This window comes from Cryptomeria japonica, chromosome 1, assembly GCF_030272615.1.
Source record: "Cryptomeria japonica chromosome 1, Sugi_1.0, whole genome shotgun sequence".
Lineage (NCBI taxonomy): Eukaryota > Viridiplantae > Streptophyta > Pinopsida > Cupressales > Cupressaceae > Cryptomeria > Cryptomeria japonica.
In genome coordinates this window covers 243,524,462-243,596,550 of record NC_081405.1, presented here as the reverse complement: position 1 = coordinate 243,596,550, position 72,089 = coordinate 243,524,462, and the positions used below count along the sequence as shown (strand labels likewise).

Here is a 72,089-nt window from a genome sequence, read left to right as displayed (position 1 = left end):
TCATCATCATTCCACCAATTTGGTTTAACCTTTGGGTCATATGGAGGAAAATCTAGAACAATGATTACCTTGTTTGCCACTAGCTTTTTGAAAACTAACTCAAGTGGTTCTCCCAATGGAGTGTACTTCCTTTGTGATTTAGAAGTTGTTTGAGTATTCACCTGATTTGATCTAGAAAAAACGAATTTGGGTCGCACAGTATTGGCATGAACAACACCATCATTGACTGTGTTCTTGTTTTTATTCCAAAATCTTGGCTTGTCTTTTCCTTTAAAGTCATCTTTGTTTTTCTTGAATATCTTAATGACTCCTTGTTCAATTAGGACCTTTTATATCGCTAAGCCTTTTTCAATGACATCCTTGAAGGTGGACAAACAAGCTTTCCTTAGATCATAGCCAATGTCTTTGTTAACATTTTGGGTGAACATCTCTACCATTTGTTTTTGTGGAATTTCACAAGAGCATCTGCTAGCTAGATTCCTCCATCTTTGTAAAAATGATGCAAAAGACTCTCCCTCTTTTTGCTTGGTGTTGCACAAAGTAGTGACTGATATGTTTGTCTCTATGTTGTATGAGAAATGTTGAATAAATGTCTCTGCTAAGTCACCCCATGACTTAATTCCAAGTGGAAATTGGGAGAACCATTCCATAGCTTGATCACCTAGGCTTTGTGCGAATAATCTCATCAAATATGTCTCTTCTGAAGCTACCTCCATGCAAGCTGTGAAAAACTATCTTATGTGTGCCTTAGGATCCCCTTTTCCTCTATACTTATCAAACTTAGGTGTCACAAAGTATGTAGGAAAAGGAGGCATTGGAATGGTCTTGTCAAATGGATAAGGACATATGTCTCTCATTGTGTATGTTGGCTTCGGTGTATTTATGTCCTCCATTTTCTTTTGTAAGTCCTTGATTTGTTGCTCCAAATTGTTCTTAGGTGGAGATCGACTTCTTGGACCATACCCTATGCTTGAGGCACCAATTGGAGGAGGAGCATGTTGCATATATGGATGATATTGATCATACACATGTTCATATGGAGGAGGTCTATAGTGATGTTGCATATATGGACCACTTGGTATAGATTCATGTTGAGGAATGAAATATCTATTTTGTCCATGTATACCATACTCTACAGGCATGTCATGTTCTAATGTATTGCCCCCAAATTTGACACTGGGTTTCCTTGTGTCCAAATTTTGAGCATGCCTTTGAATATCCAATTGCTTTGGTGGTTGATCCTTAGCATTGATATGTGATTGAGCATATTTCTCTACATAAGACTTCCATAATGGTCTACGAAGGTGAGTATCATATGCTTGACCATGTGTATGTGGGACCTCTAGTTTTTGAAACAAAGATGATGGTGATTTAGGCACAAGATGTGGTCTTCTATTGCCTCCACTATTAGGCCTCCTTTGATCCATGCTAGAGTGAGGTTGTTGCAAAGGTCAATTTTCCATTATTTGAGACATGTCAAAATCATGAGGTATCTTGGCTCCACATTGTGCCATCATTTTTAAGAAGTCTTATCTATCCCTCCTCATTATTTCCTCAACCAATCGATTGAAACGAGGATCCATAATGGATTCTTCCACATCTGCTGAATGTACTGAAAAGTTGTCCATATCATCATTGTGTGTATCATTGTTGTCTGTAGTGTCCATGTTCTCAACATTTGGAATGTTTCTATAGGCATCCATGTCAGGTAATGTAGTATGATCAGAATTGAAAAAGATATCATTGTCATACTCATAAGAACTCATGTTTGCAGACTCTTGAGCCTCTTTAGTTTCTCTCCTATATTTTTGAAGACGGGTTTCAACCATGATCTAGGTATTGACCGAGATTTGTGAGACTAGATGAAAATGGAAAAAGTATGGAAGACCAAGAGTTGGATGGAATGTAAATGAATCTGAGGTGTACTTGCAATGTCCAAAGTGTAAGACCAAGTATGTATGTAGTAGAGTAGGTGTGACTTCCAAAGAGAGGATAGTTTCTCTTGATGAGGTAAGTTGACCTTGACTCTAAGTAAGACCAAATGAGACCCAAAGGTGATAGACCTTGATGAGAGACCACTTGGCAAAATGTTGTTGTATGTAGTGTGCTGACAAAGTATGATGAGGACAAGCAAGTGACCTTTTGACTCAAGTTTAGACAAATGTAAATTTAATGCAAGATGTAAAGCAATGATGGAATTTGTGAGACCCAAAGACAAGTTGAATGCTAGATGAAAACCTGGAGAAACAACCTAGGAAGCTCACGAATTCCGAAACTGATTGCTCTTGTTTGCTGGACTGTAAAATTTTTCCAATTTGTGAAGTTGTTTGTTGTGACCAAATCTGAAATTTTGACTGTATTTTGTGACAAGAGGACACAATGTTGATGAAGGCTCAATGTTTGCAAGTGTCTAGACTCAAAATGACTCAAAGAAAAGTGTGTTGTTTGATGTAAAATTGTTTTGCATACACTTGAAGACACAAAAGACACAATGTTTTGTTGTTTGGTCTTGAATGTTTGATTGTTCAAAATAAGTCAAGCACAATTCTTATGGCTGGCCAAGACAATAGTTGTTGATCCCACATGGAGTTTCCCCCAAGGCTATGCTATTCAAAGCGGATACTTAGATGCTTGACCCCACTGGCTCCACCCTTAGCACTCACTTCTCGGGGCAACCAAGCATCAGTCCCCATGAAAACTCCTCGTGGCGAACTTTGTATCTCTACTAAGAACCGTATGTGTATGGGCCGCTACTAGAGGTCCGACCTCTTGCCCCAACAACTAGAAGGATTTTGGCTTCTAAAACAAAAAGGTACTAGTAAGGGCATCCGCTCTTGTGGCCATACATGCGGCACTTTCAGCTCTGTAAATACAGAAGGCTCCCAACCGGTAGGGGTTACGCCCTACAAATGATCAAATAAATTTGATCAAACAGGTTTATGGGGAGACATAGTGTCGGTATGAACTAATCAGCACACGTTATCCATAGTTTTCACCATGAATACAGTTGTTTATAGTGGTTCGAAAGAGGTGGGTTTTCCTCGCTAACATTTGGGTCATTCTCTTCTCACTAGTAGTCCTAATGACCACACAAGAAGATAGGCCCTCTAAAGATTAAACAAAAAGAGCCTATTTCTCAAGACACAAAAGACAATGATTCAATTTTAGTGCACCAATTGAAGTGTTTGCTAGTCTATGAAAACAAGGCACACAATAAAAATCCAAAAACCCTTGCCAAGGACTCGCAACAAAGATTTATTAGTAGTTTGGATTGTTTGAAATAATCACCCCTTCCTGCAAGCACACAAGTTAGGTAAATTTTAGATCCAAAAGACTTTGTGAAATAGGGGCCTTCAACAATGCATTTTGTTGACCAATTCAAATATTTGATTTATCATAAAAAAAGACCACCTATAAAATTTCATGAGATTTCCAGAAATGTAAGAAAATCCAAAAACTTTGCTAATTTGCTCCAAAAATTAATTTTTTATGAAAAATCATAAACAATTCATATAAAATGCAAAATCAATCCAAAAAATCTGAAATTTTTACTGGAAAGTCCTAATGGTCTTCCAAATCTGCATAAATTTTTTTTTGCAACAAATCCAAATAGTTTGTGAGATATTAGTAAAATAATGCAAAACCCTAATTTTCAAAGATCTGATTTTTGAGGAACGATTTTGCATCAAATTTAAAATAAAAAAGAATATATCTTGTGTATAATTCTGGGATATTTACAAAAATGTAAGAAAATCCAAAAAAATCGCTAAAATTCTCTCAAAATTAATTTTTTATGAAAAGTCATAAAAAATTCATATAAATTGAACAAGTGATCCGAAAAATCTAAATTTTTTATTGAATCCTGCCAATACTTTTCTTGACCTGCACAAAACATTTGATGCCAAAATTCGAAGCCGTTTGTGAGATTTGATCAAAATAAGGAAAAACCCTAATTTTTAAAGATCCAACTTTAAGGGAAATATTTTGCATCAAAATTAAAATCACAAGGAACAGATCCTTTGTATAATTATGAGGGATTTCCAAAAATTTAAGAAAATCCAAAAAATTCTCTCATTTTCTTTAAAAATTAATTTTCTATAAAAAATCATAAAAAATTCATAGAGAATGAAAATGTGCTCCAAAAATTTTGAATTTTGTATTGAGGGCTCCTGATACTTTCTTCAACTTGCAAAAACATTTTGGTACAAAATTTCCAAGCCGTTTGTGAGATATGATCAAATCTCTCGAAGATCTTGATTTTGTGTCCAAAACCCTAGGTGCACAAGGTTATTCTCCAAATTGTTTTACAAAACAGCAATATATGGTTAGAAAAATCTGCAAAAAAACACAGATCTAGCAAAAATCCATGTCCCATCGGGCATGCCAAAATGTTTATGGTCAAAATGGAAACAACAATATTGAAAGACTCAATAGATTCAACCACAAAACCCTAGCCTAACAACAACAAAGATCCACCATAACATATGAAGATTACCTAAGACAATGCAAATCAAATGAAATCACAAAGATTATACCATCACATGTCCAATAGGGTTTGGATCTCCATTCTTCCTATCTCCATTGATCTTGCTTGATATATTTGCTCTCAGATTTTATGTGCGCAAGAGCTCAACAAAGAATGGAATATGGTTGCAAGTAGGATCGCCTATGTTCAAAAGCGTAGTGTAGTCAAGTAGTCAATGGGGGGTTTGATAATGAAGGAAGCATCTTCTTATATAGAAGACACTATATGAAATGGAGGGATAAGATTGAGAGGTGTAAAAGGAGGTCGGCTATGATTAGAGGGTAGGTAAAAGAAATAATAAAATAATGAAAGGGGTAGGTAGTGTATGAATTAAGAGATGAATGACATGTGTCATGGGTAGAAAAGGTTAATGAATTAATTAAATAAATAAAGATTTATTTAATTAATAGAAGGAGTGAGATCAATTAAATAAATAAGATGTTTATTTATTTTAGGAAAAGGATAATTTAAATAAATAAAGGTATTTATTCAAATGGGAAATACGGTTAGAAGAGGATAAACGAATTAATTAAATAAATAAAGATTTATTTAATTAATAGAATAATTAGGCTTAGATAATTAAATAAATAAAATATTTATTTAATTAGACTGGACAATTTTAGGTGTCTACAAATAGCATACATGATATCTAATCTAGTAGCTATCAAATAAATAATGTTATTGGAAAAACCCTTTATAATTTTTCTTCTACCTTTTTTTAACAATCATCCTTAATCATTTTTATGAATGCTCAAAGATGTGTTCACGGGTTTGTAATCTTTCATCTTTAATTTATCAAATAAATCATTAACATATTTTTGTTATGAAATAGAAATATCGTAATTCCATTTCCTTTTATTCCAAGGAAATAATACATTAATACCAAATATATCATTTCAAATGTAATCTTCATGGCATGTTAAAACTCATCCAAAAACTTTTGACTATTTCCTATAAAATTCAAATTCAAATTTTCTTTAATTAACTATCTATCCTACTATATTATGGTCTATGTGCTTGTTTTAGCCTGTAAAATGGCCTTTTTAAACTATAATTTTTTTCATCTTGTCCAAAAACTTGATAACCAAGTGGTTGTTCTACATACACTTCTTCATTCAATAAACCATTTGAAATAACTAATTTAACATCAAATTGATAAATTTTCAAACTATGTTGGGATGATAATATTAAATCTCTTCTGTGATGTCAAATATAGCAAAATGATAATATGTTTCAATCTAATCAATACCTAGTTGTGAAGAGGATCCATTTGCAACTAATATTTCTCTATATCTTTAAATAGATTCGTTATCTTTATATTTAGTTTTAAAGATTGATTTCAAACTTACAACATAATTTAAGGTTTAAGATCAACTAGTTTCCACATTATATTCTTTTCAATTGAATCGATTAACTCATTCATGGCTTTAATCCACACTTCCTATTTTATTGTAGCTTCAAATTCCCATGGTTCAACTTGAATATGAGAAAATAAAGAAAATTGTGCAATTTCATCAAGAGTAGTGGTACCTTCATAAATATTATTAAACACATTATCTTTCTTGGTGGACTAGTATTCAACCTAGATGAAGAAGGTAGTGAGCTTTGTAAAGGTCATGCAATACAATTTTAGCCACTGCTTGAGCCATGAAAAGAAGATGGAAAATTTAGCTCCAAATTAATATTTGTTTTCTTTTTCTTATTCAAATTAACATTTCATTTCCAAGCTTTATTCTCAACAAATATAACATCTCTATTAATAGTTATATTTTCACTCACTAGATTACACAAATGATAATATTTTGTCTACTTACTATAGCGAATGATTTTTTTCTCTTTTATCATCAAATTTTAACCTTGCTTGTTCATCTATATGATCTTGTAAGAAATATGTACAAATATTCTAATGTGTACAATTAGAGGATTTCATCTAGACCAAGCATAATAAGATATCATGTTTTTCATAATTTTTGTTAGACATCTATTCAAAATATATATAGATGTCAAGTCAACACTAACCACTACGCGAAAGCCAGTGCTTCCCACATTGGGCTACACATGGCTAAAAGAGAGGGGTTTACTAAAGTCTGGCTGGAGTCAGATTCACTAAACACTGTCAACTGCTTGAGTGGTCGCACATATCCTAGCTGGATGATTGCCAACCTGATCAAGGACTGCCAAAATATAATTAATGAACTAACAAATTTCAAAATCATGCACATATACCGGGGAGGCAATAAGGCGGCAGATCTACTGGCCAATCTAGCAGTGGGATATGTGGCAACCAACTAGTGGAGTAGCAAGGATGCTTTCCCTGAAAATGTGTGCGATCTGGCATGGAATGATTACTGTGTCAATTAATGATCCCTCATCATGACATGACTGATTTGATAGGGAAACAAATATTTTTGGTTTTCCCTAATCAAAAATATAGAAACCTCCTTGGTGACTGGATTTCCTATCTCATTGTGTGGTTTCCCTGCTACTGTTTGGATATCCTTTGGGTGTGGCCCATTTTCTGCGATTGGTTGGCGATAGTGAGCCCTCCTCCTTTTTTTTGGTGACCAAGAGCATAATGGGAGGGGATAAGAATAGCCAAGAGCCCTCTACTTGCGAGAAATGGAAAAAGAATAAATATGTCTAGTAGGAAGTCATCGATGGTGGTCTCATCCCCTACCTAGACTGGCTTCATGGCCCCTCTCCTCTGATTACAGAGGCCTTTGTTAATTGATGGAAAAAGGGATTCTTAGGGCTTATGTTGCCGATTATCAGATTGATGAAACTTTGGTGGCGATGGTCACTGGTCTGGCTATGATTGGAAGAAGGTTCTATAGGGATAGAAAAACTGGGGAGGAGGACTTGTCGAGTTTCTTTGACAAAGGCAAGGAGTGCTCCAGAGTCACAAAGATGGCCGATGGCAGCTATAATAGAAAAGACCTCATGGCTCCTTGGGCTGACATGGCTGAGTTTATAATGAGGTATATCACCCTCAATGGCAGGTATGCAAGCATCTTCTCCTACCATTTCACTATCTTAAATCATTTTCATCATGGTAAAATTATCTATGTTCCCTACTATCTAGCCTCCTCCCTTGAGAATAGCCTAGAAAAGTACCTGGAGAACCCTAACAATCCTGTTCTCCATGAAGGACTTATTGTCCTTATCATGGAACATGCTAAATCCCTTGAAATTGTGCCCCCGCTTGCTGAGATTGGCTTGCAGATGGAGGTCCAAGATGTCTCTGACTCGAAGATGGACCTGGATGATAGTGGGGTTCCTGTTGATGATCCTGAGTACAAACCAGTGGATGAAAAGGAAATGATGGTCACTCCTGGGATGCTTGGCAACAAGAATCCCCCTAGATGGCTAGCTAGCAAATACAAAAGCAATAGCAAGTTGATCTCCAAGGATGAACCCCTCACCAAAAAGAAAAAGATGACGGATAAGGATCACAACCCGAAGATTACGGACCAAGGTATTAAACTGGACATCCCTATCAATGTCCAGAAAGAAAAATAGGGGACCATAGCCATTGAAGAGAGCTGTGGAAATTAGAAGGCTGGTAGTTTGATGAATTTGGTCATGGAAGCCACCAGAAGCCAGGAGAGCTGTTGGAGGTGGGTCAAGCGCGAAATTGACACCTTCAAAATGGGGGTTAAAGAAATAATTGACATTTTTACTGCTTCCCCTGAACCCAACAAACCAGAGAAGCTTATGATTATGACTCAAAAACTCTCCTAGAATTTTGAGGTGATGAATTGCAATCACGAACAAAGGATTGGTAAGGTGGAACAATCCATGCCTGAGATTAATAAAAATCTCAAGAACCTGGTCGACATTACTAAAGAAGCCATGAACAACAGCATTGAGGGGCTTGAAAAGATTAATGCCATGGTTGTTGATTATAGATCCTATCACAGTGATCCAATGAAAGATCTTGGAGGAGATGATATGGTTGCTAGAGATAACAAAACCACTGGACCCAGTTCTAGTACTAGGAGAAGAAGCATCAACAAGGGTACCTCCAGATTCATCATGGAGGAGCTTGAGGAAATCAACAAGATTTCCATCCAAAAGAACAAGGATCCGGTGCTCTCGGTTAACTGAGAGATTTTTCTTTTGCTTTGGCTTGTTTTTCTATGTTTCCTTTGTTTTTGTTTTTGTTTAGGGATGCTCCCCTATTTTGTTGTTGTTTCTTGCCAGTTTGGCTATTGGCCGATTGTTGTTAAACTTTAGGTTTTGGGTCCTTGTAAAATCCTTTTATCCTTATCAAAAACATTGTCCCAATTGTGATAATGAATTTACTTCGACAATTGTTCATCCTAAGAAGAAATATACAACTGACAAGTATTCACCTTCTCAGGCCAAATTGCTAGATATTCAACTCCAATGCTTTGGTTTAAAATTAGAATACATATATTAATCAGTTCCAACTCTATTATTACTTGGATAATTGCCCTATTTTGTTGTTTCTATGCCTGGTTGTATTCAAGTATTAGTTTTGATGGTGCATATTTTCAGTCTATAAGGGTTGGGGATGTTCGCCATTTATATTAATAAAAAAGAAAATATAGATGTCTCAATAATTTTATCCCAAAACATATCAGATAGACCATTATATTTATATATGCTTCAATTCATTTCTATATTGATACATCTTTTGCATATGACAACTCCATTTTTTTGAGGAGTATAACTTATTGTCAATAACTTGTGAATTCCATTATTTTTGGAAAAAATCCCAAAATTCATTAGAGTTGAATTCCCACTCTCTATTTTGTGTAGGATTTTGATATGACAAGCAATTTTTACTCCACAATATCTTCAATTACTATTTAAAAATAAATAAAATTAATTTTTCTCAGATGAAATAGACCAGCGTTCTTTTATTAAAATCACAAAAAAGAAACAGAATAAATAAATTTATATTAAGAGATAGTGTTTACATTAGACCACAAAATCAGTTTTTAGTAATTGAAGTGGTACTTATTCTCTCCACATTATTCCTATTGGGAAGGAATCACAATGTTTCTTACCAACAATGCACCCTTCACAAACTGGATGATCGTGAGAGATAAGTGGTAGTCCTCTTACCATATACTTTTCATAGAATAACTAATTTCCTCTGAAATTTAAATGCCCATATCTATTGTGCCATAACCATGACTAATCATTCTAATTTGTTCTAAGGACTTTAGTCTCACTATATGCAAGCCTTATAAGTTTATCCTAATTTGTAAAATCCTAACCTTTGTATTTATATAATTATTTATATTCTTGTCATAATTGATACATTCACTATTTTCTAATATTGTAGAGTATTACTTTCCAACAAGTATCCCTATGATGGATAAATTATAGTGGTAACCTAGAGGTATATACAAATTAATTTATTTTTATTAAAATTACACCCTTAGTTGTAACTTGAACTTCCTTATCATCACCAAGTATCGCATGTATTCTAAAAGAATCAACCATAGTTACAAAAATATTTTTATTTCCAATCATGTGGCTACTACAACCACTATCGAAAATCCATAAGCTGTCTCACTCTTCATTTGTAGAATTATAAGAAAGAAACTAGTTAGTATGTAATTCTTTTTCTTTTTCTTTAGAAAAATTTAGATATTTTCTATTCTTTTTCAAATAGTATCATTCCTAATAGCCAAACTTTCTTATAATAGTGATATTATACATTTGATTAATTATGATTTTTACTATTATTTAACCATAACTTGAATTTATTCATCCATAAAAATTTCTAATTGGTCCACTATTAGCTCCTTTATTGAAATTGATGTTTGTTCCTCTTTCTTTGAGCTTTACCATACTCCAATGAGATGTCCATACTAATTGTTTTTTCTTTTTCTTTGAGACATTTATGTTTCTCTAAAAGTGTAATTCAACTACTTTTTTACTATACCTATTCATTCTTTCTCATGGATTTGAAGAGACCCCATAAAATCAGTTACCAAAGGAAGACTTAAGTCTTTTGATTCCTCAACAACTTCTACAATAAGATCAAATCGAGAAAGGAGACACATTAGTATTTTTTTCGCACAATTTTTTTATTAGGTAGATTTCTCAATAGGACCTAATTTGTTTGACTCAAGTCAATACATACAAAAATAAATATTTTGTAAGTTTTGAGTCTTTCATGCCATGTTTTGAAATTCCCTTATGGATTATTTTGACTTTATCTATTTTATAATATACATTTTGCAACAAATCCCAAGCTTCTTTGGATTTTCCCATTGCATCTATTCTTAAAAAAATAACTCATGGATAGCTTGTTGGATGAAAAACAAGACTTTTGAGTTTTTTTATGTTTTCTTTCAACTAAAGTCTATGCACAAAATTTTCAATAGGAAGAGCTTGAACATCTAGAGGTTTCATAAAACCTTATTCTACTATGTTATGAATTGCATTTCTATACTCCAAAAATCATAATTTTCACCTTTAAATATAAATGTTTGAGATTGGATTAAATTTAATTATATTAATTTCTCAAAATGTAATTATCTCTAGTAATATTATCTTGCATACTCCACCCAAACTTTGCATTTCTCTACTGAGAATGAGCCCACTTTTTTTATGAATATGAAAATCAAATTTCATTAATTAGAAATTAGAATACTTATTCACAAAAATAAGGTGGATGGATACATGGTCACATCCCAAGAGTCAGAGGAGAAAAGCCTCGAATCAAACAACTAGTCACAGGGGAAACCCCAAAACAAAAAGAAAATAACAACGCATAAGTCACTAAGTGATGAGAGAAATTCCAATTAGTGGCGAAGGTGGATCTTAATCATTAGGTTTACCCCAAGCATCACCGGAGCGAGGAGTGACACTAGGAATAGAGTAGCCATCATCACCTTTGTCATCACTTTCTTCTAAAGGAGCCACCGAATGCTGAGGAGAAATAGTAAGGGCAAGCCAAGGGAACCCTTAGGAGGGGACGATGGGTGGCCAACCAGAACCACCTCCCTGTGAGGCTCCAACACCACTAGTAGACCAACCATCACAACCACTAGCAGTGGTTCTATCCCCTCCCCAAGGGGGCAGAGAAGCGAATGCTGATTCACAACTCTACTAGACCCACAACCAAATCATCGAGGAACCCTAGCCACAACAAAAGCTGCATTTCCCCAATGGTCAAGTAAAACCTATAGGTGAGCCACCTCGAAAAAAACTTTATTTTCTTGAACTTGAATCTAAAAAAGTACATGAGGGCATATAAGAGCTTTAGAATAAAGCAAGATGTTTGTATCCATAGAGTTGTGTGAAAAAATAACTGCATTTTAATCCTTCCAAATCATAAAAAGTATCTCCATCTTGAAAGCATGCTAAAGAGGGGTGTATTTCTTAGGAAATCGGGGAGAATCATCCAGAAGGGCCATGTGCCAGGAAAAAGGTTCAAGTCAAAAGGGTTTGGAAAATTTATGAATCTAGACTAATAAATTTTGACCCCTCTTAAAAAACCAAAAGAGGTGTTGAAAAGATTCATGATGCCCATAGAATGGACATCAAGGGCCTCGAACTACCATATGCACCAACTGGGAGACAACAAGAAAGCCTTGGAAAAGAATACACCAGGATAAGTGTGCAAGCTTAGGCTCAAGCGCAGTCAACCACACATTAAGAAATCTACACTGCCGAATAGAGATGGGTGATTGTAAATGTCACTTATAATTCAAAGCATCCACCATGGGGAGATGGGGAGAAATCCATTTGTAACCTATATGAGGTTTATAATTCTTGAAAGTAGTGTCTGGAAACCATTTCTAATTCTTACACTATAGAGTGAGGGGCTGAATGCCAATCTTGTGCATCATTTCCATAGAGAGAGCATCTCAAAGAACTAGAGAAGTCTGATGATCAGATCGAGAGAGACAAAATCTTCTTTTAAGATTCTCCCAAGAAATAAAATTCATAGTAGCTCTAGGGAAAAAGATTGAAAGGAGTACCAATTTTTTTTTGTGAAAATGCAAAGCCTTAATCCAAAGCAGCCGAGCAAGAGAGAGCCCCTATGATTGAATGAGAAGAGACCACCAAAGGTTGTGTTGGTTGAAGGATAAACCATTCTTGAAGCCAGAGCCAACTCATTGAAGCCAAGGTTTGACAACATCCCAGGCTTTCTAGATACTTTTGGCAACAAAAGTGCCTTGTTTGTGAACTAGTTCATGAATAAAGAGAAGGGTCTGAAAGCCAATCGCATTCTACGCTAGGTGATGAAGATGAAAACTTGAAGAGATACAATTCTGAAGAAGGATTTTCCAAGCCTCATTGCCAGAGATGGACAAAACAATCCATTTAACACATAAAGAAAGGCCTTGGCATTGAATAGAAATCAACCCAAGGCCACCAGAGTCACACAAGAGGCAACAATAATCCCATGCGACTTTGTGGAAGCCTCTATGTTCCTCAGAAGAGGCCCAAAGAAAATATCTGAGGAGCTTCTCTAGTTTCAAGTATGAAGCTTTAGAGGGAGCCCAACAAGAAGATTAGTAAACATGAGTAGCTATGAGGATCTTGGAACAGATCTAAAATTCCCTACTAGAGAAATGGGTTTGGTAACCCAGAAAGATATCTTCTTCTCAATTTGTTAAAGAACAATATTCCAAAGCTCAATAGGAGAAGCTTCAAAGGAAAAAGGAATGCCTAAAAAGCAAAAGACCTCACTTGGGAGAATCCACTTCTAACCATACTCCTGAAGGCAAGAAGGGGTGGGCGATGCTGATTGCCTATAACATTGAGTTTTATACCATTGAATGGCAGAACTAGAGTCAAAGAAAAAAAGTATCCAAATAGTGAAGAGCCTCCTTGATATTATTCACATCCTCAGATAGAGTACGGAAGGAATAATCTTGGAAATGAAACAAGTTGGGCAAAAGAATCCGACAGAGAAATGCCACAAACACAACCAAGAGCGATGGACTTGGCAAGAAGACAACCAAACCCCTCCACAACTAGAACATATGAAGTGGGAGAAAGAGGGCACCCCTGCTATATAAAATGAAAAAGGCCAAACATAGAGGATTTTCTACCATTAATGGTGATGCAAGAAGAAGAATCTGCAAAAAGTATTTGAACCATCTGGAGAAAATGCATCCCAAATCCCAAGGCTCTTAGCATGGCCAAGATGAATGACCATTCAATATGATCATAAGCTTTGGCAAAATCAATTTTAAGAAAAAGAGCTTTCTTCTTATATCATCACACCCACTCCATACCTTCCTAGACCATAATAATATTGTTAAGAATAAACCTGGACTTAATGAAACCAATTTGTTTAGGTCAAACAATCAAAGGAAGAAGGTGACATTCTTGCAAAGCCATGGATTTAGGAATGACTTTATAAGAAATATTAAGTAGAGTGATTGGGCACCAACTGCAAATACCTAGGGGATCCCCAAATTTAGGTATGAACTTGATATTTCCTTTATTAATAAGTTTTCCTAATGAATTAGAGTAGAAAGCTTCAAGATAAACATTATAGAGATCAAGTCCCACCCAATGCCACAGGGCTTTATAAAATACATAGGGAAAACCATCACAATCGGGTGCTTTATCATACGCCATGGAAAATTTTGCCTCTTTGAGATCAGCCAAAGAGAGAAGTTGATCACAAAAAGTGATTTGTTCTTCAAACAACCAATGTGGAGCAGAACCAAGACACTCCTGGAGAGCACAATCCCACTCAAGAGTGGGAGGGAAAGCTGCAAGAACCTACTCATAATGTGGACAAAGGTTTGTAAAATATCAAGCAGCACAGAAAGGAATTGAACCCCTTCTCTGATCATTTTAATGCCCTGAAAAAGAGTGTCTGGCATGAAGAATCAAAGAAAAATACTTTAAGGCATAGTCACCCACCTTATATCAGTGGAGCCTAGCTTTGATTTGGGCACCCTGGGCAGCATAATTGTCTACAATTTTCTCTTTCTGTCACAATTAATAAGCTTTAGATTCAAGACTACCAAAGAAAGGATTATCGACAAGAGCCTCCATGGTACGCTAGAGCTCCAAGGTAGTAGCCTTGTATGAATGTCAACAAAAAATGGAAAACTAGCGGTCATAGATGTGAAGAAAGTGAGTTGTATGTTGAAGGGCACAACACCACCACACAATCCAACTTATACATTGACCAAGACGGGCTTCCAAATTCCAAACATGCTGAATAGCCAACATTGGGTGATGAGTCATCATCGATGTATTCAAAAATAATTGAATAGATCCCTTAGAAGGCTTGGCCGGACCCACTTGCCACTCAGTGCAAAATAAGTAGGAAAATGATTGGATAGAGTAACCTCTAACAAAGCCATAATTGGCAAGGGAGATGTGGAGGCAAAATGAAAAATAAATTATGCTGAGATCATGGCACAATCAAGCCTCTTAAACACTCTTTCACAACTAGCATGAAAGTTACACCTTTTATTCCTAACCATTTGAGGTTGACGTCAAAACATAGTGGGATCAAAGAGGCCCAACTTGTTTCGCATAGAATACCACACTTCCCACTCACCAGTTATGCATGTGAAAGGAAGGACACCATCCTTATCATCTGTCATCTCCACCATATTAAATTAACCACATAAAAGCCAAGTGGTAGGTGGCATTGAATTAGCTATCCATCGCCACAAGCCAAATCTTTCTGCAGCATCATTGGAAGCATAAATGTTGATAATCCAAAAAGAATAATTACCCACATTCAAGATGAGCCAAATGGCTCATTGAGTCGAACCAGACCGATTGTCTACCAAACAAGAATGTCGGCGTAGTGTAAGAATAGTGACCTCTCTTGCATAACCCGCCTCATGATGAGATGGGTAAGGGAAGCTATTAGGCCAGATCACACGGTAGGGGACAAACAACATGAAAGAGGAAATTTTAACTTCTTGTAGACACTATACATCAAGACCAAAATATTTTTTAAGAGTATCCCTCATGGAATACTTTCTTGGGAGGTCAGTCAGACCTTTGACATTCCAAGAGAGAAAATTCATGAGAAAAGTTGCATATCTTCCTCATCTTGTTTTAAAGAGGAAAAAATATTTTGGAGAAAAGAAGCTATTGATTAAAAACTAACAACACCACACTTGCGTTCATTAGAAACTCACTCTTTCTCCTCCACATTCTTTGAAGGACTTCGAGAGAAATGCAAGGTGGATGACTATTTACTAATAACCGAATCAACCAAGGGGGTTTGCACAAAAGACTGCGATGAAGCCTTCGAAGTTGAAGCTAACGCTTCAACCTCCTTCCCCTTTAAGGAAGGGTTTAAAACTGGCAGAGGAGTTGAAGTATCCCCAGAATTGTTGGAAGAGACATTCTTCCCCTTGCGACCCACTTGGGTCCATTTTTCTTCAAAAGGGGCTACTTCAGAAGAGTGCAACAGTTCAGAACCTCATGGTAGTGAGGGTTTGGGTTTCGATGAAGCCAATAGGCAATCCTTGATCTTATGGTCTGCGGATTGACAATGGAAGCAAGTATTAGGCAAATTTAAGTAAAGCACCCTCTGGGTATTACGAACATCCCAAATTTGAATCTCAACATGCTATTTGAGATCTTGAGCAAGATCAACATTCACATAAACTCCTCATTGAGGCTGGGCTTGATAAAAATGCATAGGCTTGTGACTGACCACCTTATCAATAGCAAAAGCAATATCACCTAGGAAGTTCTAGCATGGCAAAGGTAAGCTAGGGAACTCAACCCAAATATGCACTTTATGCATTTTATCATCAGAAATAGAAAAAACATGAGACTAAGGTTGAAAAACTAACAAGGAAGACCGGACATACCAAGGACCATTCTGGAGAATGGGTTGCACATGGTTAACCTCAATAAAATATAAAGTAAAAACACCTTGGTGAGATTTTAAACACCCTCCAGTCAAATCCCATGTGAGGTCCAGGAGCGAGCAACCCAATTTGTCAAAATGCTTTAAGGGGGAACCTTCCCAACAAAATAACCTATTAAAGCATGTTTTTCAAGCTATTGACGAGCATTATCAATCTAAAGGATAGGCAAAACCACATCCATAGGGGTGTTAGAATGCATACCTCATGAAAGACTTTGGGGATGAACTTCTTGGGACACTTGTTCGGAGGAGCCATTGATAACTACCACAGACCAATTAGTACTAGTAGAAACTATTGGGCTATGTCTAGACGAAGCCATATAAAGGGCAAAAATCACAATATCATGCAATAAATATGAAATGACATAGGCAAAAACTAGAGAAAGTATGCAGACTACCCAAACCCTAGCCTTAATGAACTTTCTTTTCATTTCTATATTAAAAATAAACCCACTCCTTATTTGTTTGTTGCTCTTAAAAAAAATGTAATCTTTTTCTAACTTCTTATATGCTCTAATACCAAATGTTGGTTTCGAGGAACACACTGATTACAAAAAATTAGATTTTTAAGACAATGTCATTAATAAGAAAGTTTTGTGATATATAATTGTTAACACATCAAAGTATGGGTGAAACGATGAAGAAAATAATTGATTTATTGAAAAATATAAAACACATTTCAATGATGTTAATGCTCATAATAAGATTTTTTTCCCAAAGAGAAACATATTAGTTCAAATAACGACAAACTGAAAAACAATGCACCACAATAATAGTATAAACAATGCACCAGAACAATATTATATTGAAATATATTCCAGTTTATGCATCACATACCATGGTTTTTAGAAGGAAAAAGATGTGCTGCCAGCTTACAGACTAATATGGTAGCATACAAAGTCTGTATACAGAGCCTCTCCAAAAAAATACTTGCATCCAAATGAACCTATCACCGTATAGGAAAAAAGAGAATTTTATTCAATAGCGAATAGCTTTTTCTTACTACATAACTGCATGGAGCTTTTGAGGCTAAGAATCAAACATTTGGCATAGCACATTACAACTATCAAAAAAATTTAAGCAACGTATTTACAGTTACACCTGTAAGCAATATTAAGAAAATTAAATAAAAGATATAGAAAACACGATAACTATCAACTAGAAATGGTGCTGGAAGATGCTACGTGTCTTTAGAAACGCATTGCAATGCCATTTAAGCATAATTTTTTTCAGAAATATCAATCTAAAAAGTCTATATAAAACTTATGATAAGATACGTAGATTTGTCAACAACATTTAGATAATATATTCAAAATATTTAGACAAATGAATTAATATTAAACTAATTTTTTGTTTCAATGAAAAAGGCACAATATATAAATATTAAATGATGGTCTAGTTTTAAACCACACGTACTAATCAACATATTAAGTCTGAAAAATGTTTGTTAATTTTAAATATTTAACACTTCTAAGTCTAAAAGTCAAAACTTAATTAAGCCGATAGGCTTTTTGTATGGGGGTTTGCTTGCCGGGAAAGTGTCAGCCATCCGAGAAAAAGAATCGGAAAGAAAAGCAGTTGAAAACAAGGCAATGGCATTTATTTCACCGGGCATAAACTGGGCAATGGTATTTATTTCACTGGGCATACATTTATTACTGCCAGTTGGAAAGATTACTTCGCACTTTGCAAACTCAAAGGGTTTATTTCGTCGGGCATAAACTGGGCAATGGTATTTATTTCACCGGGCATACATTTATTACTACTAGTTGGAATATGAATTAATTAAATGAGGAGGTGCCACTATTTTTTGTTTACATCCTTGCTGTTTTTTGGAAACTAGCGTTGCATTAAATGAGGTGTTGCTTTTCTTGTTTACATCCTTGCTTGTTTTCCAGTCATTTTGGTCATTTTATGTGAAGCTTCTCCACTACTGTGTTCGTAATCTTCTATTGGATACTTCTTTGTAATTTGCAGGTGAGTGAGATGTTTTTCTTTGTGGGATCTAAGCCTGGTTTTTATTCTTGTTGTTTTCTTTAGTTTTCTCATGTAATGTTTGCTGCCTGTTTGGGTTTTTGCAGGAAGAAGGTGATTTCTTTGCCCTATTTACATTTGCTGAATCAAAGGAGAAAATGACAGAAGCTCTGAAGATTTGTTTCAAGTTTGCAGGTGAGTTCCCTAAAATGGTTAGTATTGTAGCTTATTGGCATGAATAGACTGTGAACAGGTGGTGGAGTTGCTGAGGGAATATAAGAACCTATTTCCTAAGAATTTAATACAGAAGGAGCTTACCCACTTTGTTCCTTATTTGTTTCACATCCAATAGCCTACAATAAAATACTAATTCATCAGTATAGCTGTTGAATAGGGGATTTCATATAAACATATTGCTTTTGGAGGGAAGAAAACATATCTGGTATTACAGATGATAGAACATAGTTAAATTTAGAGATATTTGTCAAACTCAAAGACATCCAAATATAATTGTTTTTTCCACACACATTTACAGGATTCACCGAATCAAAAGCACACTTAAGACAAATATGCTATACTAATATATTATAAATACATCACAAAATAACCAACAGGGATGTAGCCCAATGTTATTAACAAGTTTTAATATAGGGTCTCCATGAAAGCAACGGACTTCCATGAACTATTCTATCAGCCAAAAATTTAATATACTCTGCTGTGATAATAAAATCTGTATAGTTTTGTTTAACATCACTGTATAAGGGGCAAATTTAAAACATGCATGTTTAGTATTTTTTTGAAGTTGCATAACTTGCAGATACCTTTGTTCTTAGGGTTTTATCGATGGATAAATCCGCCAGTATTGCCCTGTGGTTTTAACTTCTATACCAATTTTCTCGTAGTTTGATTATTATTTTATTTTGTTTGACGATGGTTATCTTGATTCTTATGACTTTTAAGCTCACTAAATTTTAGAGAAACATTCAGTACCACGGAACTTAAACATGATAATGGGTCACTAAGATGGTAAGATGGCATGATATTTCAATTCTTCTGTACAAGTTTTAATACAGGGTCTCCATGAAGGCAATGGACTTCCATGAACTATTCTATCAGCCAAAAATTTAATATACTCTGCTGTGATAATAAAATTTGTATAGTTCTGTTTAACATCACTATATAAGGGGCAAATTTAAAACATGCATGTTTAGTATTTTTTTGAAGTTGCATAACTTGCAGATACCTTTGTTCTTAGGGTTTTATCGATGGATAAATCCGCCAGTATTGCCCTATGGTTTTAACTTCTATACCAATTTTCTCGTAGTTTGATTATTATTTTATTTTGTTTGACGATGTTTACCTTGATTCTTATGAATTTTAAGCTCACTAAATTTTAGAGAAACATTCAGTACCACGGAACTTAAACATGATAATGGGTCACTAAGATGGTAAGATGGCATGATATTTCAATTCTTCTGTACAAGTTTTAATACAGGGTCTCCATGAAGGCAACAGACTTCCATGAACTATTCTATCAGCCAAAAATTTAATATACTCTACTGTGATAATAAAATCTGTATAGTTCTGTTTAACATCACTGTATAAGGGGCAAATTTAAAATATGCATGTTTAGTATTTTTTTGAAGTTGCATAACTTGTAGATACCTTTGTTCTTAGGGTTTTATCGATGGATAAATCCGCCAGTATTGCCCTGTGGTTTTAACTTCTATACCAATTTTCTCGTAGTTTGATTATTATTTTATTTTGTTTGACGATGGTTATCTTGATTCTTATGACTTTTAAGCTCACTAAATTTTAGAGAAACATTCAGTACCACAGAACTTAAACATGATAATGGGTCACTAAGATGGTAAGATGGCATGATATTTCAATTCTTCTGTACAAGTTTTAATACGGGGTCTCCATGAAGGCAACGGACTTCCATGAACTATTCTATCAGCCAAAAATTTAATATACTCTACTGTGATAATAAAATCTGTATAGTTCTGTTTAACATCACTGTATAAGGGGCAAATTTAAAACATACATGTTTAGTATTTTTTTGAAGTTGCATAACTTGCAGATACCTTTGTTCTTAGGGTTTTATCGATGGATAAATCTGCCAGTATTGCCCTGTGGTTTTAACTTCTATACCAATTTTCTCGTAGTTTGATTATTATTTTATTTTGTTTGACGATGGTTATCTTGATTCTTATGACTTTTAAGCTCACTAAATTTTAGAGAAACACTCAGTACCATGGAACTTAAACATGATAATGGGTCACTAAGATGGTAAAATGACATGATATTTCAATTCTTCTGTACATTGTTTTAACATAAGCTTTTTTATGGTTATTCAAGTGGGTTACGCCCCTCTCACCTTAAAAAGTAAAGATTGCGAGAAACCAATCTGATAAAACATCCAATGGAGAATCAATTCATTGTTTGTGAAACCTAAACTCATACACAATTTTTTTCGAAGTATTTGTGTAGTTTTTTTTTGCAAATTGATAGTTTACATTGAGGTGGTGTATACATTTCTTACCTTACAGTGTAAGACCTATTAGAAAGTTCCCTTAAGAGTGATATCTCCCTTAGTGTACTGACAGAAACTCCCTCATCATTATTCTCGATCTTGAGCTTCTTAAGCGTGAAAATCTGACCTATGTTAATGTCCTTCACTTTGTATACCTTACCATAAGTTCCTTCTCCAGTCTTCTCAATATTCTCCAAGTTCTCGTAAACTTCCATTTTCTTTTGCTTCTTGGAAATGGGCATAAATTCGAAGATTGCAGGTTTTAAATTATGAAAATCTGTTTAAGCTAAAGCATGAAGGAATAATTCTATAGAAGAAGAATGGACAAGGCATTAGGAGTTTTAGGGTTTGCCACTTAGAGCTCTGTAGTGTTGAACCGTATGTCTTCCAGTGAAAAAAAAATAAAGAATATCAAAAGACGCATTTATTGACAATTTAAATTTAAATTGGGACAACATAGCATGTCTTAAGATTTGTGAATTAATTATACCAATCGATCGCTACTAAACTGACTCTTGAACTGGTGCTCTTATTTTAATTATATTGCTCAACATAATTGAGAACAAAACCAAGAACAACTTTTCTTTCATTAATTTTGTTAACATATTTTGATATTAACACTTCAATTAGTACACTTATTGTAATTATATTGCTCAACATAATTGAAAAAGAAAACCAAAACTAAAGATCAATTTTTTTTATATAAATTGCTTAATTAGTTTGTTGGTTTTAAAGTATTAGATTATTTTACAACCAAAATAACTAGTATATATTGTGAATAAAAACAATGCAGCTTTTTATTTTATTATTCTCTTTTGTCTATCAACTTTGTTGAATAGAAATAAATAAAAAAAAGACGTTCAATTTATCACAGTTATGATGTATAAACAAGGACGCAAAGTGTCAAGTTCCTGCCATTAGTATGAGTAGTTTAGAGTAAATAAAAATAGAGATAAAGATAGAGGGAGAGGAAGATGGAGAGAAATACATAGAGAGATAAAGAAAGGTAGTGCAATTAATTTAGAGTGGATAAAAATAGAGATGAAGATAGAGGGGGTGAGGAAGAGGGAGATAAATAAATAGAGATCTAGCTAAGTTTGTAATTTTTCCTTGAATTGAGTATGAATTTTTTTATTACTATTAATGTCCTAATTAGACATGTGTTGCCATTGATTGCTCATTTGGTGTTTTATGACGTGACAGATTATATGAGAGATCTTCAAACATGTAAGATGATTGCTAATGAATGCATGCAATACTACCACAAATTGAAACTTTACAAAGCATGCACTTACTTGGCTCAAGGTACAAAAACAAAATGGCAATAGTGGGCTAGAGTTTGAATTGAAGTTTTAGAAAGGCAAGGGTCAAGCCCATAGTCACATTAATATGGACCGATAAATGGTCAAATCTTGGTAGCAATAGCTATATTTTGGTAGGTGTGTGTATAAATATAATAAATATAAGGATGAACTATGTATTAGACTATTTAAAAAACAATAATAATAAATATATCCAATGTACAATGTACACCATCCACATACGTGATAATTGCTAAATTAAATAGAAGATGAAAATTGTTTACTCCCAAATTAAAGATGCAAACTAGTTACTTAGAAGGTAAAATACTTAAGTTAAATATAAGATAAAAACTAATTACTTAATAGGAAAACATAGTTAAATTAAAAAAGTAAAGATAATAATGTTAGCAATGTGGAATAGTAATTTTAATTTACTAAAGGAATTAGGGTTTGGGTAAGTAATTTTGCATATTAATATCATTGGGAAATAAGATATTCTTGATATTATTATTATTATTTGAGGGTAACAATGGTAAAATGGTAATAATGATATTAATTTAATAATATCATCAATATTAACACTTTCAAATTAAATATAATTATTGCTAATATTCATATTATATCATGTTAGCATAATTAATAATAATAATGTAATATTAAAAAATATTGCAGTAACAATATTTAAGTTTAGTAAAGTAAAATTAGTCATAATTTATCAAAACTATTTTTAACATAAATCTTAGTGATAATTTGTTAAAACTATTTTTAATAATTATACTTAAGAGTAAAAGGCAAACTGCACATGTTAAGGAAGTTACTATTCTATAATTACTAGCTTTATTATCTTTACTTTATTTTATTCAATATAGGTATTGTTTTTTCTATTAAGTAATTAATTGTTATTTTATATTTAAGATAAATATTTTACCTTCTAAGTAATTAGTTTGCATCTTTAATTGACATGGATGTTTCTCCTTGGGAGTAAATAATTTTCATCTTTTATTTAATTAATTTCTAGTTTTTTAGTTTTACTTATAACAAATGAACATCAATTTAAGATAAAGATATATTATTATTTGTATAACTATTCCTTTTAGAAAAAAAAGGTAAAAGAAGATGGGTAATTATCATGTATGGGTATATGTAAGTGGGCATGTATAAGAGTACGTAATTTGGTTAGGGGAATGAACCTAACTTCATACAAGATTGTGTCATTTGTCAATATACACATGTATGAAGACATTTCTTTAAAATAGACAAAAATTAAATAAAAATGATGTGAACATTTAAATTTTTACATTAAAATACTTGAATATATCACAATGGCATTTATATACTTTCTCATTGAAATGTATGAAAACCACTTAAATTGTTAATATATACTTAAGTTAAATAAATCATTTTTTTCCAAATTACTTATATTTAAATAGAGTTTAATTAAACAAAATTTAATACACACATCAACATTATTTTTATATTATAGATTATTATTTTTTAATAGATTATAATATAAAGAAATAACATAATTTAAAAAAAAAAAATTCATATAATGAAGTTGCAACAATTTTAAATAATAATTATACAATATATACTAAATTATAAATATCATTAAGATTAATAATTTAATAGATAATATTTTTTTCATATACAAAGAAATTATAAATATCATTAATATAATGAAATCAATAAAATTAAATATTATAATAATAAATAAGAATAAATAAATCTGAAATAATAAATAAGAATAAATAAATCTGAAAATATGATTGAGTTATTTACTTAAACTTGATTGTATATTTTTTTGATTATTTTATGACTATTTTATAATTAAAAGCTTTGATATATAGTTGCTTGTTCTGGGTGAGTAAAATATTTCTTTAAAAGTACAATACCAAAAAAATCTTCCTCTTAAATGCTTGATGGGAATAGAATAAAAAATTATAATGATTCCAGCACGCAAGAGAGTTGGGAATGTAGGTGGGTATGATATATGCATAGCTTCTGTGCAAACTAATTTGTACAGGAGAATTATGACCAAGTACTTACCTGTTGCAAAGGTTCATACGTGTAAACTGAGATTAATAATTGAAGTAAATTATTTTTTAAAATTTTTTTTGGTGTGGATGTATTAAATTTGTACAGCTTTTAATTGTAACAGTACATAAAAATTGTGTATTTTTTGTTCAAAAAATTAAATTTTATGCCTATAGAAATTCATAGTGACCAATCACAACACAAATAAATCTTTTTTTAAATAATTTTTGTTAAAAAATAAGCAAGTTAACTTTTATAAAAAGAGAAATTTATTTTGGTTTGAAAAATTCTTAAAATTGATTGGTTGAAAAGACAATGCTTAATCACTATTTAAAAACATAGTGAATGCATAAGTATTCCTGCCATGGGCAGGAACTAATAATGATAACCTACTATTCAAATGTGCCTTACAACTATTATATTCATTAATAATTATTAGGCCGATAGGCCTTCTTATTCCTAGCTTACGATGGCTGACGTTATAATTTTATTCATATATTAACTGATTTAACATTGACGTCACTTAAACATCACACAGACCTTTTAAGCCAGAATACAAATAAACATTTATTTTTAAACTGATAGGCTTTTTGTATGCGGGTTTGCTTGCCGGGAAAGTGTCAGCCATCCGGGAAAAAGAATCAGAAATAAAAGTGGTTGAAAATAGGGCAATGGCATTTATTTCACCCGGCATAAACTGGGCAATGGTATTTATTTCACTGGGCATACATTTATTACTGCCAGTTGGAAAGATTACTTTGCAAGTTGCAAACTTGAAGGGTTTATTTTGTCGGGCATAAACTGGGCAATGGTATTTATTTCACCGAAAATACATTTATTACTACCAGTTGGAATATGAATTAATTAAACGAGGAGGTGCCGCTATTTTTTGTTTACATCCTTGCTGTTTTTTGGAAACTAGCGTTGCGTTAAATGAGGTGTTGCTTTTCTTGTTTACATCCTTGTTTGTTTTCAAGTCATTTTGGTCATTTTATGTGAAGCTTCTCCACTATTGCGTTCATAATCTTCTATTGGGGACTTCTTTGCAATTTGCAGGTGAGTGAGATGTTTTTCTTTGTGGGATCTAAGCCTGGTTTTTATTCCTGTTGTTTTCTTTAGTTTTCTCATGTAATGTTTGCTGCCTGTTTGGGTTTTTGCAGGAAGAAGGTGATTTCTTTGCCCTATTTACATTCGCTAAATCAAACGAGAAAAGGACAGAAGCTTTGAAGATTTGTTTCAAGTTTGCAGGTGAGTTCCCTAAAATGGTTAGTATTGTAGCTTATTGGCATGAATAGACTGTGAACAGGTGGTGGAGTTGCTGAGGGAATATAAGAACCTATTTCCTAAGAATTTAATACAGAAGGAGCTTACCCACTTTGTTCCTTATTTGTTTCACGTCCAATAGCCTACAATAAAATACTAATTCATCAGTATAGCTGTTGAATAGGGGATTTCATATAAACATATTGCTTTTGGAGGGAAGAAAACATATCTGGTAATACAGATGATAGAACATAGTTAAATTTAGAGATATTTGTCAAACTCAAAGACATCAAAATATAATTGTTTTTTCCACACATATTTACAGGATTCACTGAATCAAAAGCACACTTAAGACAAATATACTATACTAATATATTATAAATACATCACAAAATAACCAACAGGGATGTAGCCCAATGTTATTAACAAGTTTTAATACAGGGTCTCCATGAAGGCAACAGACTTCCATGAACTATTCTATCAGCCAAAAATTTAATATACTCTGCTATGATAATAAAATCTGTATAGTCCTGTTTAACATCGCTGTATAAGGGGCAAATTTAAAACATGCATGTTTAGTATTTTTTTGAAGTTGCATAACTTGCAGATACCTTTGTTCTTAGGGTTTTATCGATCGATAAATCCGCTAGTATTTCCCTGTCGTTTTAACTTCTATACCAATTTTCTCGTAGTTTGATTATTATTTTTTTTTGTTTGACGATGGTTATCTTGATTCTTATGGCTTTTAAGCTCACTAAATTTTAGAGAAACACTCAGTACCACGAAACTTAAACATGATAATGGGTCACTAAGATGGTAAGATGCCATGATATTTCAATTCTTCTGTACATTGTTTTAACATAAGCTTTTTTATGGTTACTCAAGTGGGTTATGCCCCTCTCACCTTAAAAAGTAAAGATTGCGAGAAACCAATCTGATAAAACATCCAATGCAGAATCAATTCATTGTTCGTGAAACCCAAAACTCATACACAATTTTTTTCGAAGTATTTGTGTAGTTTTTTTTTGCAAATTGATAGTTTACATTGAGGTGGTGTATACATTTCTTACCTTACAATGTAAGACCTATTAGAAAGTGCCCTTAAGAGTGATATCTCCCTTAGTGTACTGACGGAAACTCCCTCATCATTATTCTCGATCTTGAGCTTCTTAAGCACGAAAATCTGACCTGTGTTAATGTCCTTCACTTTGTATACCTTACCATAAGTTCCTTCTCCAATCTTCTCAATCTTCTCCAAGCTCTCGTAAACTTCCATTTTCTTTTCCTTCTTGGAAATGGGCATAACTCCAAAGATTGCAAGTTTTAAATTATGGAAATCTGCTTAAGCTAAAGCATGAAGGAATAATTCTATAGAAGAAGAATGGACAAGCCATTAGGAGTTTTAGGGTTTACCACTTAGAGCTCTGTAGTGTTGAACCGTATGTCTTCCAGTGAAAAAAAAATGAAGAATATCAAAAGATGCATTTATTGACCATTTAAATTTAAATTGGGACAGCATAGCATGTCTTAAGATTTGTGAATTAATTATACCAATCGATCGCTACTAAATTGACCCTCCAACTAAATACTCTGAACATCATACATTTGGGAAGCTATGAAATAAATTTAACTTTGTTCACTTTTAATGTACAACCTTAAATGGCTGGCAAAACCAAATACAAAATTCATTCTATTTCATTAATTTCATCTAATGTAGCTTACCACGTTGGAATATAATTATTTTTTTGTCACATATTTATAGGATTCACCGAATCAAAAGCACACTTAAACAAATATGCTATACTAATGTATTATAAATACATCACAAAATAACCAACAACAGGGATGTAGCCAACTAAACCTAAATATTGAACATTTGTGCATATATAAGTAATTAGAAATTTACTGGAGTCTAAAAGGCATTTATTGTATCTATGCACCACTTGTTTTGTCGCTGATTAGAGCGTTTTCTATTTTTCCTTTCACTAAAACTCTTTGAAAGCAGATATTCCAAGTTTTCTTGATAAGTGCTTGTCTTCTAACTATACATATACATTGCTGATTGTAACTTTGAAATTTCATTGCGATCTCATTGGACTGAAGATTTTCTCTTGATCCCAAGTGCAATATGAGTTGTGCTTACCGTTGAAATATATTCACTTATTTTAATTGTTGTGACATAGACTCACTATTTCACCGTTCAAAACCCCCTTCCTCATCTCTCAAACACAGTGGCCACCATGTCATCTCCGATGGCCTCTCCTGCTGCCTCGCAACAACCTTCTACAAAAACTTCGGTGAGGTTGTTTATACATTTGTTTTCTCTTATTCATATTATTTACAAAGATTATATCTCTATTTGTTCTTTAGTTTTTCGTAGAATTCTCATCCATCGATGCAAGTGCATATACCAACATATGTCATTGCTTGAACTATTTTTTTGCATCTATTTATGTATTTATATATATAAATAAATTGAAACAGATGTTCTCTGCATTGTCCTTGTGCATTTGCATGCTTCAATACATCAATCTATAATCTGTCCATGCACACAAAAATAACACCTGTAAACAAAAACACACATAGATAGTTATACAAATTGGAAGCTCCAAAAAAAAAAGGGCTGCCATGCCTATGCCAATGAGTATGAATGTACATGACCTTGTGTATCTATTTGGTTGTCTTCTATTATCCTTGTAGGAAGTGGAACCACATCTACAATTGACCCCACATGCACTCCTCTGCATCAACGCTGGGGATGATGTCCCCTCTCCAATGCTTCAGCTTTTGTCTTTTGAAAAATTGATAGACGATGAAAATGACAATGCTCGGTATAAGGTTGTTTTGTCTGATGCCACGCACATGCAATTGGTGATCCTCCCACCTAAGTATAGTGGTTTGCTGCTTTCAGAGACATTAAAGATTGGCACTATCCTATCATTGACAGCTTATGCTTGTAGAAATGTTTGGAACTCAAGGTATGGCCCTCTATATGTTATGCTGGTTTGTTCTTGCCTTTTCAAATCTCCCTTTCCACACTATCCAGATTATTCAACCTCTTATTTTGTTCATTTTACAGGACTATAATAATATTAAGCCTTGCTGTCAAATTTACCAATTCTCCATTGCTTGGGAAACCTAGATATCTGTTTAAAGAGGAAGAACAACAAATGTTGGGTCGAGACACACCTGCCACAACTAAACGATCCCTTAAATTTGGAATTCACCTCCCACCTATGTAGCACGAATCTTCTGTTAATATAAGCCCTATTAAAGCCTTGAACCCCTTCCAAAATAAATGGACGATAAAGGGGCATGTGACAAACAAGAGGAAGATGTATCAATATAGTACACCAAAGTCCACTGGCCAAGTATTTAGCTTTGACATGATAGATGATGAAGGTACTGAAATTAGAATAACTTGCTTTGGCGATGTAGCAGAAATGCATTATCATAGGGTTGAACCAGGAACATATTATACTGTGTCAAAAGGTTGCGTTAAAGAAGCTAACACTAAATGGAATATGCTTAACAGCCATCTTGAGATAACTTTGGACAACAATTCAATATTGAAGCGTTGTGATGTTGTTGTTGAAAGTGAAGCAAATAATTCTCAATTCACACCAATCAATGAAATTACATACTGCACCAACAACACTTTAGTTGATGTTATTGGTATTGTAGTTGCTGTTGGAGAACCCTCATTAATTCGTAGGAAGGATGGAAGCGAAGTAACAAAGAGAACTGTAAAAATAAATGATGCCTCAACTTTTACTATCGATGTTAACTTATGGGGAGCAACATGGCAAGGGCTAGGTGAAGATTTGAAGAACATGCACACAACCCAAACAGCTGTTGTCCTTGTAGTTAGAAATGCTCATGTTGGTTATTTCAATGGAAAGGTGATCAACACAACCACAGCAACAACTCTAAATATAAACCCTTCTGTACCTGAAACAGAGACACTTATGTCAAGAGGAAAGATTCCAGATGCCCTTTTGCCACTATCGTGTGTTGCTGGTCAGCTTAACTCACAATACAGTAGGATGACAATCACAGCTATTTTAGAGCGTACAAGTGTTCTCTCTGAAACAGTTGAAAGTACTATTAGGGCTGTTGTGAGAATCATTAAAACTGATTCTTTTTGCTATCCAGCCTGCCCTTTGAAATTTAATGGAAAAGAATGTAAAAAGAAATGCGCCCAGCAAAGTGATAATCAATGGTTTTGTTCAAGATGTCAAACTGCTGTGCCAGAATGCAATTACAAATACTTATTGCAAATGAAGCTCCAAGATCATACAGGGGCTCTTTGGGCTACTGCCTTTGATGAGGTTGGCACAAATATACTGCAAATATCTGCCAAGGAGCTTTACATGCTGCAATACGATTTGACTACACAAAAACACCTCAGTCCATTATCAAGCATGTGCTTTTGTCTTCCTTTGTTTTCACACTCTCTATTACAACAGACATGTACAATTCAGAACCCAGGCTCAAAGCAACGATAACCAAAGTTACCAGAATTGATTACCAGGCTGAAAGTGCTCTTCTACTTGCAGAGATTGCTCGGATGACTACAACTGCATAGTTCCAAACCAATTAGGTAGTGATGCTTTCCACAGGCCTTTTGATCTTCATACAATAGATAGCTTGTTCCTAGTTTTTAGTGGTTGTCGACAAACAGAACTAAATTATCGGTCGTTGTCTATATCAACACTATCTAAAGTGTTTTTTGGGCTGCCTAAGACTTTTGGTTTTTGACATTGCTTTTGTTCTGTCATGCTTCCAATCATACAAAAAAAAATCAAATGGATTTTTTCTTCTTTCCAGCTTATTATCTTAGATCCTTTTGTGCCTTTTTATGTTATGTAATTATTGAATAGCCATGTTTTCCAAAAAAAAATATTTTTTATAACTATATTTATACTATGCTGTACAAATATGATAAGAAACAAACCATATAGATTACACATTGATGCAAATATTAAAACAAGAACCAATAGCTCCAACCTATGTTGTTTTAACACATTTCCTGATCTCAAAATCATGATTTCTATATTGTACTATTTCACCACGCTTTCCCTGCCCATTTCAAATTATAATCTGCAATGTCAATATCTTGTACAATGTTCTTTTATGTTTATTGTTATTAAATATTCAAAGCATTTTGTTGACCTATCTCTTTCTTTTATTGTAATATTTTGAATCCTTTTAGATACGTTTTGATGCTTGGTCCAGACACACTTGTGCTTCTCATTAATGTTGACCTGTAAATTGAAATGCAAGTTTTGAACATCCAACAACTTTCATATTCTTCTTTGTATTCATTCAATTTATGTAAATGTCTGTTGCCTTATATGTTCTCTCCAATATTTACCGCCATGCATAAAGATAAATATCTCCAATTATGTATCGCGATATACAAAGATACCTATAGATTTCTATGTGCATTTACATATATTTCCATACACGTACATGCATACATATGGTCCTCCATAGCTGCATACTCGCATACATACAACCATATATGCACCTCTATACATGTACATACAAAGGAAGGCATTCACAACAAATATATATACACATGAACAATCTTATATATCTTGAAAGTTATGTGCCTGCATACATAAGTAAATCCATCTGCAATATCTTTTTTATGTTCATGTATGCACCACTGCATAAATGATTGTATGTTTGTGTTTGTACTTCTGTATAGAAATACGTACACATGTATGTGTATATCATGGAAATTGGTATATACATTTATAAAGAAAAACCATACAAATACATTTTGACATAACTACAAAGTACCACACACCTATAAACATGCTCACACAAAGGAAGCCACTCACGGTGCATAGATATGAACATGCACAACATTGTGTCTCTTGAAAGTTATGTACCTACATATGTAACTAACCTTGTCTCTAGCCATATTCTTTTATGTGCATACATGTCTCAATGCATGTATAGTTATCTGTATGGTCATGTGCTTAATCTTTGTGCAAAAGTATTTAACATGTGCAATTCAAAGATTGCATCAAACAGAAGTTTCAAATGTAACTATATAGATTACAACATAGACACTATCTTTACCAGTTGTTTCTTGCACACTCAAACATCTTATATGCTCGGTTCATTTAAATTGTCTAAAATATTAATGCAGAACACACCACAAGGATGCAATCTTAGGAAAGCGAAAAAAAGAGAACAAAATTGTCGCTATTATGCACAACATAGAGAAGAAATCTCTAAAAAGCGTTGCTTGGAGTGAATGAAACACAAAATGCTCTTGCCTACACCTGCACCATGCGACACCCCATAGATGATGGATTCGGATTCGCTTATACTGAATCAAAGCCTTCCTTTCTCATCTGGCCAGGACAGTATTGTATTGCAACAAATACAACAACCTTCATTGCATAGTAGCAAACTACAACAGAATCATGTAGCACAAAACAGGCAACCTCTATACCATCAGACAATATTGCAGCCTATAACAACACAACAATGCACAACAAATTGTTTCTCTTCTGTACAGTACATTCAAACATTGCAAGCCTTCCGCCATCGCATTGATTCGCGGTCCATGCTTCAAACATGTAGTATTTGTAAGGAAAGATATATTGGAATGCTGCTACGTGGGAACCAACAACATAATATTTGTTCAAGATGCTTTTCTGAAAATGGTGTTCATCGTTTCTCCTTGGCAAATAACTTAGACCCAGGCGAGCAACCTGTTGTGTTAAAAAAACTTACCCAAGTAGAAGAGATGCTTATAGCTAGGGTTGCTCCTGTTTTGCAAGTCAGACATGGAAGAGGTGGCCAATACAAATATTCTGGTCACATAATAAGTTTTCCCTAAGATATTTTAGAAATTGCAAAGCTTTTGCCACGAAAACTAAAAGACCTTGAAGTTCTTATTGTCCACCGAAGTAATATACAAGGCACAAAATATGATTGTTATGTGAATAAATTCCATGTTATGGATGCATTGAGCTATAAAATACAACATGACCAGTACTATAATGATTTTGTCATAGACTTTGATGCTGTCAACCTGCTTCCTAATACTACAACGGATATATCAAATATGCTGCGCTCTTTAGAAGAACATACTGATATAACAAGTATTCCACCAACAGAAGACCTTTTGGACAATTGCAATGAATATGATGCAGATAGTTCATCATCTTTTATTCCAAAACTGCCTACTCCACCCCGTGAACTAGATACAGTTAAGAGAACCTTACAGTTAAATGCTAATACTGATAATAATATCCCTTGGCCTGAAATAAACTTGTCTCCGATAAATGAATATAATACAATAGGCTTGTTAAGCATGGCATTCCCAACCCTTTTGCCATCTGGAGTTGCACCTCCACTGCAGCCATGTATCAAGCATGTTCATTTACATGAATATGCTCTCCACTTACTAAGATATGCTGATCAAAGATTTGGGTAGCATGTTAGATTCTGGTATTATATTTGCAATCTAATTATGAGACATCGTTCGCAACAATCTGCAGCTATCTTCATTAGAACTAATTTGGGAGAGTCTGTCCCAACCACTATCAAAGCGCTTCATGAATGCTTGCAAAACACTCCTGATGATCAGCTGCCTAATCAATTGTTGCATTTTGGTGCAACACTTCGAGGCACCCGTGCATATTGGTGTAAATCTAGAAAAGAGCTTACTGCAATGATCTTCCAATGGGGGCCCCCAACACTGTTCTTTACGTTAAGTTCAGCTGATACCAAATGGCCTGATTTGCATAGGCTTTTCTCTGAAAATGATGGCCAAACCACACAGTTTACAAGAAAACAACTTACAGACCATGTGATCTGCAATCCACATATAACAGCATTATACCTTCACAACAGATTTACAATATTTCATGAAGAAGTTATTCAAAAGTTGTTCCAAGCAAAGGATCATTGGTATAGGTATGAATGGCAACATCGAGGCTCAAGACATATTCATGGCTTCTTATGGCTCCCTGGAGCACCAAATATGGAGACCATTAATTGGACAGATGATAATGAGGTGCAAATGGCAAAAAATTTCTTCGACCAATATGTTTCTGCTTGGAATCCTCGCATCACAGCAGACCGCATGAATGCAATGCACTACACTGCAATGGATGACCCTTGCCTAGCTGATACAAAAAAACTCTTCACCATGGACGCTGCATTGGATTATGAAGCATTGCTTAATACTTTACAGAGACACACAAAATGTACAGAACATACATGCCTCAAGAAAAAAGGTCCCACATTTGAATGTCGTTACAAAGCTCCATGGCTTCAACAAGAGATGTCTACGTTGACAGTTGACAATGACAACAACCCATGCTATAAACCTGCAAGGAATGATGATCGTTTGAATATTCATAATCCTTGGATGCTTTCACTATGGAGAGCTAATATTGATTGCCAACCAGTCACTTCAAAAAAAGCTGTCCTCCAATACATTTCAAAGTATGCTTCAAAATCAGAAAACAAATCGCAATCCTATATTGAAATGCTGAAAACAATACTAAATACAAGTATATCTGAAGATAGCATTTTATTAACATATCAGAAATTTATGATGGGCATAGTAGTAGACTGTGATATCAGTGCACAAGAAACTTGCCATATGTTACAAAAATTGCCTCTTCTAAGTTGTAGCCGACAATTTGTCTCTCTAAATGTTGGTAGAGAAATACTCCACCGTGTCATAAAATCAGATAATGGAGTTGACCTTTCCACAACTTATATACATGCTTATATGCAGCACCCTTTTGAATTAAATGCAACAAATTTGCTACAATTAGCACAAGGGTTTTCATATAATTCTCAACGCAAAAAAACAAAATGGCACATCAGGGATAAAAAAGCAATTGTGACTGTATATCCTCAGTTTACAGAGCCTCCAGATGAAGATACCAATCAGTTTGAGATTTTTTGTTTGTCTCAATTGCTGCTATACAAACCGTTCCGTGACATCCCAACTGAAATAGGAGCTTCAAAGGAACAAATTATAAAAAATTGGAAAAACTTTAAAAAGACAAATTACAGCCGTTTGGGAAATCAACAGATTATAGATGATTGCAGCCTTCCAAATGAAGATGATAGTGACAATAATGGTTCCCAACATCAAGATGATACAAATCTATATGAGTGGGAGCAACTCTCACAAATGGGAGCTACAAATAACTTTGTCCAGAATGATCTGCAAATGCTAGGCCGTCGTGATTACGATATTAGCCACTTTTGGGGAGCAACTGTTGTGGTTGATCAACTAGACTGCACTGCCCTTCAATTCATAACTACAAGCAAGCTAAAATTCCAACACACTAGCATGCAAATCTCTAGCCAAGACATAAAAAAAAACCAGCTATCGCCTCAACAAAAAGTTGCGCCCAACATTATTCTACAACATCATAATAATCAATCTGCAACAACACCTCTACGAATGATTGTTCAAGGCACTGCTGGCACTGGTAAATCATTTTTAATAGATTGTATTAGAAAAGAATTAAACATATCTCCACCTATGACGGCAAACCCATTGCTTGTTTTAGCACCAACAGGAGTTGCTGCATTTAATATACAAGCGACAACAATCCATGCAAGGTTGCGCATACCTATAAGAGAAATGCATCCTTTGACAGGGCAGTCATTAATGACATTGCAAGAGCAATTGAAACATATCAAATATATTCTGATAGACGAAATGAGCTTTTTGGGCCCAAAACTACTACTTAAGATAGATAACCATTTACGCCAAGCATTCCCTAACAATCAACATGACAACTTTGGTGGCGTGTCCATGATTCTTGTTGGTGATCTTGCTCAGCTTCCCCCTGTAATGGATAAACCTATATATGCTTCGCACTCTACAGCCCTCAGTTTATGGCATTCTTTTACTATTGTCATAACATTGGACACTATTTTCTGCCAGCAAGGTGCATCTATAAGACAACAACAATTTAGAGCACTTCTTCACAACTTAAGAAACGCTCAAGCACTCCAACATGATTTGCAGTTTCTGACATGCCAGACAAATGCAACATTAACTATTCAACAAAAGAAATATTTCAACTCTTCGATCCACCTATTTGCAACAAATGAAGCTGCACGCTTGCATAACAGGAAAATGCTCAAAGAATTAAATTTGCCTGTTGCTCTAAGTTTAGCTAAAATTGCTAAGCAAACAAATACTGAATATGACACCAATGAACAGCTACCATTGGAAGTATTACTTTCTATTGATCAACAAGTGATGTTAATAGCTAACTTGTGGATCAAAGTTGGCCTTGTCAATGGCACTATTGGTCTCATAAAACAAATTGTATATGAAAATAATAGAAAACCACCAGACTTTCCAAAATATGTGGTTGTCCAATTCAACGATTATAATGGACCTCCATGGGATATAGCACATCCAAAAGACATGCCCATTTTTCCAATAACGTGAGGCAGGCGTACACAAGTGCCTTTAACAATGTCTTGGGCCATCACTATTCACAAATCCCAAGGTCTTACATTAGACAGAGCTACCATTGACATAGGTAATACTAAAAAGCAAGGGCTCACATTCACAGCTATTTCAAGAGTGAAGACAATTGATGGAATACGGATCGAACCACCATTCTCTTTTGAAAGGTTTTCCAAACTGCAAAATAATGCTTATACAACCATTAGAAAGAAAGAAGAAACTCGTTTGCAGTTGCTCTCTGCCCAAACAGATATCTATTCACCTTAAAATCTTTTGCTCCAAAAGCATCTTTGTTACATTCCTCTACTTTCAACAAGGTAATTGCAATTTTACATTGTCATACCTCTTCACAACATGTACTTTCTTAATTGTCCCTCGTACTAACTCTTTTTCCCTCACTGTTCATTTTAGGTTGCATTCATTCTAAGACATCCTCCATGCTGCATTGAACACCACACCTGCAATGCATTGCGCATTCACATCGCTCACTACTCCAACATATACAGCTATCTCAGGTATGATATGTCACTTTTATTGCTTCAAATATACTCTGTTAACAAACTTTTATACTCCAACATTGCTTGATGTCACTTTTGTCTAACTTGCCTCTTTCTAATACAGCTACAAAACATTGTCTCTCCACTCCACTTTACCACGTCACTTCAGTTCTTTTAGCACATGAATTGTATATATGTTGAATTTAACAAACTAAACATATTTCTTCTTTTTCTTGTAGAGATACACATTAACACAGAACAACATACCCATGCTTGCACTCGTTGTAGCTGAAATCTCTTATCAATGTCAATTGTACAAAGTTATACACAATAAAAACAATGCTATGCTTAGTCTGTTCTTTATGACTGCAAAACATGTGTTCCTCACCCCATAATTAACTTTCTAAGTCTTTTAACACTAAAATGAGTATAATTCTAATCAGTTTAAAACTTTATACAACTCGAACATTTGTAACAACTTTTATGTATCTCATTGTTAGAGGAACTATGTATTATACCTCTGATAAGTTTTGTTACAAAAGTGTCTGTTGCATTCAAAAGTCACTGCTGCAACATAAACAACTCTCCCAGGTATGATATTTACGTTTTTTTTGCTTCAAGCATCCTCTATTGACCCCTTTTATTGCTCTAACATTGCCTTCTATCACTTTTAACTAACTTCCCTCTTTGTACCCCAGCTACAGTACATTGCCTCTCTAGTGTAAACCTTCTCAATCAACCATTCAGTCTAGTTTTCCTACTGCAAATTGAAGGTATGCATACCTACCCAACACATATAGTTTACATTCTCTTCTTTTTATGTGGCCATGTAATTCTTTCAAGGCATATTCTAACAAATCTTCGAATAAAATCAATTAATAAACAAACTTCTCTTTGCCACGCCACTTCAGTTGTTTTGGCACATAAATTGTATATATGCTGAATTTAAGAAACTAATTCTATTTCTTCTTTTTGTTGTAGAGATACATATTAACAAAGAACAACATACCCATGCTTGCACTCTTCTCACTTTTCAAGTTAGCACTGGTTGTAGCTAAAAAGTCTTGTCAACGTCAATTATACAAAGTTATACACAAAAAAAACAATGCCATGCTTACTCTGTTCTTTTTCTCTGCAAAACATGAACTTTCTAACTCTTTTAAAACTAAAATGAATATATTTCTAATCAGTTTTAAACTTTACACTACTCAAACATTTCTAACAGCTTTTATTAATCTCATTGTTAGAGCATCTGTGTATTATCCTCTGATAACTTTTGTTACAAAGATGTTTGTTCCATTCAAAACTGACTGCTGCAACATAAACAACTCACCCAGGTATGACATAACAATGCTATGCTTAGTCTGTTCTTTTTCTTTGTTTTTTTTATATGCATAGATAGAAAAGAGAGAAATAATAGTATCTAAGTTTCTATATATGCTATGAAAAATTTGTTTCAATGTATACCAATATTAAGCTCCATCTCACAATATCAGAAATATTTATCTGTACAATTTGACAGTTAAATAGAAGACAACATAAAACCTGTGGATGACTGCATCTTTCCCTCTCATGTGAAACTTTTGTTTTACAAATACTTTCCAGGTGTGATTTCAAAGGAAGGATGCAAAGCCTACAACACACCAGGCAACTTGAGCCAATCTCAAAGCCTCCAATTTCCATATGCCAGTTTTGAGGATTAGGGCATAGCAGGTAAGGGCTTATAATATAAAACCATAGCCCAATTTTCTGTTTGCAATGCAAATGCATTATTGTAACTTGTTAATTATTAAAACCTTCTCGTACGTTATTTCATTAGAATTTATGTTTCATAGTGTACATTGCTACTTTTTGAATGATAAAAGATTATTTTCCTGCTAATGCATATCAAGATATGAAGTTATTATTACAAGATTCTCATATGTTATTTTATTAGAAATTATGTTTCATAGTGTACATTGGTACTTTTCGAGTAATAAAAGATTCTTTCCCTGCTAGAGTATATCAAGATATGAAGGTGACTTGGTGGCAAAATGCTACTTTACAAAGCACAAGTTAGTATGGGATGCATTCCATGGGGCCTTGAAGAGAAAGATATAGATACAATTAGCTTTCTAACTCTTTTAACACTAAAATGAATATATTTCTAATCAGTTTTAAACTTTACACTACTCAAACATTTCTAACAGCTTTTATTATTCTCATTGTTACAGCACCTGTGTATTATCCTCTGGTGACTTTAATTACAAAAGTCTCTATTCCATTGAAAACTCACTGCTGCAACATAAACAACTCACCTAGGTATGACATTTAGTGTTCATTACAACCAAACATTTTCTGGTCATTTCTAAATTTATACTTTATATCTGCTTTCCAACTTTACCAAATTAATCCTTCTGACGTTGCTTTCTTCAATGCAGGCAAAACCTTTGCCCAACCACACTAAAACACCTTTCCTATTTCACCAATATCCATTAATTTTGTTCCCCATATTTCAGGTCGTATTCCTTTTGCTTTCTTAAAATAATTCACATTTGACCATTATAGCTATTGACCACTTTTCCCATTCTTTATTCTAATGTTTTATCTCCTCATTACAAACACATTTAAATATCTCAAATCTATGACTGTGTTGCCCTTGCAAAAATTGCAAACAACAAAAAAAAAAAATTAGGGTGTTTTGAAACTTCACTGCATTCCAGATTTATGACACTAATCAGGTCAGTTACAAATTTCAATCCTTCTTTTTGTTGTACATATACATATTAACAAAGAACAACATACCCATGCTTGCACACTTCTCACTTTTCAAGTTAGCACTGGTTGTAGCTAAAAAGTCTTGTCAATGTCAATTATACAAAGTTATACACACAAAAAAAAAATGCTATACTTACTCTGTACTTTTTCTTTGCAAAACATGAACTTTCTAACTCTTTTAACACTAAAATGAATATATTTCTAATTAGTTTTAAACTTTACACTACTCAAACATTTCTAACAGCTTTTATTAATCTCATTGTTAGAGCATTTGTGTATTATCCTCTGATAACTTTTGTTACAAAAGTGTTTGTTCCATTCAAAACTGACTGCTGCAACATAAACAACTCACCCAGGTATGACATAACAATGCTATGCTTAGTCTGTTCTTTTTCTTTGTTTTTTTTTATATGCATAGATAGAAAAGAGAGAAATAATAGTATCTAAGTTTCTGTATATGCTATGAAAAATTTCTTTCAATGTATACCAATATTACGCTCCATCTCACAGTATCAGAAATATTTATCTGTACAATTTGACAATTAAATAGAAGATGACATAAAACCTGTGGATGACTGCATCTTTCCCTCTCATATGAAACTTTTTTTTTACAAATACTTTCCAGGTGTGATTTCAAAGGAAGGATGCAAGGCCTGCAACACACTAGGCAACTTGAGCCAATCTCAAAGCCTCCAATTTCCATATGCCAATTTTGGGGATTGGGGCATGGCAGGTAAGGGCTTATAATATAAAACCATAGCCCAATTTTCTGTTTGCAATGCAAATGCATTATTGTAACTTGTTAATTATTAAAAGCTTCTCGTACATTATTTCGTTAGAATTTATGTTTCATACTGTACATTGCTACTTTTTGAATGATAAAAGATTCTTTTCCTGCTAATGCATATCAAGATATGAAGTAATTATTAAAAGATTCTCATATGTTATTTTATTAGAATTTATGTTTCATAGTGTACATTGCTACTTTTTGAGTAATAAAAGATTCTTTTCTTGCCCTAGCATATCAAGATATGAAGGTGACTTAATACCAAAATGCTACTTTGTGAAGCACAAGTTAGTATAGGATGCATTCGATGGCGCCCTGAAGAGAAAGATAGAGATAGAATTAACTTTCTAACTCTTTTAACACTAAAATGAATATATTTCTAATCAGTTTTAAACTTTACACTACTCAAACATTTCTAACAGCTTTTATTATTCTCATTGTTACAGCACTTGTGTATTGTCCTCTGCTGACTTTAGTTACAAAAATGTCTATTCCATTCAAAAGTCACTGCTGCAACATAAACAACTCACCCAAGTATGACAATTACTTCCCTTTGCCACGCCACTTCAGTTCTTTTAGCACATGAATTGTATATATGTTGAATTTAAGAAACTAACCATATTTCTTCTTTTTTGTTGTAGAGATACATATTAACAAACAACAACATACCCATGATTGCACTTCATGCCGATTACAAACAAACATTTTCAGGTCATTTCCCAATTTATACTTTATATCTGCTTTCCAACTTTACCAAATTAATCGTTCTGACGTCGCTTCCTTCAATGCAAGAAAAACCTTTGACCAACCAAACGAAATCAACTTTCCTATTTCACCAATATCCGTTCATTTTGTTCCCCATATTTCAGGTCATATTCCTTTTGCTTTCTTAAAATAATTTGAATTTGACCATTATAGCTATTGATCACTTTTCCCATTCTTTATTTTAATGTTTTATCTCCCCATTACAAACAGATTTAAATATCTCAAATCTATGGCTCTGTTGCCCTTGCAAAAATTGCACACAACAAAAAAAAAATTTAGGGTATTTTGAAACTTCGCTGCATTCTAGATTTATGACACTAATTAGGTTAGTTACAAATCTATGAAGGTTGATCTGCTTGATAGGCATGACCTTCCTCGCCATGATAAGCAAAATATATATTGCCAATTCCTCTTTCTTGTCAGATATTACTTGTTACTCTCATTTTCACATGCCAGATTTTTTTTGTATTTATTAAATTATTTTATAAATTGTAGCATTGTACTATTCAATAAAAGTAACACTTGAAAAATTCCCAAGTTACAAGCTTTAAAGCTCTTTCTATACTGCAATTTTAATGTATATTTATTCTACTCTACCAGGTCATTTGCTCACTCCATACTACTGAACATGATGTAAATAATATATTTAACTCTTCATTCATTGAAACACAAAATTCACTTTTAAATGTGCCTAACACTTTGATACACAACTTCAAAATTTACCGTATTCCAAAATTTGCAGGCTTAAAAACTCAGCAGGCGTTGTAATTTAAAACAAGTTGATCGCATTGGCTTAATGCTGTTGCTCATCAAGAAGTAAGTTGTTCTAATTTAGGTTTAAACCTTGCATATTTTGTTCTCTATAACACTTTCTATTGCTGACAAATGTATTTACTTGCTTTCCATGCAGTGCAGGTCAATCCATCATCAACCATTACACATCTTGCAGCTTTCAACAGCGTTCAAATTATTTGATTCTTTAAAACCTGCTATTTTACATCTCACAGCCCTATGTTCTCAAATATGAACATGTTCAAGATGGCCACGCCGTTACCGTATCATGTTTTTAAGAGTCGTTAAGATCTACACTCCCACAACGACTGCTTACACTTATTGACATTGTAACATTCACGTTTTCTTACTTGTGTTACTCTCTTCCATCATTGCTACATTTAATTCAATGTTCTCCTTTGCTGAAATCCACTATGTTTAACAACTGAATTCAATGAATGAGCATAACTTGCTGCTTTCTTGTCACTCAAATATTAATATTTTCTATACAAAGTTTTGGTTTCTGCTATGATGCAATTTTTTTTGGGTATTTTGGTAAAATAGAGGTAAAATAAATTTGGAAAATTCACGCTGTCAAATGCTTATTAAATTTTAACAACTCAATTTAATTGTCCATACTTAAAAAAATACTGCACAAATTTCTGCTTCCTTACCCAAACCAGTTCACCAAACCATTTTACCTATCGGCTTCCCGTTGTGCGCACAATAGCGTGCAACTGCTAGTATATATAATCTAAGCCCTGCATTAAATAATTGTTTACATACTTAAAAGAAACTATTCTTTCCATCTTGTAAATACCTATAGGGCTACACTTCATAGATATTAAATGGTTTTCTTAAAAACTTTGATTAAAGCAGATAAAGACGAGCATGCGAAGGCACAACGGAGTCAACCAGACAGGAATGACATTCATTATCCGGCTCATATTAAATCCTTGTTTTCGCCATAGACAGTTTAATTTGTTATTCTGAAGGTACCACGGCATAAAATTTGGATGGGTGTTTTCCATTTATTATTTAAGAAGTAGTACAACACAAGGTTAGAATGAGAAGTGCAGTTGAATGCCCCTCATAAAAAAAGGATCAGTGGAGGAGAGCCTGAGCTTGTTTTTCATACTTGAAGCCATTGGACTTTGAAGTATCTGCACTCCACACAAAGATGCCATGGAGCTTGCCGGACTTCTTGAGTGTCGTGCAGGCATTGAAGAAACCCTTGGCAGGGGACAGCCCTCCGCTGCCGTCGCTAGTAAAGCTAGGCAACACTTTTCCCACGCTGTAGCGTTTCTCCTGAGCGTTGAAATAGTTGATAAACTGCGGGACGGTGGTGCTCGAATCGTAAGCGTAGAATTGGAAATTCACGTAGTCGATCGATTTGCCGTACTTGTTCCACAGGGCACTGTAATGGGACTGCACTTTTGGATCGTCGAACGGAGCGATGGAGGCAAACGAGATAACTTTCTTCTGCTTTAGTTGAGTGATGAGCTGCCCAATACAGGAGGCAAATGTACTGGGATCTGAAACGTCGAAATGCTCATAATCGATGTCGATGCCATCAAGGTGGTATTGCTTGATAATCTTAGTGAGAGAAGAAACTGCATTCTTCACCCACGTCGACACAGAGGATGGATTGAACTGGACGTGAGTTTTACCCACGCTGTCGCCGCCTAAACTGAGAGCAACTCTGACGTTCTTATTTTTGGATTTGATTGCCTGCACAGCGCTCGGGCTCAGATTGCCGGTATCCCAGAAAATATTGAATATTCCGTTTGTGGGAGAACTTCCCGACGGGGTATAGTCGATGGCGAAGGATAGAATGAAGTCAACATGCGTGCCGGGAATGATTGGCACATCCGAGAACTTAACGCCGTTGAATTGTGCGCCTATGTATTCCCTGAATACCCCGGCACCTGCACAGCAATACAAACATTCAATCCATCAAACTTCATTCTAACTGTGCAGTAATTCGAATAATTGAACAATTGATATTTCATAGCAAAACGTTAGATTTTCTTACCCATCGATCCATTCTCTGATAACCCCACAGCCAAAAACAGCATCAGCAGCAGAACAGAGGAAATCTTCGCCATTTGAAGATTTGGATTGGATATATGGAATCAGTAAGGCCCCCTACACTTTATATACAATCTTTTTGAATTGTTTATTATTCATGCCCGAATTGACCAAATGCTTCAGATCCTTCCAATCCGGCAATGTCATGTGCATTCATAAATGATAATGTTTTTTAAATATTAAGTAGTTATTATTTACAGTCATGTCTACCTAGTTCGTGCATTCATAATAATAATAATGGTTGCGTTTGAATACCGAAACGAATAGTAGCCGTCTGAAGCACAAAATATGCCCAATTGTTGCAGAGTACATCAGATTTAAAATACAACCAATTTAATAAGGAGGTTATAAGGTCAAATCTTATCCTCTAGGATTTCATTAACGGACTATATTCACGTGGAGAAGTTTTGGAAAGCAAAACTCATTTCGAGGATTGACCAACTATTTTTAATTTTTGTGTATGGAAATTTCTTTAGTGAAGGTCATATTTGGTAATGTAATTTTACATGCATTTATTGTGAAAGCATGTGATGTAATCATATATAAATCGCCTATAATAGACAGTTTATTTATGGCCTTAATTTTTTTTTTTTTTTTTGGAAAGGTTAAATTTGAAAAAGTAGTTTTATTTAGTATATAAATGGTCTATAATAGACAATTTATTCATGCAGCATAAATTTGTAATAAAAACACGTTTATAAAATGATATAATTAATAATTTTTAAATGTAATTACATAATAAATTGTAACATAAAACTATCTATTAACAAGTATAGATCATTATCCTTTATTGTAAAGTCTTTAAAGAAAATTTACATATATTGTTTTTTGGATATAGCTATTACCTTAGAATAACAAAATATTATTGTGATAAATACAAAAGGTCATTTGGGAGTAAAGTTGTGAATGCTAATAGATTGAGTTGTATAAAACTTGAGATGTCCATAATGATTACAAAGTAAAAGAAAAAAATGATTGAGACAAGTGCTATGGTGGCATAGTGAAGGGATAATAAGAATTAAGTATACGTAGATTTAATATGTGGTGTGTAATAGAGGAGTCAATGTGACAAGATTGTTGTGGGATTTTCTCATGGTGATAGTTATGCAACTATCAAAAAGAAATTATAACCAAAACATAATAATCATGGACATAATAGTAATAAATCGTATAAAACAAACTTTGGTGCCAACCCATCCAATGTGAATTCTAAAGTTATTTTTGAACTACTAAATTAGATTTGCTTCAATAGTGTTAGCTTTCTAGAAGAGAACAAGTATGTGCAAATATAAATTCTTCATATTTTATGATGTGTGAACAGTAACCAAATACAATCATATTTTAAATGATTAGTGAAATTTAGTGTGTGTAAACAATTTTTAAATAACACAAACTACTAATATTTGTACATGCACACATGATTGGATTGCATGCACTAGAAACATATTTGAAAATTTTACATTGATTGTGAACAGAAATACAAGTGTATTACTTAGATGGTACTCTCCAATAGTAACCTTTCTTTATAATTTATTTCTAATTGTAATTCTATGCTAGTACTAGATATATATAAGAAATGAAATGAACTTTAAACTACACATACCAGTAATAAATGTTAAAACTTACACATAAAAAAAAATTTAAGTTTTTAAATCTATATTAAAATAAAAAACTAAAAAATTTATAATTTATATTCTATCTTTAAATAAATTCAAAATTAATATATATTATAATTTAAATATCATATTATGTTTTCTTATAATAAACTTTTGATTCTTTACTAATAATTAAAATTTCATAACTATGATTGTATAAAAATATAGAAAGTCAACAATGTGGTCAAATGGATTTTATAATTATAAAATATTGTGTAATATTCTATATTATTTCTTTAACCACCAAATTCTTGACCTACATGTCACAATTATACATGTTATCATATTATAAACCAATATGATAAGACTATGAAGTTCTAAGCTTTTTTATACCATCTCATCTATCCTTAATATACCCAGTACAAGGAATTTGTCATCTTATTTAGAATTGATTCTTAAAATTATTTTTAACTCATGTCTACATAAACCAACTACCATAAAAAAATGTCTTAACTTTATATCTATCCAACATGTGACTCCAAAATTTCTTAAAACTTAACAAAGAATGTGGACACAAGTGATTGAAAAATGGGAATTAATTACACTTTACAACTTTCATGTGGAAATAGGAAAAGATCTTTTTTGCCAACCTTGAGATAAATATCAACCATTTTCTAGAAAGATCTATCAATTGTGTCTTTTTAAGTTTGTTATATTTGGGTTCTGAAAGGTTAGTGTTCTCTAGTTTTAGGTGTGATAAAATTACAGTCATGGAGGCCCAACATCTATATGTCAAACCCACCTCATATGTCTCCCTAAAAAAAAATATCCAAGTGTGGGACATCTTTGATAAGGGAAGAGTAACCTTGATCTTCAAAATCACGAAAAATATTAGCAAAGACCTCTTGTCTAAGTTTATGAATAGTTGGAACAATGGGAGAGTGGTAGTGGGTGGTGTAAAAATGGACGTATCAAAAGAGATAATTTCCCAAGTAATTGGTTTTAAGTGCGATGGTAAAAAGTTCCCCTGTCTAAGTCAAAATCAAGCTATTAAGAGTATATTTCATTGTTCTTCAAGGATAGAGAGAGGTTAAAAAGACACCAAAATAGATTTAGGAGAGAAGAAGATTTTTAATTGCCATGGGAAGCCATCAGCTATCACTTGATAAATTACTTCACATTGGAGGGTCAATTTGCAACACTTCATGGGTACCATTTTCCTCTTCCCGATCACTTAAGGCATCATAAACCTATTAGTTATCCATTCTTTTCTTTTTCATCCATGGAAAAGTGTTCTTCTAAAGGGGTTTACCTATCGTTAAACTAGGGATTGATTTATGTCATTTACAGTTACAACCTTAAAAATACTCTTGTTCTCTACCCTATTTTTCCCCATGATTTATTTTGCCCCATGATTCTCCTAAGGAACATGATGAAAACCGTCCTCCTCCTAGCAAGTCTAAAAGGAAAATTCCCTATAAAGATTTCTCTACACAATGTCCTCCTCTATTCTCCTAAGAATTGAAAGGTTACCATTAGATGTGGCACAAAATACCTTCTTGTAGCCCTAGTAGTTTAGGGTCTAGGAATGTGAGTGGAAAAGGAAAAGTAGTGATTAAGTCTTTAAAAAGAGGAATGTCATTTCCCCATCTAATGATATTTCTTATAGTGAGCTAGCCAAGGGGGACAAAATGACTTCCTCACGAGAACAAACATTTAGTAGGATGCTAAACTTTTGGCAACTGCTAAGATTATCAAGGCTATAGAAAAAATCCCACCTAAAGATAAAGAAGATCATCACTCAAGAGGCTCTAAATTTTACATTGAGAAAATAGAGAGAAACAAAGAAACCCAAGATGAACTCCTTAACCTGGTTCTCAAAGATTCCATCTCTCAGTCCCCTTTGACAAAGAATAAATTTAATGAGGCACTTCAGGGCTCAATAGCTTAAAGGATCATGGGGATGATGAGATGGTGGAACAAAATGTTGGTGGTGGTACTATTGAGTCCTAGGATTGCCATGCGTTGGTTGTTAATCAGAAGACTTGAATGTTAGGGTTCATAGTTTGGAGATTTATCAAAAATTTCCCTGGATGCAATATAAATAAGAAGTGGATAAAATGTCTTAAGAGTAGAATTTAGAACCTAATTAAGCTTAATAAAAATGGATGCAGAAAATAGTTATGGATGTCCTAATAGTGAGAGAAAAAATGAGAGAAAGAGAAAGAGGAAAGCTCCAGCAAGGGCAAAGGGTGGACAAGCAATATAAAATCAGATTAATGCCTTGTCTGATTAGGAGATGGAGCTTGAGGAGATGATGTATGGGTGGGGCTATATCTCTTAATGCCTCTATGTTGTTTATTTTTTATTTTCTTGATAGTAAATGTTCCTAGGATGTTGCTCTTCACATCTTTAGTTTCAATTTTTATTTAGACAATTTATAAACTCTTCGATATTTTGGTTGATGAGCTTGACCTCTAAACCCTTGTTTTCTTTTGATCGATGGTTTTTTATTTGGATGCATAATGGATTGGGGCCCTTCCGCACTTAATCTAATAATAACATGTGCTTCCACAAATACTAATAATTTTTGTATTTCAATAATTATTATTGATAATAAAATGTGCATCCAAAATGCTAAAGTAGTATGTTCACTCATCATACCATGTTGAGATAATATAAGTGTGTTATATTTGTTATAGTCTACACCAATGTTGAACTATAACTAATTTTTTACTTGAGTATCAAGCTAATAACTTATGCTCTTAAATTTTAATAAAATTTTATTTATTCATGTCCAATAATATAAAATTAATATAATATTATAATTTCACTGATTATTATTGTAGATGATTTCTTCATAGGGTTATCAATGATTGACCTGATAATAATAATTATATTTTTTATTGATGACCACAATTATAATTAATTAGAGAAGAAAATAGATTGTCATGCATTATTGTATTGTGAACATATTGCATGCCTTTCATATTAAAATATATAATATTTTTATAATTTGAAAATATTATTTTAGGAGAGGTTGTATTTGATATTGCAAATCTATTTAATATGAGTGGAACATTGGTCGTGGGGAACTTGGGGTGGTATAGTTTAGTGAGAACGTTGCTAGTTGGGCCCATTTGTAGAATTATTGAATATTTTTGGTTGATTCAAAAATATATTAAATATTATAAATGTATTTAAAATTTGAGGTATATGTTGCATGGCAACCTAGTTTGAGAGAAAAAGGGGGTAAACAAGAAGGTGTTCTAGGCTAAATTATTTAACGAATGGTTCAACTCATTATGTTTTATATAGTGTCAAATAATGTTTACAAATGTGATGGGGAAAATCTTAGTTTCCACATGGCCAATACTATGCATATACTATTGAATAATTTTTTTTAAATGATTAGAAAATGTAGCAAAAGAATCATAGATTATACAAGAGGAATATTTTTGAAATTGAAAAATATAATAACTTTGAAAGGTTTGGGTTGTGGGTATATAGGTGGAGGCATGGGTCAAAGAATAGAAGTGGACATATTTAGACATGTAATCTACTACCACTAATATGAGTACTTTGCCACCTAACTTGGGAGGTCCATAAATGAAATCCATGAAAATGGTTTGAGAAAGTCTAAAATTGTAACAATGACATTTTCATATATCAATTTAAATAACAAACTACTTGATATCTACCTTTCGACCATGACAAAAGAAATTGTGATGTACCTACTCATGAGTTCTAGAAAACCTTGAATGAAAATCTAAGAGAGAGGCATTCACTACATGAAGAATTTGAGTATGTAATTAATAAATACGAAATTTTTATACTATAAATATTGGGCATCCCAAGAGTTGTTGGTGATGAAGGAGGGTTGACAAAGTGTTGGTTGATGAGATGATGTGTGGGCTAACACTTCAGCCACTCTTGTTAGAGAGCTTGCAACCAATTATAAAGGGACATATAAACTACACACTGGATGGCATGGTCCTCAACTTTGTGGGAGAAAGCATCTTAAGCCACATTATCCTTTCCCTTCTTATCTATGATCTCATAGTCCTATTTGATGATTATGGTGACCTATTTTTGCTTTTAATTCTTCAAGCCGTTGTCCTAAGCTCCGTTGCAAAAATTTGGGCGAGGAAAACTTCCTTACGATAAAACTATGGCGAGAAGAACCATGGACTTCTCTCCATCAGATTCTTGTCATCGCTCCTACTGGACCAATAATTGTTATTGCTGTCTTGTCGATTGCAATCACAAAGCGATTTCATATCTTCAATTGTTCAAGCCGCTATCGTCAGCTCTCATAAAAAAAAATAGGACGACGGCAACTTTGTTCCAATCAATAATGACAAGCAGAGTCGATGACTCCTCTACATCTGATTCAATCATATCTCTCGCCATCGTTTGTTCTTGAAAAAATATTATTGATGTTTTGTTGATTGCAATTACTAAGCCACTTCGGGGTGGATATACTAAACCTTTTGCTTCGTACCCACAGTTGCACTAGTTTTCGCTAGGCATGGCCTAATCTGTCTGTAATCTGGTAAGTACTTTTTACTTCAAATTTTCTTCTGAGCTCAGCTAAGCAGCATCTGCGTCTTTAGAATTCCCATCGTCCTCACATATGCTCTGATAATTAATCGTACTACAACCATTGCTCTGCTTGAACTAAAGGAGGAGGCTGCTCCAAACTTGAAAATCGTGAATGACAAATTGGAGGCAACATTAATGACTCGGATGGTGGTAACCTTTGTTAGGCTCTTCAGAATCTTCACGTCTTGGACTTCTGATTTTTTTTTAATGGTAATTATAATTCTTTTTAGGTATAAGATCTTTTGAAAAAGCTAGTATAATTTCAAATGAATAATATAAATCTGAAATTGTGGCATTTAAGACAAACCTTCAATTAGGGGTAGTTCACTGTTTGGTCATCTTCAACAATAGGCTTAAATTCATCAAGAGAAGATGTTTAAGAGTTGTATAAGGGCGGGCTATTGGAAGTCAATCTTGGTGGCATAAGAAAAGTTGGATTTAGTTTGGCTCTCCTCCATATTTCATCATGAAAGGATTTTTAGGAGTTGTACAAGGGCGGACAGGCTCTTGGAAGTCAATCTTGGTGCCTTAATAAAAGTGGGATTTCCTTTGGCTCTCTTTCACGTGTCCATTGTTATAGTGCATCACGGAATTTTGTAAAGTTCTAGTTGAGTGCAGAATTGACTGAAAGAAAAATTGACTTATTTTTATTTAGCATATATTTTTTTTAAAATATTAATTTATAACCAGTGTTTAGAAAAATTTATGTAAAAAATATTTATAGATATTATTATTAAGGTAATTAGAAACAAATAAAATCTATTTTTTGCTTTTTATACACAAATTAAATCCAAACCAAATCCAATTTCTGCTTTATATGATGGGTGAACCTTTAATGTTTCCTACAAGAATTGTGCTAATCTCATATACCCTATTGCCATTGTATAGCATCTATGATGTAATAGATCTATAACATTGATTTTCAAAATGTAATAAATAAAATAAATTATAAATTTAAAAAAATAAATGATAATCTTTTCTATCTCCATCATCCATTCTCCACTCCCAACTTTTATTTTCTAAATCTAATCACATTTATAATTAATTTACAATAAAAGCCTCAAAAGAATAAAATATATGCAAAAAGTAAAATTCCAAAAGCAAAGAATACCCTTTAAACTTTTATTTATTTCAAAAGGACGCACCAGACAAGTATTAAAAGATAATTGACAATACGGAGATACTATTCTCCCTTTATGCAGATTAAGAAATTACCCTTGCTTTAAGGGCGCACTACAAATATACATATCAAATCCCTGTTCACACTATGTCTAGATGCCATTATCCCATTCGTTATTACAAAAGTATTACAACAAATAATTACGATTAGAAATGCATTGGGAAGCGATGACCAAATCAGGATCCCTGAAGAAGAGCCTGAGCTTGCGTTTCGTACTGGAAGCTGCCATTGGCCTTGGAATTGTCTGCACACCACACAGAAATGCCTTGGAGCTTGCCAGAGTCCTTCAGTGTTTGGCACGCATCAAAGAAACCATTGGCAGGCGAAAGCCCTCCACTGCCCCCGGTAGTGAAACTAGTCAACACTTTCCCACCACTGTAACGGGATTCCTAAGCGTTGAAATGGTCGATAAACTGTGACACGGTTGTGCTCGAATCGTAAGCATAGAATTGGAAATTCACATAATCGATCACACTGCTGTACTAGTTCTAGAGAGCAGTGTAATGGGTCTGCACTTCTTCATTGTCGAAGGGAGCGATGGAGGCAAAAGAGATGATGTTGTTCTGCTTCAATTGTGTGATGAGCTGCCCAATACAGGAAGCAAATGTATCGGCATCTGAATAGTCGAAATGCTCGTAGTCGATGTCAATCTCGTCGAGATGGTATTCTTGGATTATGTCGGTGAGAGAAGAAACGGCGTTGCTCACCCACGACGACATAGAGGTTGGCTTGAACTGGGCGTAGGCGCTTCCAACGGTGTCCCCGCCTAAGCTGAGAGCAACCCTAACATTCTGGTTTTGGGATTTTATGGCCTGCATGGCACTCGGGGTCAGATTTTCGCTATCCCAGAAAATGTTGAACTTCCCATCTGTGGGATCGCTTGATGTGGTGTAGTCGATGGCGAAGGCCAGAATGAAGTCGACCTGTGTGCCCGAATTTATTGGCATGTCTGAAAATTGGACGCCATTATACAATGCTCCTATGTATTCTCTGAACACCCCCGCACCTGCAAATTAGTACGTGCTTTTTATAGTAACGCGCTATTTATAGTAAAAATAGCACGTACGCGCTTTTTATAGTAAAAATAGCACGTACGTGCTTTTTATAGTTAGGATAGAGCGTATGCGCTTCTTACACCATAAGTACCCCATATGCGCTTTTTATACCATAGATACCCCATACGCACTTTTGACTATTTAGGCTTGGAAATATGCCTGTATGACAAATCTACGGTTTAGAAGTTTTATTTCCCTCCATTTCCCTCCTTTTTGATGTGTTTTATTTTATCAACTTGGTTTCTCGACTTCATCATGTGGGTATTTCTAAAATTGCCACCATATTTTCACCCGTCTTCTGAGCTTTCTAACCATAGAATTTTTTTTAAATTTGAACAACAATAACATATTATTATTGAATTTCTTTTACCAGTGTCTCCATAGTTCTCACAGACATACATGCATCATTTTTCTAATAACTTTTGATATACCTATCTAAATTTAAAAAAATTTATATATTATTGTAGTGCACTTAATTCTTTACAATTAAAAAAAAAATTGTATTTTCGATTTTTCTAGTACAACTTATGCTTCGTGCATGAACATGTACCTAATTTTTAGGATGTGCTTGATTGGAAAAATCATTAAAAAAAATACTCAACAAAAAATTACAAAAAAATACACATCTTCTAGTGCTCACTTTTAACTATCTTTTTGCCAAATGATTTGTCAAAATACTAAACCTAACTATGAATTTTTTGATGCGCACGTCAGACACTATGTTATGTTTTTGTGAAAAAATCAAGGTCTGTTTTTTATTCGCGAAGGATTTGACCCCCTTTATCTTATCCAATTTTGAAAAATTTTAGTAGTTTGGAAACTAGATTCAGAGTACTATAATATTTGTTCTTTGATATCTTCATATCTTGAGTGGATGACTTTCAAAGTTTGCCTCCAAGTTCAGGTTCTCCTGATTTCAGAAAAATAAAAGTGTCCACTTATATCCCCCTTTTTGGCCACCATCTTTGTGCACTTACCCTAGATCTATGTGCCCACTCTAAAGACTTGGTTGAGGGCTTTCTGCAATGGGATCCAATCATCTTCTGAGGGAAGAGCTTGGGATTTAAGAATTTGATGATCCTGATCTAAATCAATGGTTTTCTTGAAAGGAAGGCTTCTTAGTTCATTTAGAGTTATCTCAATGAGAATACAGAGTTGACCTAAGGGATGAATCAATTCTTCAATCTTTCCAGCATCAAGAGTGTCACTCAAATATTGGAGATATGACTAGTCCTGTCAGCGCTGGTCTGTTTAGTCCATAACCTGCTTGACCTTCATTATTGGGTCATTCAGGAGGAAAGGTGAGAGAAATCCACTATTCATAAACTACTCAAATTGGTCCCTCATATGTGTGGTTGAGGACCTTAATGTTGCCAAGCTATACATAGCCTGAATAGTTGCCTTGTGGCAATTTATGGGCTCATTTGCCTTCCTTGCTATTGCTCCATGATCTTCAATCCCCACTGTTGTCAATTCCTGATCAAAAGGAACACATAGCCAATTACCTAGCCTATAAGAGTCGACAACCTTAGGTGCGATGGATTGCATGATCTGGTCAATGGTATTGCTTGCATCGACACACAATGACTGGGCATATGCCAAGAGTTTGATGGCCGATTGCAAAAAGGCAAAGAACTTCTTCACTTTCTCCCAATGAGAGACATAAATTTTTTGTATAATAGGAGTAAAACCTACAGGAGAAAGAGGAGGAAGTGCAGAAGATGCCGAGAGCAGATTGATTTTAGCATCTTTCAATTCTAACTTTTTAGTCAACTATTTAATCTGTTGAGATTCATCAGACACTTGTTGCTAGACTACAATGATCATTGCACTCTTTTCTTGTGCCTCTTTCTACTTTTAACTATGATTATTGCATTCATTTTCCAAAGCTACTCCTACAACATGTTTCTCCTTACCAAATTGGGATTTCTTATCCTATAATTATTGTAATGCCTGCTCCTTTTCCTTTTTCTCTTCCATGAGGAGAAATTGTGGATTACTTAGCTCTTGGTGGTACTGATCCTTGTCTTTAATGGCATTCTACAATTGGGTTTAGATTTGAGTTACATCTGGGAAGCTTTCTCACATTTGCAGAAGCTCTTGTTCTTTTTCTTGGAACCTTTTAATCAGATCATCTTTTGCAGCCTTCTTCGCATGAAACTAAGCTTCTACTTGGTTCAATTTATTCTAGAGCTTCTCTCTCTCCAATTTTTGTTACTGTGCGATGGACTGAATTTGAGCAATTTCTGCATCTCTATCTTTCTCTCTTTTTAATAAACGCTCAACCATGGCCTTAACAGTATCCAACTCAGTTGTGACCTTATCCAAGCATCATGAATGCTTCAAGAAATCTAATGTTACCACCCTTGGGTCTCTTTCATGAGTTCTGCTTTATCTTGCAGCCTCACCTATTTCAAGTTGATGCTAATGACATGGACTGTATAATCCTCTAGTTTCATTTGTCCTACTGGTTTGATGATATTTGGCATAATCACTGAAAATAATAGGTTCTCGCGATCTTCATTGTATAGTGCCTACACACTAGGCTCAACAGGCTTCTAAGATCCTTTCCTCTCCATTTTTGTGATCTTTGATTTCGAGCAATCTTGATGGAACTTTCCTATTGCATAAACTCTAATGGATATGGAACAAATTTCTTTGTGAAGGAGACTCCAAGAAGAAGAGAAAACGGGATTGGGACAACGAAGGCTTGTGACTGAGTCTACAATGGCAAAGCAAGGGTGGTAGGCAAAAATGGAGAGATTCCTTGTAAAGCACTAGTGGGAGGACAGAAAAGAGGGCCAACACTTAATGATACCAAAGGCATGGAACTTCCAAATCCTAAAGCTCATGCTATGAAAGACATAGATGTCGATTGACTTGGGGTCATTATGAAAGGGGAAGCACTAGCTAGTGTGATGAATGGTGCAAGACTGCGTGGGGAACTAAAAGAAAGGCCTATGGATCTAGAGGTCAGCAAAGCTTGCATAGTGATTACAGTAGCAGGGGAGCTAGGGGCAATAATGAAAACTTGTCAGATTGAGGCCATTAGTGAAACTATAGATTGAGAAGAAAGAATAGGTGGAGTGAAACGTACCTGAGCCAAAGATGTTGTTGACGTGGTTGAAATTTGAGTTGCAGCAAGTACTTGAGCCAAAGAAATTCCTTGGGCATTAGTTTTGTTCTACCTCTTCCTCAGGGCTATTAAGCCAACACTAAAATGACTCTAATGCTGCAATGTCTTGATGGTCTGTTTCCTTAATATTTGTGGTGGCAGGAAAAGTGAGATTGGGTAACTAGGACCCAATCCCAATTTTGCCAACAAATTGGGAATACAAAAGAGCCTAGGGAGATAGATCACTTTGGCTATTTTTTGTGAAAAAGAGAGAGCCAAGGATTATCTCTTAGGGTTTCTATTACTCTTGTTGCAATTGATGAGAAAAACTAGGGTTTTAATGATCAACTAGACTAGGAGATAAAGAATGAAGCACAAATAAACTCAGAATTGAACAAACTTGCAGATCTGAAACTGAGATACTGAAAGCATGAAAGGGGGAGGATTATAGATGTGTACTTGATACTGAAAGTTGAAAAAAACTGACCTAGAATAGGATGCCACACCACTATCCTATTTCTGTAGATAGGAGGCTACAACTGAGAAACTACAAATCTAAGATCCTGAAGTTGTAACTATGTTAAGAATCACTAAAAAGAAAGAGGACCATGCTGCCACTCCATTTTCCTAGGTAGGACCAGGGAACCACACCCCTGCCATAGGAAGATTAGGGTAGATCTAATGATTCTGGGTGGTTCCTGTGCTTTTTGTTGAGCTGAGAGTGCCTCCGGGTACCTGTTTCTGCACCTGCAACTGAAAAGGGAAGGTTTGGGTGGCTATATAGGGTTTTGCCTTAGTCAAACCCCTGTGTTGGTGATTTCCACCTCTACAAATAACTGATAATGTACTAAAAATGTGTTTCCCATAACCTTGTGTGTATGCAAGATCCTAAAATGAAAGTAAACAATCTACAACAACCCTAAAAGTAAACCCTAATTGCTTGTAATTGACAAATTAAATGGTCTAAATAAATGATGCAAAGTGATCTAAAGCATGAATGTAAATATTCAAGTTGATGTAAAGAAGCTCATACAAAGACATGAAAATAACATGTAATCATACCAATCCCCAAGGGAGAGATATTGTCACAAGATGTCCCATTACTCCTCAATGTCTTCAAGGCTCCTAATTAATGATGAATGCTTGATGAAATGTTGTTGAATATTGTTGAATGTTGTTGAAAACTCCACATGGGCTTCTCTTTCACTACATAGAAGGATCCTTATGCTTGCTTTGCTGAAAACTCCCTTAGATTAGATAGATCTTGGTTCCTCCTTCTTAGTTCTTAGTTTCCTTCAAATGAAGAAAGAGAGATCTTATGTACGAAACCCTAGATCTTAAATTCAACTTAATCCCACCTTTAGGCTGACCTAGGAATTGAATTTCCTACCGATCGTTTTGGGTTAAGCATTATAATATCATAGAATTGTGCTCTCGAAATTTTAGGAAAAAAGTTGAGGACTGTGGCAGGAACGCACATGGTCCGACCAAATTTTTACCAAATTTTCAAGGCTATTAGATATGATTATATTAGAGTGAATATTAAACTTACAACTGATTTCAAGGTGTTTTGATATGCGAAATTGGGCCTTAAAGGTCAAAATAGGACATAATTAGGGTTTATTATTAAATGATTTATTGGCGGAATAAAATAAAAAGGGGCACACTTAGGGTAAAGGGCCCAATTTTATGATGTATTAAGTGATGAAATCAGACTTTGTATTAAATTAAATTAATTAATTAAATGCTTAAAGGGAAATAAAAAATGCAAGACACAAGACACACTAAGGCAGGTGCTAACCTAAGCGGGAAACTGTACCATCCTAGCAAGGGTGTACAATTTACAACACTACAATATTTATGAATGGGGCATTTGTATAGCTTCATATGAAGTCAAAGCTCTAGGAGCCTTATATATCATCCTTTGTTCAACCTTTTTACACTTCTCCCTCCATTGTTGGCCTTCTTGTAGAAGAATTGGCTCTACTATAGCAGTGCCACCTAAGGAGAGTTGTAATCACTATCAAAACTATCATCACCATGATACTTCTACCATTCTTGTTCAAAAACTTCATCTATAGTGATGTTCTAAATTCTTGTCATGAGATATTGAATCTCCTATATGTATGTCTAAAAGCCCAATCATTTTCCTTCTGGCCAATCATTCTCATCATCCTCCTTTGCAGAATAGCAGGTATCTTTTTGGCCAAGTCCACCTTCCCTGTTGTCTTGTAAAACTTGAGCCATGGTGTTCATTCCTCTTTAGGAATAAAAGCTAGATCCACATATAGATTAGAGTCTTCTTGGGTTGTACTTATCTAGGTCTCCCAATACTCACGAGGCATATGGAATATGGGTTTCTTCCACTTTGAAAGGTAGTCGTTGGAATCATATCTCCATTTGTCATCAATAAATATTAGCCTTGGTTGGAATAGTTTTGAGGAGACCACACCTTCTTCCTGAAGCCTCTTCTCAAGTGTAATATGTCCTAAAATATTCTAGTCTTGGGTGATAGAGGTTTTGTTTTTTCCTGCACCTATACGGAGTTCAATTAGTGGAAGGGTTCTTCTATAAAACCATGGACTATAATAAAAGAGAAATATTTACCTAAAAACCAGTCACAATGAGGTTGGCATGATATCATCCAGCCAATTTTCTCTTTGGAAAAGTGGGTGTCAAAATATAGACCTTGTTTTCTCAAATCATGCAGGGCAAGACTTAAGAAGGCATCCAAAAAAACATAAGAATCATAAGTGGTAGATAGGAGTGGGGTCCATGTGATTACATGTTTTCTATTCTTTTCATCATCATGGGTAGACAATTCCATATACTCACTAAAGAATTTTACATTTTGATGCAAAAACATATGGATAAAGAATGAGGTGTATTTCAACTTATATTGCTTTATATAATTCACCAGCTACTCAATGATCTCTTAAGTGAGGTCCTTTGCAAAATCATACCAAAAGGGCTCCCTTTTCTTATGAAGCCTTAAGAGCATCCCCATTTTAAATAGGTACATGTCAAAGTCATTGTCAAAGCCACAAATATATGCCAACATAGAGAAGATGTGTTGCAGATCCTTTTGCTTTAAATCTCTAATTACTATCGAGAGATTTGAAAGCTCTGTCTCAGTCGGGTCTCTACCTATTGCACTATTACATAATCTCAGAACGTCTTTCCTCCTTTACTACTATCCCTTTAATTCTTTTCTAGAGAATTTTTATATCACTGGTGAGCAAGCGAATGCACAACATATCTCTAATTACTTCTACAACTATTACTACCCTCGGCATATCTCCCTAGATAATGGCCAAGTCCGGTTTGAAATTTGTAATGAATGCATCATTTAATTAAAGGCAATGAGGGACCATTGGTACAATGTATTGTGGGAGACCACAAACCTAGAGCTTGCACATGCCAAAGACACTAAATTGCCTTTTCTCTTATGGACCAACATTTTAACATAGGCACCCTCCTATAGGTTCGTCGGGTGTTCCCACAAGTCTGAGTCATAAACCTCCTCATACATGTTTGTAACTATCGAAGAATTCTTATGGATGCTCTTCTCAATCATCTTTGTTCCATCGTAGACAAGTTTCGGGGACATGACATGAGAGGCATATGATATGTCTCTGAATACATCCACAAAAGAATCAGTTGTGCTGAGACCTACAATGTCGCCTGAAACACTACCTTTTGTGGCCATCTTTCTATTTCTTCCTTCTCCTCGCTCTTTTACTTAGGCGCAAATAATGTCTTTCTCTCACAAGCCACTACTTTTGCATATGCATTTGTACAATCTATTAATATTCCTTAAGATGTTACTACCCTTGATTTTCACATTCAACAATGAGTTGAAGCTACACTTATGTTCTTTTCTTGATGCATATGCCACCTAGGTTGCTCATGTAAAATTAATTTGCGATATGTTCATGTAGCTACCATCTCAATGGGCTGAAAAGCCACTACACTTAACCCTATTGTCATCAAAGAAATCCAAACATCTTCCTTGAGAAATGCACATTCTCTCACTTGTTGTACATTTAAGACAACCTGCAGAACATATAAGAAAAGAGACACTCAAAATTTACCATAATAAGTAATATATCTACAGATGGACTTGTGGCTTAAGCTCACACCTGCACACTTTTTGAGCTTCTCTACAACCAGATTATAATCTTGTTCAATACTTTTTGCCTGCTGTGAATTTGCTTAACACTATGGACCAACTTGCATAGAATAATGAGTTATTAATTTTGCCTTAGGCTTATATCATTTCACCTCTATAAATATCCCTTGAGCGGATGACCAAACTCATTCTAGCATTCAATTTGATCATTGAGAATAGAGATTATGGATACCCCTATAAGGCTAGTGAGCATTGAGGCACAAACAACTTTCTTAGGAAATATTTTTTATGTTCGGACCTCTAGCTAGGACAAAAAGCATGGCTTGAAGGAAAGTGAAACACTCAATATTTATAGTATTTACATACTTTTTTTTAGAAGTAGCTTACTTGAATGGTTTCAGATGGATTCCATTAACTGGAAACCTGAGTGCTTCACCTTGCATATTTTCCAAATCAAAAGTGTTATGTTCCTTCCATTTAGAAATTCAGAAAGGGCATACCAAAAGGCTATCAAGATTATCATGTTGACCAAGATTGGCACCTTGGTCATTATACTTCAACACAAGGTCCCTGTATTTGAAAGTGGGGTTTGAACTCCTCTTATCAAACCATTTTTTAACAAGTTGTTATCTATCATTCAGGGACATGAAATCCTTCTCCCTTTCTTCTTGCAATAATAATAGTTCTACCATTCAAACTTCCATAGGTTTCATTTTTTTCCATTTCCAAATATTTGAGTAGCTACAACACTAGGATCTCTAAGGATACCAGAAACTAGGCCTCTTTCTCGTATACAAGCTAATAAGGAGGAGTCTTTAGAATTTGTTTAGGGGTTATATGATTATCCCAGAGCACATTCCCTAGGTGTCTATTCCAGTCTCTTTTGTGCTTTTCTCCTATCCTCTTGGTGAGCTGGATTAGGTTCTTGTTTGTTGATAATGTCAAGCCATTCCCTTGCGAGTAATAGTTAGAACACGTTTTATGATATATACCATGGTAAAAAGTGAACTATGTGACTCGAGAACCTAGGAATTCTTTAACATTATTTGAGATGATGCACTTCAGTGGATTGAACCTTGCTACAAGCTCTGCTAAGAAATTTAGGATTTCTATTTAAGTTGCACTATTTAAAGGGACTACTTCTATCGACTTGGTAAAATAATATGTCGCTAGTAGGATCCACTTATGACTAAAACTAGATGTTGGGTTTATCAATCCATTGAAATCTAATCCCCACTAGGAAAAGGGCTCATCCATGACTATAGGTTTTAGAGGCATAGGGCCGCATTATTGCATTTACCAACATAGAACTTGCATCCCTTGCATGCACGGACTAGGGTGTGTGCATCATGGAATAGAGAAGGCCAGTAATATCCTACATGGGTGATTTTTATAGCTATGGTTTGGGCAAAGAAATGACCTCCTACAGAACCATTATGAAATTCATTCAAAATTATTTCCTCTTTCTGCTTGTCCATGCACCGGAGGAGCACTCCATCAAAGTTTCTTTTGGGCAGGATCCCTTTAATCAATTGGTAATAGATATTCTTCCAACCTATATAATCTTCTCTTGTTATGAGGGAGATCAAGGGGAAACTTTCTGATTTGCATGAATTATGTTCTATATGTTAGCCAACATCTCTTAGATGCAAACTCATGAACCAAGACCACTTCCTCTTGCTCCTCTTCAGGAACCTCTATTTCTTGAGCCACGTATTTACAAAGGCCTTTTCCTTGGATTACTTTGTTTGGTCAGATATCAATATCATATTTCAGAATTTTCATAATCAAGCCAACACTTTTTTCTTTGATCTCCCCTTCCATTATATACTCTCAGACACTTAGGTGAGCTACATACACTACTGTCTTGTTGCACGCAATGAAGTGTCCAAATTTCTTCATCCCTTTGACAAAAGTGAATGCTTGCTTCTCTGCAATGTTATATTTGACTTCTTACTCTTTTAGGGTCTTTGAATGGAAAGTGATTGGGTTCTCTCCTTTTCCTTCGTTGTCCTTCTATGTTAGCATGATAGCAATGCTAAACTCACTAGCATAAACATACATTATGAAATATTTAGATAGGTCAAGATTAAATAAAATTGAGGTAGATGAGATGGCTTCCTTGATCTTTTTGAATGCCTCTCTAGCCTCTTTAGTCCATTTGAGCTGCAAGTCATTTTTAAGCATTAGGGTGATGGGTCTTACCAAGCCAGCAAAATAAAAAATGAACTTACTAAAAAAGTTGATTTTCTACACTCCCTTTTTGTTGACACGGAGGGGAAGCTCCTTAATTACTTTAACATGATCTAGATCAATAGAAATGCCTTCCTTGAGGGACACCAAGCACACATTTCTTAGGATTTAGCGAGATCCCAAACTCCTAGCATTTTTGGAAGACTAACTTCAAGTGATCAAAATGCTCACCTTTGAATTTTGAAAACATGTTAAATCATCGAGATAAATCAAGATTATCTTAATTATCAGCTCCTTGAATGCCATGTCCATTGCGCACTAGAAGGTGGAACCTACATTAGATAGACCAAAAGGAATCATGGCATAGGCAAACATTCCTCATTTGGTAGTGAACATCATCTTGTGTTGGTCTTCCTCCTTTATCAATATTTGGTCGTATGCTGAGAAACCATCCAAGAGAGAGAGCATTATTGAACTCACCACCGTTTGTAAAATCAATTCCATGCATGGAAAAGGGTAATGATCCTTCAAATAAACTTTCTACAAGTCCAAAAAATCCACATAAATGTGGTTATCTCCACTCGTCTTCAATACAAGAACAAAATTGGAAACCCAGGATCCATGTTTAATCAAGTAGACTATCCATGAATTTATCATCTTGGTTAGCTCTTGTGTCACAAGGGCTTCAATTTGAGGGTTAACCAACCTCTATTTTTATCTGGTTGGCTTAGCTCCCTCTGCTAGCTCAATTGTATGTTGGACGAAAGAAGGGTTGTATCGTTTAAGATCATCATATGACCATGTGATGACTCCCTTATACTTATCATATAAATGCATCAGTCTATCTTTATCATGTTGGGGAACATTCCTTCCAATCTATAGTTTCTGCTCTTTAGCAACCTTCAGCTTGATATAATCTCTCTTGTCTATTGTGAATTTGATTTTATCATTCTAGGAATCATCACAATCAAATAAGTTCTCTAATGTAATCAAACCTTTAGGGAGCTTGTTGGACTTGAGTTAGATTAGTCGATCCTTATCTAAAATTATATGTTCCAATATCGATAGCATAATAGTTACCAAAGGGATCAAAATCAATAAATTCATTCAAGAAAACTTCATGCTTACGTGTCTGATCATTAGTTACTTCCTCATCCTCCAACAATTTCACATAATGCATTTCATCTTTAGTAATGGAAGTGTGGGTTGCCTCAAAATTCATGAAGGCTTCATCAGCTACATGTTCAAAATGCAATGGTTCAAACACAATTTTTAACTTGGCTCCATGTTTTTTTCTCAAAATAAGGTGTGACCAATATAAGGAGAGGTATCCACCTATCTTGGCTATGAATTCCTTTCATAGGCAAAGGCCAAAGATAGGAGGAATATCAATTATTACAACTTCTTGAGGAACTACAATACTCAGACAAGCATACAAGATCAGTGAAAGCTTCCTAATTATGCCTATGGCTTGGAATTTATTTCCATCAAGATGCATGAAACCTCTATCAAAAGGTTCATATTCTAGTTTTAGGACTTTTGCTATTTATTTTGGCATCACCGTAGTACTAGCCCCAAAATCAAGATAGGGTGGTGCATGCTAGTGATTTTATGTTGCATCTGCATTGCTTGATACCTTCTAACAACATCTCTTGGTACATCGACTTTAGAGACTACATCTTCCCCAAGATTCTGACTCCTGCTGAACCCCCAGTCCTTTTAGCGATTATGATTTTCTCTAACTCTGACTCTAATTATGTAGGGGAAGAAGATAATGAGGAAGATGATGATGAAGAAGAAGATTTATGTCTCCCGTTTGCCATTTTATATGTTTTCTATCTATGTAGTTCTGACAAAAGGCCTCAGAGCAATTTTTCTCTTGCATATTTAAACGAAAACAATATATAATAAAATATAGTTGCTTCTTTCTATGTTACATGGCTCTTTAATGTGAAATGTATGTTTTTTTGTATTTACATACTTATTTTTTAGAAGTAGCTTACTTGAATGGTTTCAGATGGATTCCATTAACTGGAACCCTGAGTGCTTCACCTTGCATATTTTCCAAATCAAAAGCGTTATGTTCCTTCCATTTAGAAATGCAGAAAGGGCATACCAAAAGGCTATCAAGATTATCATGTTGACCAAGATTGGCACCTTGGTCATTATACTTCAACACAAGGTCCCTATATTTGAAAGTGGGGTTTGAACTCCTCTTATCAAACCATTTTTTAACAAGTTGTTATTTGTCATTCAGGGAGATGAAATCCTTCTCCCTTTCTTCTTGCAATAATAATAGTTCTACCATTCAAACTTCCATAGGTTTCATTTTTTCCCATTTCCAAAGATTTGAGAAGCTACAACACTAGGATCTCTAAGGATACCGGAAACTAGGCCTCTTTCTCGTATACAAGCTAATAAGGAGGAGTCTTTAGAATTTGTTTAGGGGTTATACGATTATCCCAGAGTGCATTCCCTAGGTGTCTATTCCAGTCTCTTTTGTGCTTTTCTCCTATCCTCTTGGTGAGCTGGATTAGGTTCTTGTTTGTTGATAATGTCAAGGCATTCCCTTGCGAGTAATAGTTAGAACATGTTTTATGATATATACCATGGTAAAAAGTGAACTATGTGACTTGAGAACCTAGGAATTCTTTAACATTATTTCAGATGATGCACTTTAGCGGATTGAACCTTGCTACAAGCTCTGCTAAGAAATTTAGGATTTCTATTTAAGTTGCACTATTTAAAGGGACTACTTCTATCCACTTGGTAAAATAATATGTCGCTAGTAGGATCCACTTATGACTAAAACTAGATGTTGGGTTTATCAAACCATTGAAACCTAATCCCCACTAGGAAAAGGGCTCATCCATGACTATAGGTTTTGGAGGCATAGGGCCACATTATTGCATTTACCAACATAGAACTTGCATCCCTTGCATGCATGGACCAGGGTGTGTGCATCATGGAATAGAGAAGGCTAGTAATATCCTACATGGGTTATTTTTATAGCTATGGTTTGGGCAGAGAAATGACCTCCTACAGAACCATTATGAAATTCATTCAAAATTATTCCCTCTTTCTGCTTGTCCATGCACCGGAGGAGCACTCCATCAAAGTTTCTTTTGGGCAGGATCCCTTTAATCAATTGGTAATAGATATTCTTCCAACCTATATAATCTTTTCTTGTTATGAGGGAGATCAAGGGGAAACTTTCTGATTTGCATGAATTATGTTCTATATGTTACCCAACATCTCTTAGATGAAGACTCATGAACCAGGACCACTTCCTCTTGCTACTCTTCAAGAACCTCTATTTCTTGAGCCATGTATTTACAAAGGCCTTTTCCTTGGATTACTTTGTTTGGTCAGATATAAATATCATATTTCAGAATTTTCATAATCAAGCCAACACTTTTTTCTTTGATCTCCCCTTCCATTATATACTCTCAGACACTTAGGTGAGCTACATACACTACTGTCTTGTTGCACGCAATGAAGTGTCCAAATTTCTTCATCCCTTTGACAAAAGTGAATGCTTGCTTCTCTGCAATGTTATATTTGACTTCTTACTCTTTTAGGGTCTTTGAATGGAAAGTGATTGGGTTCTCTCCTTTTCCTTCGTTGTCCTTCTATGTTAGCATGATAGCAATGCTAAACTCACTAGCATAAACATACATTATGAAATATTTAGATAGGTCAAGATTAAATAAAATTGAGGTAGATGAGATGGCTTCCTTGATCTTTTTGAATGCCTCTCTAGCCTCTTTAGTCCATTTGAACTGCAAGTCATTTTTAAGCATTAGGGTGATGGGTCTTACCAAGCCAGCAAAATAAAAAATGAACTTACTAAAAAATTTGATTTTCTACACTCCCTTTTTGTTGACAGGGAGGGGAAGCTCCTTAATTACTTTAACATGAACTAGATCAATAGAAATGCCTTCCTTGAGGGACACCAAGCACACATTTCTTAGGATTTAGCGAGATCCCAAACTCCTAGCATTTTTGGAAGACTAACTTCAAGTGATCAAAATGCTCACCTTTGAATTTTGAAAACATGTTAAATCATCGAGATAAATCAAGATTATCTTAATTATCAGCTCCTTGAATGCCATGTCCATTGCGCACTAGAAGGTGGAACCTACATTAGATAGACCAAAAGGAATCATGGCACAGGCAAACATTCCCCATTTGGTAGTGAACATCATCTTGTGTTGGTCTTCCTCCTTTATCAATATTTGGTCGTATCCTGAGAAACCATCCAAGAGAGAGAGCATTATTGAACTCACCACCCTTTGTAAAATCAATTCCATGCATGGAAAAGGGTAATGATCCTTCAAATAAACTTTCTACAAGTCCAAAAAATCCACACAAAATTGGAAACCCAGGTTCCATGTTTAATTAGGTAGACTATCCATGAATTTATCATCTTGGTCAGCTCTTGTGTCACAAGGGCTTCAATTTGAGGGTTAATCGACCTCTATTTTTATCTGGTTGGCTTAGCTCCCTCTGCTAGCTCAATTGTATGTTGGACGAAAGAAGGGTTGTATCGTTTATGATCATCATATGACCATGTGATGACTCCCTTATACTTATCATAGAAATGCATCAGTCTATCTTTATCATGTTGGGGAACATTCCTTCCAATCTATAGTTTCTTCCCTTTAGCAACCTTCAGCTTGATATAATCTCAATTGTCTATTGTGAATTTCATTTTATCATTCTAGGAATCATCACAATCAAATAAGTTCTCTAATGTAATCAAACCTTTAGGGAGCTTGTTGGACTTGAGTTAGATTACTCGATCCTTATCAAAAATTATATGTTCCAATATCGATAGCATAATAGTTACCAAAGGGATCAAAATCAATAAATTCATTCAAGAAAACTTCATGCTTATGTGTCTGATCATCAGTTACTTCCTCATCCTCCAACAATTTCACATAAAGCATTTCATCTTTAGTAATGGAAGTGTGGGTTGCCTCAAAATTCATGAAGGCTTCATCAGCTACATGTTCAAAATGCAATGGTTCAAACACAATTTTTAACTCGGCTCCATGTTTTTTTCTCAAAATAAGGTGTGACCAATATAAGGAGAGGTATCCACCTATCTTGGCTATGAATTCCTTTCATAGGCAAAGGCCAAAGATAGGAGGAATATCAATTATTACAACTTCTTGAGGAACTACAATACTCAGACAAGCATACAAGATCAGTGAAAGCTTCCTAATTATGCCTATGGCTTGGAATTTATTTCCATCAAGATGCATGACACCTCTATTAAAAGGTTCATATTCTAGTTTTAGGACTTTTGCTATTTATTTTGGCATCACCGTAGTACTAGCCCCAAAATCAATCATAGAATTATGAAGCAATTTATCCCCAACAGTGAGAGTTAAAAAGAAATAGGTTGGATTCAGTTTATCTACCTTTTCATTTGTAGATGCCTCCCCTTGGTTAGTAAGAGCTGCAATCAGATATGGTGGAATCCCAGATTCGATCCCTTTATCTTTTTCAGACACTGACTTAGTCATAGGTCTAGCCTAAATCTTCTCTGTTTCACCCAACGCTTCTCGTAACAAATATTTTTGGTTCAAGATAGCGAGGATATCCCAAAAAGATACATTAGACTGGACAATTAGGCTTAGATAATTAAATAAATAAAATATTTATTTAATTAGACTGGACAATTTTAGGTGTCTACAAATAGCATACATGATATCTAATCTCATTAACATATTTTTGTTATGAAATAGAAATATCGTAATTCCATTTCCTTTTATTCCAAGGAAATAATACATTAATACCAAATATATCATTTCAAATGTAATCTTCATGGCATGTTAAAACTCATCCAAAAACTTTTGACTATTTCCTATAAAATTCAAATTCAAATTTTCTTTAATTAACTATCTATCCTACTATATTATGGTCCATGTGCTTGTTTTAGCCTGTAAAATGGCCTTTTTAAACTATAAATTTTTTCCTCTTGTCCTAAAACTTGATAACCAAGTGGTTGTTCTACATACACTTCTTCATTCAATAAACCATTTGAAATAACTAATTTAGCATCAAATTGATAAATTTTCAAACTATGTTGGGATGATAATATTAAATCTCTTCTGTGATGTCAAATATAGCAAAATGATAATATGTTTCAATCTAATCAATACCTAGTTGTGAAGAGGATCCATTTGCAACTAATATTTCTCTATATCTTTAAATAGATTCATTATCTTTATATTTAGTTTTAAAGATTGATTTCAAACTTACAACATAATTTAAGGTTTAAGATCAACTAGTTTCCACATTATATTCTTTTCAATTGAATCGATTAACTCATTCATGGCTTTAATCCACACTTCCTATTTCATTGTAGCTTCAAATTCCCATGGTTCAACTTGAATATGAGAAAATAAAGACAATTGTGCAATTTCATCAAGAGTAGTGGTACCTTCATCAATATTATTAAACACATTATCTTTCTTGGTGGACTAGTATTCAGCCTAGATGAAGAAGGTAGTGAGCTTTGTAAAGGTCATGCAATACAATTTTAGCCACTGCTTGAGCCATGAAAAGAAGATGGAAAATTTAGCTCCAAATTAATATTTGTTTTCTTTTTCTTATTCAAATTAACATTTCATTTCCAAGCTTTATTGTCAACAAATATAACATCTCTACTAATAGTTATATTTTCACTCACTAGATTTCACAAATGATAATATTTTGTCTACTTACTATAGCGAATGATTTTTTTCTCTTTTATCATCAAATTTTTACCTTGCTTGTTCATCTATATGATCTTGTAAGAAATATGTACAAATATTCTAATGTGTACAATTAGAGGATTTCATCTAGACCAAGCATAATATATATCATGTTTTTCATAATTTTTGTTAGACACCTATTCAAAATATATATAGATGTCAAGTCAACACTAACCACTATGCGAAAGCCAGTGCTTCCCACATTGGGCTACACATGGCTAAAAGAGAGGGGTTTACTAAAGTCTGGCTGGAGTCCGATTCACTAAACACTGTCAACTGCCTGAGTGGTTGCACATATCCTAGCTGGATGATTGTGAACCTGATCAAGGACTACCAAAATATAATTAATGAACTGACAGATTTCAAAATCATGCACATATATCAGGGAGGCAATAAGGCGGTGGATCTACTGGCCAATCTAGCGGTGGGATACGTGGCAACCAACTAGTGGAGTAGCAAGGATGCTTTCCCTAAAAATGTGTGTGATCTGGCATGCAATGATTACTGTGTTAATTAATGATCCCTCATCATGACATGACTGATTTGATAGGGAAACAAATATTTTTGGTTTTCCCTAATAAAAAATATAGAAACCTCCTTGGCGACTGGATTTCCTATCTCATTGTGTGGTTTCCTTGCTACTATTTGGATATCCTTTGGGTGTGGCCCATTTTCTGTGATTGGTTGGCAATAGTGAGCCCTCCTCCTTTTTTTTGGTGACCAAGAGCATAATGGGAGGGGATAAGAATAACCAAGAGCCCTCTACTTGCAAGAAATGGAAAAAGAATAAATATGTCTAGTAGGACGTCATCGATGGTGGTCTCATTCCCTACCTAGACTGGCTTCATGGCCCCTCTCCTCTGATTACAAAGGCCTTTGTTAATGGATGGAAAAAGGGAGTCTCAGGGCTTATGTTCCTGATTATCAGATTGATGAAACTTTGGTGGCGATGGTCACTGGTCTGGCTATGATTGGATGAAGGTTCTATAGGGATAGAAAAACTGGGGAGGAGGACTTGTCGAGTTTCTTTAACAAAGGCAAGGAGTGCTCCAGAGTCACAAAGATGGCCGATGGCGGCTATAATAGAAAAGACCTCATGGCCCCTTGGGCTGACATGGCTGAGTTTATAATGAGGTATATCACCCTCGATGGTAGGTATGCAAGCATCTTCTCCTACCATTTCACTATCTTAAATCATTTTCGTCACGATAAAATTATCTATGTTCTCTACTATCTAGCCTCCTCCCTTGAGAATAGCCTGGAAAAGCACCTGGAGAACCCTAACAACCCTATTCTCCATGAGGGACCTATTGTCCTTATCATGGAACATGCTAAATCCCTTGAAATTATGCCCTCGCTTGCTGAGATTGGCTTGCAGATGGAGGTCCAAGATGTCTCTGACTCGAAGATGGACCTAGATGATAGTGGGGTTCCTGTTGATGATCCTGAGTACAAACCGGTGGATGAAAAGGAAATGATGGTCACTCCTGGGATGCTTGGCAACAAGAATCCCCCTAGAGGGGCAGCTAGCAAATACAAAACCAATAGCAAGTTGATCTCCAAGGATGAACCCCTCACCAAAAAGAAAAAGATGATGAATAAGGATCACAACCCGAAGATTACGGACCAAGGTATTAAACTAGACATCCCTATCAATGTCTAGAAAGAAAAACAGGGGACCATAGCCATTGAAGAGAGTTGTGGAAATCAGAAGGCTGGTAGTTTGATGAATTTGGTCATGGAAGCTACCAGAAGCCAGGAGAGCTGTTGGAGGTGGGTCGAGCGCAAAATTGACACCTTCAAAATGGGGGTTAAAGAAATAATTGACATTTTTATTGCTTCCCCTGAACCCAACAAACCAGAGAAGCTTATGATTATGACTCAAAAACTCTCCCAGAATTTTGAGGTGATGAATTGCAATCACGAACAAAGGATTGGTAAGGTGGAACAATCCATGGCTAAGATTAATAAAAATCTCAAGAACCTGGTCGACATTACTAATGAAGCCATGAACAATAGCATTGAGGGGCTTGAAAAGATTAATGCCATGGTTGTTGATTATAGATCCTATCACAGTGATCCAATGAAAGATCTTGGAGGAGATGATATGGTTGCTAGAGACAACAAAACCACTGGACCCAGTTCTAGAACCAGGAGAAGAAGCATCAACAAGGGTACCTCCAGATTCATCATGGAGGAGCTTGAGGAAATCAACAAGATTTCCATCCAAAAGAACAAGGATTCGATGCTCTCAGTTAACTGAGAGATTTTTCTTTTGCTTTGGCTTGTTTCTCTATGTTTCCTTTGTTTTTGTTTTTGTTCAGGGATGCTCCCCTGTTTTGCTGTTGTTTCTTGCCAGTTTGGCTATTGGCCGATTGTTGTTAAACTTTAGGTTTCGGGTCCTTGTAAAATCCTTTTATCCTTACCAAAAACATTGTCCCAATTGTGATAATGAATTTACTTTGACAATTGTTCATCCTAAGAAGAAATATACAACTGACAAGTATTCACCTTCTCAGGCCAAATTGCTAGATATTCAACTCCAATGCTTTGGTTTAAAATTAGAATACATATATTAATCAGTTCCAACTCTATTATTACTTGGATAATTGCCCTATTTTGTTGTTTCTATGCCTTATTTTATTCAAGTATTAGTTTTGATGGTGCATATTTTCAATCTATAAGGATTGGGGAAGTTCGCCATTTATATTAATAAAAAAGAAAATATAGATGTCTCAGTAATTTTATCCCAAAACATATCAGATAGACCATTATATTTATATATGCTTCAATTCATTTCTATATTGATACATCTTTTGCATATGACAACTCCATTTTTTTGAGGAGTATAACTTATTGTCAATTACTTGTGAATTCCATTGTTTTTGGAAAAAATCCCAAAATTCATTAGAGTTGAATTCCCACTCTCTATTTTGTGTAGGATTTTGATATGACAAGCAATTTTTTCTCCACAATATCTTCAATTACTATTTAAAAAAAATAAAAATTATTTTTTCTCAGATGAAATAGACCAGCGTTCTTTTATTAAAATCACAAAAAAGAAACAGAATAAATAAATTTATATTAAGAGATAGTGTTTACATTAGACCACAAATATCAGTTTTTAGTAATTGAAGTGGTACTTATTCTCTCCACATTATTCCTATTGGGAAGGAATCACAATGTTTCTTACCAACAATGCACCCTTCACAAACTGGATGATCGTGAGAGATAAGTGGTAGTCCTCTTACCATATACTTTTCATAGAATAACTAATTTCCTCTGAAATTTAAATGCCCATATCTATTGTGCCATAACCATGACTAATCATTCTAATTTGTTCTAAGGACTTTAGTCTCACTATATGCAAGCCTTAGAAGTTTATCCTAATTTGTAAAATCCCAACCTTTGTATTTATATAATTATTTATATTCTTGTCATAATTGATACATTCACTATTTTCTAATAATGTAGAGTATTACTTTCCAACAAGTATCCCTATGATGGATAAATTATAGTGGTAACCTAGAGGTATATACAAATTAATTTATTTTTACTAAAATTACACCCTTAGTTGTAACTTGAACTTCCTTATCATCACCAAGTATCGCATGTATTCTAAAAGAATCAACCATAGTTACAAAAATATTTTTATTTCCAATCATGTGGCTACTACAACCACTATCAAAAATCCATAAGCTGTCTCACTCTTCATTTGTAGAATTATAAGAAAGAAACTAGTTAGTATGTAATTCTTTTTCTTTTTCTTTAGAAAAATTTAGATGTTTTCTATTCTT

The 72,089-nt window shown here is 34.5% G+C and overlaps 4 protein-coding genes and 1 pseudogene across 4 annotated transcripts; 2 read left to right on the top strand and 3 right to left on the bottom strand.

The window, feature by feature from the left end:
• Window positions 1-25,600: 25,600 nt before the first annotated feature.
• Window positions 25,601-26,799, bottom strand: LOC131857220 (cyclin-dependent kinase B2-1-like). The gene is made up of 5 exons (XM_059209465.1): window positions 26,567-26,799; window positions 26,401-26,430; window positions 25,936-26,039; window positions 25,820-25,827; window positions 25,601-25,639 (listed from the first exon to the last, which is right to left on the bottom strand). Exons 1-5 carry the CDS (start codon window positions 26,797-26,799, stop codon window positions 25,601-25,603), a joined length of 414 nt encoding a protein of 137 aa, XP_059065448.1.
• Window positions 26,800-28,831: 2,032 nt separating this feature from the next.
• Window positions 28,832-30,004, top strand: LOC131034131 (replication protein A 70 kDa DNA-binding subunit A-like). Its single transcript, XM_057965528.2, has one exon. It carries the CDS (start codon window positions 28,832-28,834, stop codon window positions 30,002-30,004), a length of 1,173 nt encoding a protein of 390 aa, XP_057821511.2.
• A 2,993-nt stretch (window positions 30,005-32,997) lies between these two features.
• On the top strand, window positions 32,998-35,961 carry LOC131034133 (uncharacterized). Its single transcript, XM_057965529.2, has one exon. The coding sequence runs from the start codon at window positions 32,998-33,000 to the stop codon at window positions 35,959-35,961; it is 2,964 nt and encodes a 987-aa protein (XP_057821512.2).
• A 6,690-nt stretch (window positions 35,962-42,651) lies between these two features.
• LOC131034179 (chitinase 2-like) lies at window positions 42,652-43,667 on the bottom strand. Its single transcript, XM_057965570.2, has 2 exons — window positions 43,595-43,667; window positions 42,652-43,487 (listed from the first exon to the last, which is right to left on the bottom strand). Exons 1-2 carry the CDS (start codon window positions 43,665-43,667, stop codon window positions 42,664-42,666), a joined length of 897 nt encoding a protein of 298 aa, XP_057821553.1. The 3' UTR covers window positions 42,652-42,663.
• A 7,501-nt stretch (window positions 43,668-51,168) lies between these two features.
• LOC131857216 (chitinase 2-like) lies at window positions 51,169-67,059 on the bottom strand (annotated as a pseudogene).
• Window positions 67,060-72,089: the final 5,030 nt, after the last annotated feature.

Bases quoted from the DNA above. Each gene is read 5' to 3' on its own strand.
- LOC131857220 (XM_059209465.1), bottom strand. From the start codon at position 26,799: ATGCCCATTTCCAAGAAGGAAAAGAAAATGGAAGTTTACGAGAGCTTG. The intron at 26,431-26,566 runs GTAAGAAATGTA...ATGTTTTATCAG, and splicing joins AATAGGTCTTACATTGTAAG to ATTGGTTTCTCGCAATCTTT. The intron at 26,040-26,400 runs GTGAGAGGGGCA...CCCCTTATACAG, and splicing joins CGCAATCTTTACTTTTTAAG to CGATGTTAAACAGGACTATA.
- LOC131034131 (XM_057965528.2), top strand. From the start codon at position 28,832: ATGTATCAATATAGTACACCAAAGTCCACTGGCCAAGTATTTAGCTTT.
- LOC131034133 (XM_057965529.2), top strand. From the start codon at position 32,998: ATGAGACATCGTTCGCAACAATCTGCAGCTATCTTCATTAGAACTAAT.
- LOC131034179 (XM_057965570.2), bottom strand. From the start codon at position 43,667: ATGGCGAAGATTTCCTCTGTTCTGCTGCTGATGCTGTTTTTGGCTGTG. The intron at 43,488-43,594 runs GTAAGAAAATCT...ATTGCTGTGCAG, and splicing joins ATCAGAGAATGGATCGATGG to GTGCCGGGGTATTCAGGGAA.